The 63,889-nt window shown below is 42.4% G+C and overlaps 1 protein-coding gene across 2 annotated transcripts; it reads left to right on the plus strand.

Moving 5' to 3' along the window:
• The first annotated feature begins 26,083 nt into the window (after positions 1–26,083).
• Positions 26,084–57,864, plus strand: LYSMD2 (LysM domain containing 2). Of its 2 annotated transcripts, XR_013347330.1 has the most exons (4): positions 26,084–26,458; positions 32,383–32,720; positions 36,344–36,611; positions 38,057–38,505. XR_013347330.1 is itself a non-coding variant. In XM_077828600.1 (3 exons), exons 1-3 carry the CDS (start codon positions 26,228–26,230, stop codon positions 57,070–57,072), a joined length of 618 nt encoding a protein of 205 aa, XP_077684726.1. In that variant the 5' UTR covers positions 26,084–26,227; the 3' UTR covers positions 57,073–57,864. The 2 variants fall into 2 exon arrangements, 1 of the variants encoding a protein (XP_077684726.1); XM_077828600.1 differs by lacking the exons at positions 36,344–36,611; positions 38,057–38,505 and adding an exon at positions 57,024–57,864.
• Positions 57,865–63,889: the final 6,025 nt, after the last annotated feature.

Raw genomic sequence — 63,889 nt, forward strand, 5'->3', positions numbered from 1 at the left:
AGACATGGAGCCATTGATCACTACCCTTTGAGCCCGACAATCTAGCCAACTTTCTACCCACCTTTATAGTGCATTCATCCAGCCCATACTTCTTTAACTTGCTGACAAGAATACTGTGGGAGACCGTGTCAAAAGCTTTGCTAAAGTCAAGAAACAATACATCCACTGCTTTCCCTTCATCCACAGAACCAGTAATCTCATCATAGAAGGCGATTAGATTAGTCAGTACACAATTGTATTACACAAATACATAGTAATATATAAGACAGACAAAAGGGTGAGAGAAAGTCAGTATTATTATTTCCATTTTACAGATGGGGAACTGAGGCACAGAGGGATTAAGTGACCTGCCCAAGGTCACACAGGAAGTCTCTGGCAGAGCCAGGAAACGCACTCCAATCTCCTGAGTCCGAGTCCAATGCCTTACACACAAGACCATCCTCCCTCTCTGCTTGACACCTTTGTCATTAGCACAAGAAGCCTTCTAAATCAAACCACTGCTATTATAAAAACCCATGGAGAAAGTTGCAACAATATTTGGAGAAAATGGCCTGCTTAAAAGAGAAATCTGATTTCATGCCATTCATTTGCACTTCCTGATTTACTCTAGTTATCCCAGAATGCATCAGATTCATTTTTTGAGAGAGAGAGAGGTGATAAAAATGTTGCAAGTTTACAAATCAAAACTATTATTTGTTTTTCACTGCCCTTGCTGGTGTATTGGGAAAAATCCTATCCCTACATGACATACATTTTTTCAAGACACTAAAATAAAAACAATAACTGGAAATTAGCATGGTCTTCAATCTGATGCTGCTATATCTGGACAGAAGGGTGTTAAGTAAGTTTTTATTTATACTTAAAACAAACCTAATAGCTGTGATCGCTATGGATTGCAAAGGTCACTTTATAAACCAGTCCCAGTAATTACCCTTATTTGTTTTTCTTTCTACAACAGTATTAAGAGAACAATTATAATTTACAGAATGATTAAACATTTCAATTAATATTACTTCCTCTTGTCAAGTGCATTCTTGAAGGACTGATGTGCAATTTATGCGGTTTTCTGCAGGGCACAACTCTGTTTCCTACACAAAGGTTTACTTTACTTGTTGAGCATGGAACAAATCTTCATTTTAAAATCTATGTTTTTTGTCTCTCAAAGTATAGTCTGCGATTTGTTACTTAGGTCGTTTTAAATTCACAGTCTGAGTCTTGAAACAACTGCTGAACACTGTCTACCTGGCCTCCTATTCCTTTTTAATACACTTATCACTGCAATGTTTAACCTCAGGCTCTCAGGCTCTGAGTCATTTTTATAAACATTTATAGAAATTACTAAGTGCACTTGGTTTCCATGAGGGAAAAACACAACTTTACAAAATAATGTTCTCATCAGACCCATTTTATACCCATGGCACTTCCAGCCTTCAGTGACGATGATGTTCTTGGAAGCAGTTTCTTGGAGATTTTAAATTAGGTTATTGAATGTACGTCTCCTCTGATCCTGCTTGGTCTGATCACAGGAGCAAATTCTACTTTAAAATGGAAAGGTCACATATATAAAACCTTCCATTTAAAAACATCCTTCTTTTTTGATTTCTCTGCCTTCAGAGTTAAACTCCTAAATTAGTATTGATTAGGTTCGTGAGCCATTACATGGATTGGGTAGAACTGTACATGTAACAGAAGAAATGAACACACGTGCGATAGCTGAAGTTAGAGCAGTAACTGACTGATGAGAGCACACAGAAAGTGGGTCCCTTTTAACCACTTAAGGAGGTTGCTATCTTCTGTATATTTTAGTCTTCAATTTATGGCTTCCATATTATCTTCTCTAACAACCTTCCCTGCCTAATATAGCCCAGATCTCAAAGTCCATGGGACGGGGTTCTGAAGGAAGATGCTGCTGCTAGGATCTCCTTGCAGCAAACCCCTTACACTGCAGTGAAAAGGTCACCCAGGACCTATGGAAGGCCGGGACCAATCATGCAGAGACTCTGCTTCTGCAACAGCTGAGCCCCCTTGTCTCCCTAGCCTCATGGCTCCATTGGAACCCCATTGCCAGAGACCCTCCCTGGCCACAGCTCCAGAGATGGGATTATACAGACCTAGGTAGTAGTATCTTTTCAGTGTAAGGCCCATCTCAGCATGCTCCCCCCACCCCCAAGCTACACTGCATGTTCCTCTGCTGCAGAGTATGTCTGTACGATGTAGTTAGGAACATCCAAGGGAGGGATTCTGACCCAGTGTTGGCGGGGAGAGAATGATGGCTGAATAGATAAGTTCAGCCCCTTCACCTGCCCTACCCACAGCTCCACCCCAACATCTGTTATAGCTCACATCATACCCACTGAGCAATGCAATGACAGTGAGTGTGTATGCACATGCAAGAACATTTAAAAATATTAATATATAAGCAAATACTTATGTGTTCTCTTCCCAGGCCAGGAGCTCCGTGCACTCCTCCTCTCCCATCCCCTCTTCCCAGGCCAGGAGCTCCGTGCACTCTTCCTCTCCTCTCCCCTCCCCTCCCCCCAGGTCAGGCCTCTGGGTACCTCATGTTGCCACCTCTGAGGTAAAAAACTTGAGGACATCGAGATGATCCTGAGCTCAAACTGGACAACTGGCACCATGTACAGAGCACCTTGACAGATACCTCAAGAAAAGAATGGCCCTGGGAAAACCTGGAGAAGTGGCAACAATACGGGCATCCTCCTCCCACACTCCCCATCTTGGGCAGGGCTCTGGGTATCCCTTCCTCTCTGCCTTCAACGGGGATGGGAGTCTCATCCTCTGGCAGAGGTACATTCCCCTCTGGATTCCAAGTGGGACCTCTCTCTTTTCCCGCCTGAGAGGAAGTGGGAATTTTTTGTAATTTTTTTATGAACCCCATGTGTGCCTCAGGTTCCCTCTATATTTTATATTGCCACCCATTTTTTTCTTTGATGTATTTTTCTGTACTGGGATGCACAGGCAACCAAGTTCTTTCCTTATGCTCAGCCTAGTTCCATAGGCCACTGCATCTTTGTACTTTTAAGGGGTTGCAAAAGCACTGGAGGAAGCTCAACACACAATGTTGTAGGTTTCTCCCTCCTCTCTCCCTCAAGGATTTTAAATCCACTTCTTAGCAGGCTATGATAGAAGACTGGTTGAATAGGCTAAAGGCAGGTTCTGTCCATTTGCTGGTTCTCTAGCAGTTCAATCCATCATAAAAGTACCGCAAATTTGATTTCTTTTGAGTTTCATTCAAAAACTTAAAGCTAAATAAACCTGCAGTTAGTCCTCATTTTTCTGCCCCAACTCAAACTAATTTCTTTCCCAAGTGGAAAATGTTGGGTAAGCATGGAATGAGCTTTGAGAACGGAACAAGAACACAGGCCAATTCCTGCTGACAATTACAACTGTGTAGCCTTATTGATTTACACAAGAATAGATTTTGGTCCCTTCTGCTTTTCCACACCTGGTATCAGCGGAATCTCATTCACTTTCCTCCCCTAAACTCTGAGCACTTTCGGGGGGGGGGGGGGGGGGAGGGGGAGAAAGCAAGGTCTGCTTGATTTACACATGCAGATGAAACAGGAAGCTCTCCCTTCATTCTACACCCCAGGCTTAAACAAACACCAAACCTGATGCAATAAGGGTGTCACTACAGCAGCCTTGGTTGGACTGTTCTTTTGAAAGATCCTTAATGGTTCTTTTAAGATGCTGATTTTCAATGAAAGCCTTTTTGTTCAGAGGGGCAGAGAACACAACAGGGAATAGCTGTGTCTTGTCATCTCCTAGTCATTTAAAAGCTGAAAGGCTTTAGATTAAGTTTGTTTAATGTTTGTACAGTGATTTTGAAGAGCTAACATAGTACAGAAGTGCTAAATATTATGACTGGGCACCCATCTAAAGATCTGTGTCACTTCTAGTTGTTATTTTTTTCTTACAGAAAGCTTAAAACAAACCAATGCAAACTGTGGGGGCTGGTGCACACAGAATTCATACTTAAAACACCTCATGTCAAAGCTGCTGATCACACATTCTAGAATACATAATACTTAGTCCTGCCATGACTGCAGGGAACCAGACTAAATGACTTCTCAAGGTCCCTTCCAGTCCTATGATGCTAATTGCGGAAGAGCTTGGTGACATAATGGCCCGATGTCATGAATCACTGGAGATTAACTACACAAACTGGGTATCATCCCACAAATAATATTTGGGTTCAATGTGAAAACACATTGTCCTCAGCCAGTGCAACACTGGGAGGCAGCTTTCAGAGCAAGACAGCAAAATACAATGCCACCCCACGTAATTTTCCCAAAAAGTGTAGTCAGAGTAGAGTAAATTTGTTAATTTTACATAAATAAATAATATGTAAATATGTGAGTAGGTAAATGTTTGATGACTTCATAATTTTTTTTGCAATACATAATTCATACATAGGCCTTTCCCTCCCATTAGCCTTAGGCTCCTCATAATCTTATCCGGCCCTGCCTGTAGGATCTGGCAGATTGCAGGGGGTTCCTCCAAGAGATGGTCCAACGCTGGGGGCATTGCACTGATCCTTTGAATCCCTGACACCTCCACAAACACAGCACAGGCTGGTGGGGATGCAGTCTGTTGGCAGATAGAAGCTCTCCTCTGCCTTCTAGCTCCCCCGATGGCTGAGTGTGGTACTGCTGAGCAGAGCCCTGGCACAGTACAGGGGAAAGAGGAGACTTGTTCAGAGATCTCAGGCAGTTTTGGTCTTCACCTCTTCCCCTTCCCTCCCTTCAGAGCTGGCTGAAAGTTGGAGGGAAAGGTCCCTTCTGGTTCCCCATTAAAATTACGGCCATTGGAATATCTGTTACAGAAAAGCGAGCTTCACTCTGATTCTCTAGTCTTACACCTTGTGCAGTCCTTGACACCCAGGCTAAATTAGGACCATGTGGGTATGAAACGCTACCAAAAGAATTCTCCCTATGCTTACAGCTGTGGTAGCATTTATACCCTCTCTGCCGTCTCTTTCCATCGGAGTCAATGACTGCATTTGGAGCAAAGCAGTGCAGAATAAGAACTTCCCACCACTTTTTGCTTGAAGGCAAGACAGTGAGGGTTAAATTCTTCTTGGTTATACCTAAAGCCAGTGGAGTTGCAGAGATGTAACAGAGAAGAATTTGGCTTCCAAATACCTACACTGGTTCTAATCTCTGCTCTGACATGGACTCCTTCTATAGCTTTGGACAAGTGGCCATAATCTTTGGATCTCTGTCTGTGAAACATGTTGTAAAACCATAAAGACAGTTGTGTCTAAAGACATGGAACTAACCTGACATATTAGAGATACAAGGTGGGTGAGGTAATGTATTTTATTGGACCAACTTCTGTTGATGAGAGAAACCAACTGTTAAGCTACACAGAGGTCTTCTTCAGGTCTGGGAAACAATTTGTTCCACCTTGTATTTAGCTGTGACTCTCTGAGTATGTTTCCCAGACCTGCAGAAGAGCTCTGTAGAACCTCAAAAGCTTGTCTCTCTCACCAACAGAAGTTGGTCCAATAAAAGATATTACCTCACCCACCTTGTCTCTCTAATATGTCAGGTTAGTGCCAGGTCTTTAGACACAGATGTCTTTACAACATGTTTCACCACAGCTACAACAACACAGCATATACCTGCTATCACCCTTATCGCCGCTTGTCTGATGGAACCCCCTCGCCAGGGTCTGTATGCTCTTTTAGGGAGCAGGGATGCCTGTGTAAAATGCCTACCACAGTGAAGCCCCAATCCTGTTTAGCTGCTACTGAAATATAAACAATAATAATGAGTGAGGGAGTCTCTCATCAGAGGTAAACTGGGGTGCTGCTAGTATTAATTGCATAATGCACTTTTTGACGAAGAAAAGTGCTCTGGAATTTCCAGTTAAGGAAGGGGTTTTATACCAATGGCTCTCATCTTTTTCAGTACAATTTTGCAAAGAAAAATACTGTAAGCTCAAGTTTGACACTAAATGCCAATGAGTTCAGTGATTGTTTCCTGCTACATGAAGTGAACCTGCCAGGTCAACTAATCAGGAAACAGCAGAAAATTAATGCTGAGAAACAGAAAACACCTTTTCAATCTCACAAACCTATTCATGTGGCCAGGGGTTAAGAAACTAATTCAAAACAGCCTGAAGGAATTCCCTAAAAGGGAGTTAAGACATGAAGCAGGTTACAGAGTATCTGTTTGATTATCTACAGCACTGGAGTTTGCATAAGGTGAGTTTGGATTCTATCAGTTAATTCTTCTGATGGCTTTACAACTTTGAAGACAAATGAAAATATCTATTCAGCTGCTGAGAGCTATCTGACCAGATACCACAGTAATGAACTACTCCTTGTGGACAATTCCGTTCAGATGAATTAGTTAGTTGTGGCAGTTAGTTCTGTAATTCTGCCATTCGGGTAGGTTCCCTGCCAGCATTAGAGTTCATCTCCAGAAAAAGCAAACTCCTAGTGCCAAAAAATAGAGCAGGCATAGTGGGGCAGTCTATTAAAAAAAATAGCTGCCATATCTTGTTAATATCATTTTCAGACACACCACACAAGAACAGATGGATGGTGGACTCGGTGGAAATTAAAGAGAGAGGCTGGAAAGGGTTTCAGCAAAGAAAGGGGTGAAAAAAGGGCAGACTTTTGGCAGTCAGTTAGTTTTAGAATCAGCATTCATACTTTTATTCATGTGCTCCTTTTTAAATCACCCTTCTAGGGACACAAGATGCCAGGAGTAACAACATTCCGAGTATGTTTTGGGGTTTGAAATTCAAGGGAATTGCCTGTCACCAACAGTAAGCAGCAATTTGACACAAGTCTTACTAGCAAACAACTTCTGCCATCACCATCGTCAGCTGTGAAACAGAGCTTAGATGCAGTAAAAGCTCTCTAGAAAACCCTAAAATGGAGTAAAAAGAAAAGGTGTACTTGTGGCACCTTAGAGACTAACCAATTTATTTGAGCATAAGCTTTCATGAGCTGTATTTTCCACTGCATGCATCCGATGAAGTGAGCTGTAGCTCACGAAAGCTTATGCTCAAATAAATTGGTTAGTCTCTAAGGTGCCACAAGTACTCCTTTTCTTTTTGCGAATACAGACTAACACGGCTGCTACTCTGAAACCTAAAATGGAGTGAAAATCCAGAACAATGTCACGGGAATTAGAGCTGGTCTCTCCATTTCTTTCACTGAATTATTAACCTTTCCCTTTGTACAATCAAAACCAGCATCCCCTTTCTGTTTTATTTCAGATTCTAGAGTTCCCGTCCCTGTACGTTGAAGCACAATTCACTCCACCCACAGACTGATCTATTTTATTCCTTTCCTTTTGGCTTTAATCTTTTCTCAGAAACCCAGGCGATAGCTTTATGTCCCTTCATCACAGGGACTGGAAACTCAAATTTCTAATGGCTGTTTGTGCCTTCCAGGTGACCTCATTACTCTCCTGTCACACTGTTATTTACTACCCTGTGGTACTGTATATTCTACAGTTCAGATCTGCTTGTTGCTTTGCTTGCTTTACTTTTGTGTGCCTGGGCACATTTCTGGTATCCCCATATTGTAAGGCTTACCTGCAGTGTTGTTCAGAATATCTAGCTGGGAGAAACATTTGTCAGCAGAGGCAGTTTATGAAGTTCCAGTGACTTAACATTAATAAACCCCACCTTTGTGTAATTAAGTAGGGTTGGGTTTTTTTTAATTTCATCATGGTGGCAGTGATTGAGTTTGTCTGAATATTTTGATTTTATAATTGGGTTCCTGTTCTGACATCTTTAGCTCATTCACTTTCAGTGTAAATCAACAGTGATTGGTTTATTTTAGCTGAAATAATTCACCAAACTCTAAAGAATTGGGCTCAACCGGAGCTCTGGATACAAGCATCCCTAAAGGTTTGAGAAGTTTGGGTCTGGTTCATAGCGTTGTGGCCCTAGCCTGTGTCTAATATTGTAAGGCAAGGCAGGTGCTCTCATTTTTTGAGTCTGGTGAATGAAACATAAGTTGCCAGGAACCTGTTCACTCTCTCCTTCAATAAGGGTGGCAATGGCAGCCAAACCCCTACATGCAGCAATACTTAAATAAGCAAGATCAACACTTCTCTAAAACTCCCAAGCTGTTGCCAGGGACTGATTGGCTGGACAGTAGCTAGCACAGCCCAGAGTAAAGCTGAGTTTTACAGTGCATGCCTCCTGGAGAAACACTGGTCCTTCTGAAAGATGACACTGCTGACTGGCAAAAACTGGGGAATAGGACTTTGCTTAATATTTGGATACAACAAAACAAACAATTCCTAGCTGTAGCCACACAATACACACAGACTACAGCAAACACATCTGCCTTAGTTATTTAATATCATTGTTGCCACACTACACCAGATGTAGTTACTAGAACTTAATTTACACTTTAATATTAGAGAGACAAGGTGGGGGAGGTAATATCTTTTATTGGACCAACTTCTGTTGGCGAGAGAGACAAGCTTTTGATAGAAGATATTACCTCATCCACCTTGTCTCTAATATCCGGGAACCAACGCAGCGACAACATCACTGCATACATTAATATTAGTAAATCAAACAAAAGTCAGCAGGATCAGACTACAAAACCTCAACACTGTACTTGTAACTGTAACTTTCTGGGCATTTCCTTTTTATGCTCCTGACTTTGGAATAGCTGAGCGAGAGAGACTGCATCCCAGAGAATCTATCCCCTGTTTAATCTCAGCTTGGACAGAACTTCAGGAGTTTAGTTAGTGCCGTGTAAATATCATGCCGGGTAGAAATGAGCAATGAAGGTCATATTTTCTGTACATCACCATCTAGTCTCAGGGCTTTGATTTAAGGTGCTCCCACTAACTGGGAACAAGCAGTAACCATTTCTGAGGCAAGAGCAGAGTATTTGTTGCCTTCAGCTGAGCCAGATTAATGAGGAGTTATTTTATCAGTAACATTTGACATTTATATTTCATCCCAAATGCTCACAGAAAGCTTCACGTACTACACACAAGCCTTTGCACAGAGAAACATGCATCTATAAATAATACTCTTCAACGTAATATTTTCAAAATCAAAACTGGCCCCAGAACAAATAGCGCAGCAGGTTAAATTTACTATTGATGTGGGTGTTAAAACAGAACTGGAATCTTGACTCCATAACCTTTAATAAAACCAAAGACCTCTCCATTCCAAACTGTTGCTGGAAAGGAAATTAAAGCTGCTGTGTCATAAAGGCACAAATGGACTTGGAACACTATGTGGAAACTTCTGATTAATTACTGCACATGCTGGTTGGGTACAGATGGGTCCAGTTTAGGAGTGACATATGAACCTCGATACACTAAGAGAGGATTTCCAGACACGCTCAATAAGAACACTGATCCTTCAGATGAGTCCTGGGACAGTAGCCGTGCAGAGAAATTGTAGCTCAGAAACACTTTGAAAAAGTACCGGTAAATACAAATTCTAGTGAGGAAGCAGGTGGGATGAATCAGCTGCTCCCTAGGCACCCACTGGGGGACAGTATTTTGGTAAGGCTCAAAGTGCAGAGGGAAAAAAGGAGGGAGGAGGGATGAGACAGTGATAGTGTATCAGTTGGAGGAGACCAAAGAATGGTCGCCAGATAGGGTCCCAACCTGGGAAAGTAATCAGAGTCCGGGGGATGAAGTTCATCTATTTGTGGCCTGCAGCACATGAATGAGGTTGCACCAGTCAGAAGCTTTTTATTCTATTGTAGCCCTTCTTTTCAACTCTTGAAAAGTGCATCGCTACGGCCCTTCCAAATTCATGGCCATGAAAAACGCATCATGGATTGTGAAATCTGGTCTCCCCCCAAGAAATCTGGACTTTTGTGTGCTCTTACCTGATAGTGTGCAGATTTCACGAGGGAGACCCGTGTTTCTCAAACTGGGGATCCTGACCCAAAAAGGGGGTTGCAAGATTATTTTAGGAGGGTCATGGTATTGCCACCCTTACTTCTGCATTACATTCAGAACTGGGCGGCTGGAGAGCAGCAGCTGCTGGCTGGGAGCCCAGCTCTGAAAGAAACGTCCCGCCAGCAGTAGCACAGAAGTAAGGGTGGAAAGAACACACCGTGCCATTCCACCCTTACTTCTGCACTGCTGCCTTCAGAGGTGGGTGGCCAGAGAGTCGCGGCTGCTGACCAAGGGCCCAGCTCTGCAGGCAGCAGCACAGAAGTAAGGGTGGCAATACCATACCATGCCGTCCTTACTTCTGCACTACCACTAGTGGTGACTCTGCCTTCAGGGGTGGGCTCCCGGCCAGCAGCCGCTACCTTCTGGCCATCCAGCTCTGAAGGCGGGGCCACCGCCAGCAGCAGTGCAGAAGTAAGGGTAGCAGTACAGTACAATAACCTTGCGACCCCGCCCCCGACCCCTCCACAACTCCTTTTTGAGTCAGGACCCCTAAATTACAACACTGTGAAATTTCAGATTTTAATATCTGAAATCATGACATTTATGATTTTTAAAATCCTGTGGCTGTGAAACTGACCAAAATGGATTGTGAATTTGGTAGGGCCCTGTGCAAAGCAAATGACTGTTGAGTGGGAATGACTGAACCACTCTTCTGAGGGTCAGAGCAGAAAGATTTGCGCTTCCTTGTGATGCTCCTTTTTTCAGCACCCAGCAGCAGCTTTTCACTATGTGACATTCCTCATTCACTGATGCTATCAAATTCCTCACTAGGTTTAGCATCTTCCTTTAACGCCACAGCATAACCACTAGGGAAGGTAAAGTATCCATTAAAATCTGATTCCTTCTGAAGCAGCTATTCAGGACCAGACAGGCCGATACTTTTCTCCAGGTTCTGCTTTTTGCTTTGGGTTGCAAAACCAGATATACGGTTTATTTCTGCCTCTTATACTGCAGTGAGTAGTTCAACTGAAATCAATTGACTACATGGCTGGTGAGTATATTACAGTGCCACTGAACTTAGTACATCATAGGAGTGAGCTGAAGTCGATGCAACTGCTCACATTAGCAGTTTTGGGCCGTCTCCAAGGTGCCAAAGGTGTGTGCAGAGTCTATGGGTCAGCAGCCCCGGAATTTACAGTATCATAGCATTAGATTATGCTAGATTATAACATTACAAATGGAAGGAAGGATTGTCTAGTAATTAGAGCATTAAGCTAAGATTTGGGAGACCTGGAGTTCAATTCCCAGCTCCTCTGCATACTATGTGACCTTGGGCAAATCACTTAGTCTCTCAGTTCTCCATCTGTAAAATGGGGATAACAGCACTGCCTCATCTCACAGTGGTGTTTTTAACAAGCTGTTAAAGATTGTGAGGCATAATAGGGACCATGTAAGTACCTCTGTCTGGTAGCATAAATGTTAAATTTGGGAGAATTAAAACTAATATGACTTGCTCGTTAAGTGGCACATACAGGACTCTGCTTTTAATAATTCATATTTAAATATTATCCCTATGTAGTGGAAACAACCAACAAAACAAAACAGGAAGAAAGACCAGAATGGTCTATTCCTGGGGTGTGTGTGTAGGATGTGGCAGGGGGTTTCCATGTAATTAAGCATGTTTCCTCTTAGCCCACTGGCTCTTAGCAGAACTGACTAGAGCCTCTTTAGTAAATAAGGTGCATAACAGCACTTCAAAAACACCCACTCAGAAAAGTTAATACACGAAATGTATAAATTGTCCACGGAAAAAATAAAACATTTCTTGTAGTGAATCATCTGCTTGCCACATTGTCAGCTGAGATATTTTGTCATCAAAAAGGTTAAGCTAAAAACAACCCTCTTCAGGTACGGTAAAGAACAAATGGGGTGAAGAGGGAAATCTATTTCCATATTTCTTTTCTTCTAGCTATTTTACATGAGCTGTTCCCCATGACACAGCTGCCTCTGTTATGTTTACTGCTCATTTACATTTTAATGGAGGTCCTGTTGAATATCCAATTACAGCCAAATTTGTTACGTTTATTAATCTTTCTAAATGAAAACTGCAGTGAGGTCAGAGAAGGTTATTTTCACTGAAAACATACCTCTGTGCATGCTTAAATTTTCTGTGGGACATAAAGGCATTATGTTAATCCAGAGCACATCTAATTGAAAGGATTAGTAACTATGGTGCAGTGGCCTGATATTAAAGCTATTGCGGGTGCATGACTTAACTGGGAGGCACGCATTCATGAACAGACTACATTGGGAAATTCAGTTGCGGGGAGGGTGAGGCTGTGTGAAAGCAAAGATCTGCAATCTAAATTAAAGATACATTTAAACTTTTCTCTACTGCACGGTAACCATCAATGTTCTACATTTCCAGGTCACTCTTAGCGTGAGTTCTCACGGATCAGTCCTCTTCAGAAATAAAGCCTGTAAAATGGTATCATGGGGTTCCATATTATTATTAGAAATGGTCAAATCTGGGAAAAATTCCCAGGAAAATGTTCCCTTTCTTTGTCAAAAAAGTTTTGCTTCAAAATTTTCAAACTACTCCATTTATTGAGTCTCTGTCTCACTACCCTGCGTCTGGGTAGTCATTTTCTGCTATCTAAAGTGGGTATAAAACCCTACCATTCAGATGCAGGAGCATGTTACACTCACTTGGCACAGGTGGAGATGATGACACAAGGTGTGATGTCATGAAGAATCAGGCACATCAGGTGGAATAGGAGTTAGGAGTCTAAATACTGTTGTGAATCCCACCCACCATCTCTCAGTTACTCCAGTTTGAATTGGCTCAGTGTGCAAAGAAAATAATGCTATTTTCTAACTGCAAATATGCAAACTCAGCTTGGGATCAGAATGGCAAAATGTGTTATTTCTAATTTATTCCCCATCACCAGTAATCTGAGTCAACCACAGAACTTTGTACTAGAGGTGTATTTAAGAATTAGTTGAAGTGTGCCCCTTTAATACATGGCAGGTGATGATACATTTCCAGTGACGATGCATGAATCCAGGAAAGAGCCCAGCGGACTATTTTAGTTGTAAACTGAGCACATTTATTCCGCAGATCACTGAGAAACAATACACATGGAATCCCAGAGCGCCGTTTTAACCATCTCTTCTCAGAGCAGAGCAGCATTTTATGTGGTTTATGGGGCAAATGAACATACGCTGCCTCCAGACACTTCCTACTTCCGACTTTCCCCACTGCTCTGTTGCCTTCTTTATTTGAGGACTCATTAACCAGAAAAAGCTGTAAACTGTCTAATATCCTAGGAGTTCCTGGCTCAGATGAAAGGTTGGCAAGCCTTTACAAGGACAAAAACACACACACAAAAATACTGAGTGTACAGACCTGGAACCACAATTCTGAAAAAACACATGGGTGTCCTAGTGATTCCTACCCAGCGGCAGTGTCGGCAGCAATCCCCTCACCTACCAAGCGATGTCAGTAGTGGTGCCCTGAGTACAGCCCGCAGGCCCAGTGTGACCCACGAAATTTTACAGGGTGAGCTGTGCTTGGCCTCCTCTGTACTGCAGAGGTGCAGACTTACAGAGATTCCATCTTGTTTGGAGCCAAATGGCTGTGTTGGTTAAGAGGCGGCATTGCAAGTGTAGACTACATGAGCTGAACATTGTACTTAAGACAAGGGCAAATGTAATCTAGCCTAGTTTAATCAGACGTAAACTGAGGCCCCACGCGCCGGGCTAGCTGCCAGTGGGGCCCTTATTTGGGCAAAGTTTGACTACCACTGCACTAAAACACTTGATGCTATTATTTTTTGTGTCCTCTTGGACCAGGCCCTGGGACCAAATTCCCATTGACTTCAATGGGAGCACCATTAAACCCTGTGCAGGTTCTTCCAGGCAGGGCCTGGAGTGTAAATGAGATGTAAAGGTGATCTCTTGCTGTAGGAGGCTTCGAAGGACTGCTTTAAAATCAATTTTACAGACACTCTTAATATTTTTGTACCCACCTAGGTGCTGCCCCCTACTGCAAACATTTAGCATTCACATAGTCATTTGTGTGGTCTCCAAATATGACAGGGAAGAGAGGGACATCTTCCCGAGAAACAGTCTCCAGCAGAGGATGAAGAGTGGGTATGGATTTAATGAGGGTCCTCATGCTATCTTCAACCAATATCACTTCACTTGTCCAGTCAATTGTTTTGGTTTGAGAATTAACCTAAAGAAAACTGCCATGCTATACCAACCTGTGCTGGGGGATGAGCATGTCCACCCATTTAGTAAAATCAGCATTGCTCCTTTCAGGTCCCTGGAGAAGTTTTGCTACCTAAAGAGTACGCTGTAACAGCATGCCACAATTGATGATGAGGGTACCCATGGCAAAGCCAAGGCCAGCTCTGCATGTCATACTATCTGTGGACTGATAGGGGCACCAAAATAAGCACTGAGCTAAATGTCTGTCGAGCACTTGTGCTCCCAACACCTCCATATGGTTGTGCGACATGGACAGCATATCACCACCACGTCAGGAAATTTGGTCAGCTCCGCATGTGCTGTATTCAGTCTATTTGCAGAGTCAAATGCGGGGACAAGATTCCCAATATTGAAATCCTTAGTCATGTCGGATGTTTGGCATTGAAAGCATGCTCATAAAAGCCCAGCTGTGTTGTATGGCCAGCTAAAGAATACCCAAGGCTATATTTTATGGTCAGATACAGCAAGGCACTTGTTCTCAAGGGTGGCCAGCAAAAGCGATATAAAGACACACTGAAGTCAAACTTGAAAACATGTCAGACTGACCCCAGTAACTGGGAAGAAACAGTCCATAACAGAGCAAGGCGGAGGCAGATCTGTCATGTCATGGCTTTGAAGCAAGGCACATTAACACCTTATACGAAAAATGTGAACAGTGCAAAGCAAGGATACAATCGCCTGCAATGGTCATGAACAACCTTATTTTTCCTACAGTAGGGAGCGTTAGAAGGCGAGTTGGCAAAAATGGCAGTTAGGGTAGGCACCTACATTTCATTGACTTTCAGCAGGTGTCAGATGCTTAACAGTCATTTTACCTTTGAAAATCTCTCCCTTACAGATCAATATGCACACACTAGAACAGATTCTGGCCTCAGTTACTCCCCTGTAGATCTGGAAGAATCCCACTGAAATCAACACACTTATGTAGCTGAGATCAGAATCTGGCTCCTAGAATTTAACAGGGAGGCAATTAGTGAGAACACCTCATTTTACTTTCTTTTTGTAGAAATCCTTGAGGAGAAGACTTTGCAGAAGACTTTCCCCACTGCCCCATTTCACATTCCACCCACCTATACATCCACACTTACATATTCTATTTACAGGTGGTGCCTATATATAAGTAACTCTGCCTTGAACCATTTGAGAAAGCTTTTTGGAGCTGGGACCACGCCCTCTTCTCTCTATGAGAAGCACCTGTCACATTCTGGGTACTACGATAAACGAAAGAGAAAGAATCATTACATTACAGTTATCCAGTGTCATATAGAGCAATTGGTATGATTTGTGTTACCTTTGTGTTTACACGAGAGCAGTGGTGAGCTGGAGCCAGTTCGCACGAACCGGTTGTTAAATTTTGAAGCCGGTTTAGAACCGGTTGTTAAAGGGGTGGGCAAACTCCGGTCCGCGGGCCACATCTGGCCCGCGGGACCGTCCCCTGTCTGGCCCACGGCACTTCGGCGGTGGGCCCTTCACTTGCTCCAGGTCTTCAGTGGCACTGAAGGACCCGCCACCGAAGTCACAGAGCGACTGAAGGACCAGGTTCTTCACATTTTGGCAGCTCATCACTGCACGAGAGTCTAGCTTGTAATACCTTACTCACCTGAGTAGTCCTACTGATGAGTAACGGCTACTTGCATGAGGAAAGGCTGCAGTATTTGGCCCCATAAAATCATTCCTTATAGAATATCCTCACATCTGTGAAAATGTGATGTTTTGAATTAAAATCTGAGTTTAGTTAAGTTCTCGGATATTACTAATGCATCTCTGACCTGAGTACCAATGTAGAATACAACTGCCATAAAATCATGCAGAAGTGGAAAAAGAGATTCCCCATTCTTCTCTTCCCTCTTTTGAGACTCAACACTTAGGAACCCTCAGTCTAGGGGTGTCAAATACAGCCCACTTGACATACTCAGAGTCTCTAGAAACAAAGCTTTCATTTTTAAGAAAGCCAGCTTCTAGCTCTCACAGTTGAAGAGAAAACCTTCCAAAAGTGACACAAGTGTAACCGATGCAGTGATGGCTGTCTGAGCCCGAAGTCAGCTCAGACAATGACTCAGAGGAGCGAACTTCCCCGTCTCATACAAACCTGGTTAGAGAGTCAACTCTAGAGCCCATTGAAGAAACTTCAGTGTAAACATTAACTATGTGATCACTCAGTATTGTAGAGGAGGAAATGGGATTGGGCAAGTGAAGCCCATTGGTTTGGGAATTGGGAGTTGCTGCAGGAAAGAACATGCAGAGAAAATAACAAGGATATGGGAGGGAAATAGAGAAAGGAGGCTGGGAAAGGGAAAGAAACAAAGGGTAGGGATAGCAATGCCCGTGGATTCTCCTGCTGAGGAGTGAATGCAATAATAAGGAACGGAACAAGAAATAAATAATACTGAACCTTTACTTACTACTGATGTGGTCACAGTCCCCCCTGGATCTCTATGCAAATGTCTTACTGACATCAGTGAGCATTCCACTGTGTGGGCCTGGGTATAGTCCTGAATCTATACCCAGGCCCAAAGATCCTAATTAATTATAGAATTAAGTCCACTCTTACAAATAAGTTTGACACCCCTGCCCTAAACTTAGAGAGAGGCTAGTCTTCTATCCAGGCATGAAAGGATAAGAAAGCACCTGTGCCCGTTCCTCAGAAAATCCTTCCTTCTCTTACATTCTTAAACTAAAAAACACTGGCAGCAATCAGCCCATTGCAGCATTCTATACTATGGTCTCTATAGTTTACAAAAAGAAAAGGAGTACTTGTGGCACCTTAGAGACTAACAAATTCTGTGGCCTGTGTTGTACTGGAGGTCGGACTAGATGATCATCATGGTCCCTTCTGACCTTAGTATCTATGAATTTATGGAATTTATTTGAGTCTGATGAAGTGAGCTGTAGCTCACGAAAGCTTATACTCAAATAAATTGGTTAGTCTCTAAGGTGCCACAAGTACTCCTTTTCTTTTTGCAGATACAGACTAACACAGCTGCTATTCTGAAACCTATAGTTTACAGTAAATTGAATGTGATATCATCACTGCTAATAATACATACACTTTTTCTTTTTAGTTTTTTCTTAAAAATACAGCCTCATGATCAAAGCACTCTAGCATCTTTTATGCTGCATTTTTAGGATATAAGGATACTTATTACAGCAAAAGATGGTTTAGCAAACAGCTCTAATTCAATTATTGTTTTCTGTAATCCTCTGTTTTCCTGTGCATTTACCTTCTACTGCAGAGGAGGTGAGAGCAAGTCAGATCAAATATCATTGCCACATCTTAGATATAAAGGTCCCTAAGGAAATAACATGGATGGAAAGTTCCTATTGTGCATTTCTGAAAATACTCACTAAGAGTGAAAATCCACAGTGTAATTCATCTTATTTTGTAACTGGAGACAATACCAACATTTACCGGAGAACAGACAGGGTAATCATTTCAGAGTCAGAAACAACAATCTCTGCAAACTGCACACATGCAAAGACTTGTGTGACACATCCAGAAAGAGGAGGTCATACATTGCCTTCAAAAGGTTTATTACTAAAATAAATTTGTCAACAGTAAAATACCTTCTGCACCTTTGCACTAATGTAAAGGATGGTATTATTCACACGGTTGTGACAGATGATTTTAAAAGAATATTGCATGTACCTAACCTATGAATAAAGCCTCTTAAGACAACTGAATGATATTTGCTCTATCAAACACCTTTTAACATTGATTCCTATTGCATATTCAGCTCACTGGATCAGCACTATTAAACAACTTTTCCATTTTGGCTGATTCTTGCTGAAAGCTTCTTTAGCTGAAGTAATTGGTCTAAGAGTAATTCCATCTCCAGGCAAGTGTCCAGAAGTTTGTAATATCCATTGATCAGCCCAAGAGGTAAAAGCTGAGATGAGAGATGTGGTGCTGCATACACAGTAAGCATTTTTAGTAAATGCTAGGGGGCAGTTCTTCAGTTCATTTGCCAGGTGGGGTGTGGTTGAGCTGCAGAAATTCTGGTCAGGCTGAATTTAGTGGGAAAGTGTATAGTAAAAACAGTGCAGGAAGTGATAAGTTAATTTCTTGCCATCTCTTTGTTTGGCTGGCACACTCAACTGGACAACACGGGGAAGCCTCATGTTTCCTCAAACTACAAAATACAATGTATGACTGAGGATAAATGAAATAACTGCAGTCAGGCTGTGTCCATTTGGCCTTTTGTGCTGCTCTGCTGCTTATTTAGCCACAGGGGACTTAATCACAATGTGCTTTTGAGGTGATGCAGAGCTGCTGTAGTGACTCCTGAGGCATCCCTCTCACTATCGCTGGTGCAGATTAGCAGAGCAGCCTTTAAATTCCTCTATCTTGTGCCTGAAGATTTGAATGGTACATACCAACTCCAGGATCAGCATGGGGTGAAAGGTCACTTTAAGTCACTTTTGACACACATATCTTGATTTATGTGGAGTGTTCCTGGGTTCTGGACCAATAAATGTGATTCATTTCAAACCCTACAGACTATTTGATGTATACTGATGCACTTGATTTTTCCAAAGAGTATATTTAGGTGAATGCACAGTTATATTTTATATCAATGTCCAGCCAGACGCTTGGAGCTCCATCAATGAATCAGCCTATTCCCACTCTGGTCAACACCACTATCTGATTGCCACAACCTCGGCTGTGAAAAAATTTCTGCGTTAGGATCCCTGCACTTGAGTGTGCGCCAGTGGAAGCCAGGATATCTTTGGGCTGAATCTAGCCTCAGGGCTCTGTGTGAGCAAGAACTAAGCATGTTAGAGGTACCACATTTGCTTATGCTGTCATTGCACTTCCCAGGCCACATTCAATATTTTGTGAAATGCTGTATATTAGAATACTTTCAGCTGGAAAGGCAAAAGGCAATATATGAGACTGCATTCACAGTGTGCTAGGAATAAAGCATGCTGTGCATTAGACCAGTGGTTGGTCTATGGGGGCTGCAGGAATTGGCGCAGGCCAAGGGACGTGCTGGCCGCCCTTCCCGCGGCCCCCATTGGCCTGGAGCGGCGAACCGCAGCCACTGGGAGCCGCGATCGGCCGAACCTGTGGACGCAGCAGGTAAACAAACCGGTCCAGCCCGCCAGGGGCTTTCCCTGAACAAGCGGCGGACCAGCTTTGAGAACCACTGCATTAGACATATTTTTTGTTGTAATGATGATAATAGTACTTAATAAATTGTGAATCCATTACTCTGATATCAAAAAAAGTGTATAAAAACCCAACTGAGGTCCAGTCTTACTCCTATTGAAGTCAACAGCAAAACTGCCACAATGTGTCATGTTACAATGGTGAAGAATCACAGACAGAATAACTATCTCTGCCTCACTAAGCGTCTGCCTAGAACCTTCCCAAGCCAATTTCACAAGACTTCCTTAAACAGTACACATATCCTTACAGCACGTAATGGGAATACATGCTTTCTATGAATTGCCTTAGCCCATAATCAGAAATACAGATGGAATATTTGTTATCTGAATCAGCACAAGGTACACACTGGTCTGTGACATAACATCACACTGCACTATAAAAGCTTACGTGAAGCTTTACAATTACACCTTTGCTGTACACAAGGAAATCAGACTTAGAAACAGAGGATTTTTTTAAACAAATACAGTAACCAGACTTAAGGGAGTAAGTTAGACCCTGGGCTGATATAAGATAAAGTGATGCAAATGCTGAAAAGACACATCTATTTTCTTCTGAGGTTCTTTACTAAGTGTCAGAATACAGTGAATCTAGTCTGTAGGTTCTTTAAAGCAGGCTTTCAAACTGGAGCCTGGCTACAGAGTTGGGACCTGGTCAGTGTCTGGCTGAGGCCTGAGACTCTTTTTTATTTACAGTCTTGAAAATGAAAAATGTAAATTGCTGTCTGCAATTTTTTGAGCGATTCCCTTTATGCTTATTTCAGCTCCAACTAAAGATTCCATCATGAAATCAGTAGGATTTCAGGGACTGAGCAGGGATTCTCTTGCAGTGACTCCTCCTAGCTATCAGGGATCCTCTGGTGCCAGCATGGAGGGCTGGTAGACTATCTCATTCTCTGATTTCAGTGCCTCCAGAGATATCCAGCCAATCTAGGGTTGCCAACTGTCTAATCACACAACCCAAACACACTTGCACCGCCCATTCCCCCAAGGCCATGCCCCTTCCCCCAAGGCCCTGCCCCGGTCCCACCCATTTTCCAAGGCCCCGCCTCGCTCACTCCAGCCCCCCTCCCTCTGTCACTTGCTCTTCTCCACCCTCACTCACTTTCACCAGGCTGGGGCAGGAAGTTGGGGTGAGGGGAGGCTGTGGGGTGGAGCTGAGGTGTTCAGAGTGTGAGAGGGGGCTCTGGGCTGAGCCTGGGGCAAGGGGTTGAGATGCGGGAGGGGGTTAGGGGTCCAGGATAGGGTTCAGGGTGCAGGCTTCAGATGGCAGCGCTTACCTCAGGCGGCTCCTGGAAGCGGCGGCATGTCCAGCAATGGCTCCTAGGCTCATGGGTGGCCAAGCAGCTCTGCATGCTGCCCCTGCCTGCAACCACTGCCCCTGCAGCTCCCACTGGCTGCGGTTCCTCTTCCCAGCCAATGGGAGCTGCGGAGTCAGTGCTCAGGGCGGAGGCAGCAAACAGAGACCCCCCTGGCCACACCTCCTCCTAGGAGCCACTGATGGACATGCCAGCCGCTTCCAGGACCGGCACGGAGCCAGGGCAGATAGGGAGCCTGCCTTAGCCCCGCTATGCTGTCGCACTTTTAGTGGCCTAAAATCTCCCAGATTGGCTTCAGTGGCCTCCAGGAGATTGAGCCCAATTCCGGGAGACTCCTGGCCAAACCGGGAGGATTAGCAACCCTAAACCAATCTTGGAGCAATCAGGGGAGGGGTATCAGGAGGTGGGAGTGTGGGAAGAGGGCAGTAGCAGCTGGCTAGCTCAAGGTTTACCACCAGAGAGCTGCAAGGGACAGAATGTAGGAAACGGAGGCATAAGTGGGGACAAACTTGAGAGGATGAGCGTAAAACTTGGAGGTAAAAGGCTGGTGGGTGATTTCTCTCCTTGATTCCCAGTTACAGCTTGAGCCCTTGTACACATGCTCCCAGGTCTTAAATTCTAAGAGATTATTTCCTGGAGCCCCCCTCTTCCCATTTGGGGCTCCAGGCTTCAGCTGCAGGGCGGTGGGACTCGGGTCTTTAGCATCATGTGTGTAGAGGGCACTGGGGTTTGGTGCTTCAGCACCATGGGAGGTGCCCGCAGGTTTGAAAATATTAACTGGAGTTCCACCCCCCGCCATCCCCGCCGGAAGGCTCCATCTGAATTTAAGCCCTGCATACTCCATCTCCCCAGCCTCTTCTCCTTGACCCTTGTTCCTCTGGGAAGATTAACAGGATCCTCTCTGGTTTGAATTTGGGACAAACTTTCCCCAACCAGATAAGCTCTGTGCATAGAAATCAACTCTTCCATTTCACAGACAGTTGTCACAGTAAGTCTATGATAATTGCATATTCTTTAACATTTGAATATTTCGTTAATAATTTGACATATAGAATCATAAAATGAGGTCTGGAAGGGACCTTGAGAAGTCATCAAGTCCAGCCCCTTGCACTGAGGCTGGACGAAGTACACCTATACAGTTTCTGACAGATGTTTGTCCAATCTGTTCTTAAAAACTTCTAATGATGGGAATTCCACAACCACCCTTGGAACCCTATTCCAGAGCGTAACTACCCCTACAGTTAGAAAGTTTTTCCTAATATCTAACCTCAACCTCCCTCGCTACAGATTAATTCCATTACTTCTTGCCCTATGTTCAGTGGACATGGACAAAAAATTGATCACTGTCCTCTTTAGAATAGTCCTTAACATATTTGACGACTGTTATCAGGTCCCCCACTCAGTCTTCTTTTTTCAAGCCCATACATGCCCAAGCTTTTTAACCTTTCCTCATAGGTCAGATTTTCTAAACCTTTTAGCAGTTTTGTTGCTCCCCTCTGGACTCTCATCAATTAATCCACATCTTTCCTGAAGTGTGGCACACAGAATTGGGCACAGGACTCCAGGTGAGCATATGACACCAATGCCAAGTAGAGCAGAACAATTACCGCCTGTGTCTTACATTTGACACTCCTGTTAATACACACCAGAATACTGGCCTTTTTCACAACTGTTTCACACTCTTGATTCATATTCAGTTTGTGATTTACTATCATCCCCAGATCCTTTTCAGCCGCACAACTTAGCCAGTTAGTCCCCATTTTGTAGTTGTGCGTTTGATTTTTCTTCCTAAGTGAAGTACTTTGCACATATCTTTATTGAATTTCATCCTATTTCAGACCAATTCTTCAATTTGTCAAGGTCCTCTTGAATTCTAATTCAGTCTTCCAAAGTGCTTGCAACCCCTACCACTTGGTATCATCTGGAAATTGTATAAACATATTCTCCAGCCCATTATGCAAGTCTTTAATGAAAATATTAAGTAGTACCAGACTCAGGACTGACCCTTGCAAGATCCCATTAGATAAGTCCTCCCAATTTGATAGTGAACAACTGATAAAATACACTTGGAGTACGGTCTTTCCACCAGTTGTGCACCCACTTACAGTAAATTCATCTAGACCAGGGGTTCTCAACCTTTTTCTTTCTGAAGCCCCCCCAACATGCTATAAAAACTCCATGGCCCACCTGTGCCACAACAACATTTTTCTGCATATAAAAGGCAAGTCCAGCTTTAGGGGGTAGCAAGCAGGGCAATTGCCTGGGGCCCCATGCCACAGGGGGCCCTGTGAAGCTAAGTTGCTCGGGCTTCAGCTTCAGCCCTGGGTGGCGGGGCTTGGAACCCCAAGCTTCAGCCCTATGTGGTGGGGCTTTGGCTTTCTGCCTTGGGCCACGGCAAGTCTAATGCCGGCCCTGCTTGGGGGACCCCCTGAAACCTGCTCAGGGCCTCCAGTGGGCCCTGGACTCCTCGTTGAGAACCACTTATCTAGACTGTATTTCCCTAGTTTGCTTCTGAGAATGTCATGTGGGACTGTGTCAGAAGCCTTACTATAATCAAGAGATATCACATCTACTGCTTCCTCCTGTATCCAGTAAACAGTAACCCTATCAAAGAAGGAAATTAGGTTAGTTTGGCATGATTTGTTCTCGACAAATTCATGCTGGCTATTCCTTATAATTCTGTTACCTTGTAGGTGCTTCCAAATTGATTAATAATTTGTTCCAGTATTTTTCCAAGTATCAAAGTTCGGCTGACTGGTCTATAATTTCCAGGGTCCTCTTTGTTCTTCTTTTTAAAGTGTAGATGTAACATATGCTGATGCAGGAGTGTTTCTACTAGGGTCAGAACACCATCTCCCAAAACAACATTAGCTATGCTGACAGTATCACTCTTCTATCGGCATAAGAACAACATAAGAAAGGCCTTACTGGGTCAGATCAAAGGTCCATCCAGCCCAGCATACCGTCCACCGACAGTGGCCAATGCCAGGTACCCCAGAGGGAGTGAACCTAACAGGTAATGATCTAGTGATCTCTCTCCTGCCATCCATCTCCACCCTCTGACAAACAGAGGCTAGGGACACCATTCCTTACCCATCCTGGCTAATAGCCATTAATGGACTTAACCTCCATGAATTTATCCAGTTCTCTTTTAAACCCTGTTATAGTCCTAGCCTTCACAACCTCCTCAGGCAAGGACTTCCACAGGTTGACTAAGTGCTGAGTGAAAAAGAACTTCCTTTTATTTGTTTTAAACCTGCTACCCATTAATTTCATTTGGTGGCCCCTAGTTCTTCTAGTATGGGAACAAATAAATAACTTTTCCTTATTCACTTTCTCCACACCACTCATGATTTTATATACCTCTATCATATCCCCCCTTAGTCTCCTCTTTTCCAAGCTGAAAAGTCCTAGCCTCTTTAATCTCTCCTCATATGGCACCCGTTCCAAACCCCTAATCATTTTAGTTGCCCTTTTCTGAACTTTTTCTAATGCCAGTATATCTTTTTTTGTAGCTGCATCTACACTGCGTTTTTTGTTGGCATAACTATGTCGCTACTACACCTGACTGACATAGCTATGCTGGTATAAATGTAGCCCAAGCCTTCATGTATGACACTCTTATTCTGGAATAAAGAGTGCTTTATTCCTCTTTAGCTTAACCCACGTCAGGAAAACCATTATTCTGGAATAAGAACCCACTACTGTGGAATTAATTAGGGATAGTCAATCAGGGATTTCACCATGTTTAGACAAGCCCTGAGACAGACGGAGAAGTCAGTTAAGAATCTTTGTTCAATTATTTGTATTTATATACATTGCATTCAGGTAACTCCTTAATATTAGTAAAAATATCGTAGGACGTCCCTCTGTGGAATCTCCAGTCAGCACTCCAGAGGGCCCTGGGTTATGTGGGCTTGACATCTGTTAATTTATGTTCCTATTCTGTCAGCAATAATTGATGTGATTGCTCAAAACAGCATTTTACCTAGGTCCTTCACACTGAACATCCCCAACCCACTTGCTCCCTGCCGACTTGCTTATTGGAAAACCCGGGAAGTTGGTTAGCGCAAGCCCATCCACTGCTAAAGTCCCCTCCCCCAGCCTAGCGGGAGGGACCACTGGACCCAGGAACCAACTGATTACGGGGGACAACTAATGAAAAACAGAGACCAGAGTGAGGGTCAAAGGTTCAAAATGAGGATACCAGATGAGGACACCGGACAGAGCCCACTGCTCCTCAAAGCTGTCGAGGGAGCCAGCAGACTCTGCCCAGTGGAACTCTGCCCGGATGCATGAAAGTAGGGAGGAAGGGAAGTAGGCCCCGCAGTCACAGAGCACCCCCTCATCCAACATCGTTCTCCTGGTATTTTAGATGGAGACTTTGGCCAGAGTCAGGAGGTTGACGAGGAGGTCTCACGACTTCGTGGGGCCACAGATAGGGTGTGAAAAGAGGAACAAGTGTGGGAAAAGTGCAGCCAGAACCTCAACAAGAGGTTCTGGAGGAGCCGGAATAGGGGCTCCAACCTGGCGCATTCCAGATAGGCGTGCGCCAGGTTCTCCCTCACGCCGCAAAAGGGGCAGGCCTCAGGTGTAGGGGTGAACCGCGCCAGGTGCACGCCCGTGGTCACGGCTCCATGAAGGAGCCGCCAACTAATGTCCCTGGCAGGCCATGGGACCAAGGTGGAATAAAGGCTGGCCCACCGGGGCTCCTCACCCTCTTTAGTTGGAAGATAGTCCCGCCATTTGGTGTCGGGGCGGGACACGAGGGTGAGGAAATGTAACGTATGGAGCATGATCGTGTACGGATGGTTTCTGGGCGCGGTTCAGAACCGAACCGGCTGCAGGGTAAGCAGCTGGCTCGGAGTGTGGGATCGGGGAGGCTGAGGGGGCTCGCGGAGCAGGGGCCCAAGAAGAATGTCGGGAGGGCCAGGGGTGGGCGGGGAACGCCCTCTCGCAGGGCTCGCCGCAGGAAAGCGAGAGAATCGGGTGACAAGGCGGCCTTCACCTCCTGGAGTACGCGCCCAGTGGTCGGAAGGGTGGAACCCGCCGACTTGCTCCTCCACGCGCCCTTCCCTGGGAACTACTCCTTCAGTTTTGCTCCCTGCACCCCAGACGATCAGCTCCTCCACACCCCAGCACCACACAGCTCTCCCCCATCCGCTCCACTCGCTACCCCTCCGTTCCGCGCCTGCCCCTCGCTCAGCAGCTCCTCCCCCTCCCGGCGCTGCTCCCGTAGCGCTCTCGCCGCGGGACAGGACAGGGCGCCGAGCAGCGGCGAAACTCCAGGCGAAAGGCAGAAGCTTCAGCGGGGCTTCACTTCTCTACTAGGCATGCGCACAGGCTGCGCGCATGCACCTCAGGACGGCAGCAGGGGCTTGCGCGTGCGCAGACAGGAGACGCAATTCTATTTGAGGTCGCGCACCCCGCCCCGCCCTCCCCCTTGCCCGGACAGCTGTGGTGTCATCGGCGCTTGGCCGGTCTCAGCCGCCCGCCGCGGCGGTGACTCGAGTCCCTCTGCCGCCTGCCATGCCCATTGCTCGGCTGGCTGCTGCGGAGGTGGAGCACTGAGGGGAGCACCAGGCGACGGCGCGGGGCATGGCAGAGTTCCCGCCGGTGCCGCTCTCCCTGCGGGAGGAGCCCCCCGCCGCCCGCTCTGGCTCCGAGTCCGAGTCGGAGGCCGAGCTGTCGCAGAGCCTGGCCCGCACCAAGATCCGCTCGTACGGCAGCACGGCCAGCGTAGCGGCCCCCCTGGCGGAGCGCTACCTGGAGCATCGCCTCAGCGCCGGCGACACGCTGCAGGGCATCGCGCTCAAGTATGGAGTTACGGTAAGGGCGGCCCCAGGGGCCCCAAAGGCGGGCCGGGCCCCCGAGCCCTGAGAGGGGAGGTCACAGAATATCAGGGTTGGAAGGGACCTCGGGAGGTCATCTAGTTCCACCCCCTGCTCAAAGCAGGGCCAATCCCCAATTTTTGCCCCCATCCCTAAATGGCCCCCTCAAGGATTGAACTCACAACAAGGATTGAACTCACAACCCTGGGTTTAGCAGGCCAGTGCTCCAACTGCTGAGCTATCCCTGCCGCTGCCCTGGCCGGGTGGAGGGAAGGATGGGTTTGTGGCGGAGGTGCTGCGCAGAGAGGGTGCTAGGTGCTGGCTTTGCCTCAGACCCCTGGGACACTGGGCGAGTCACTGATCTCCACGGGTAACAACCCTTCCTCTTTCTCCCCGCCTCAGAGCGTAAACGCTGGGCTGAGCCGGGACCCGACTGCACCACGTGTGTGCGGTCCGCGCGCTCTGGGCCCTGAACTCCGCTGCGATCCGGAGGTACCAGAAATACAATTTGTGGGCTAGGCAGATGGGAGTGGGGGAGGAATTCCCAGTCCTGGGTGAGACAGCGCAGCTGCAGGAGGAGGGACCCCAGGTGAGGTCTGAGCCACTTGGGGGCTGGGCCTGGGGTGAAGGAGAGATACCCAGCCAGATATATGGCACAGGAGCTACACAGTGTGGGAAATCCACAGCCAGCTGTGAGTAGGGTCGCCAATTTTGGTTGGATGTATTCTGGGAGTTTTCATCACATGATATAATCTTTAATTTCTGGAGACTCCAGGGCAATCCTGGAGGGTTGGTGACCGTAGCTGTCAGCCAAAAGAAATGGGATGGAGATTGACAGGAATCCTTGGTTAAATGTGAGCCATCTGAGGTTGTGAGAGGGATGGGGTGAAATGAGAATCTTCACTCACTGGTAGGGAGGAGAAGAAGGGGGCATAGAGAGGAAAAATCCCTCCTCATCGCATGCAAGTTTTGGGGTAAGGTGGTGGAGGAGTTAATGCCTGGCTCTCCATGAGCCAGTGGTTTGTGATGGAGGAGGGCTCAGTCTCTCCCTGGCCATGTGTTAAAGCAGAAGTTGCAGGAATAGATGAAGACATGCTTGGCCAGCTGTGACTAAGAGAAGACCATAGATGGGGAATCCTCATTCAGATGCGAGTCTCTAGTAAATGTATTGCTTCAGTAATATATCCACAACTATCCCTTTAAAAAATAATAGTAATCTCAAATTAATATCTGCAACATGACAGTGAGGCCCAGTCCACTGTGCAGCTCCAGGAACCTGTTTAAACATGGCTGTTTCTAATAAGCTTTTCCAGATCAGCATAGATAAGAATATTTTTTTCTTGTGAGAGCCATGATACATAGCTGTGCTATACATTTCCCATGCAAACCACCACCTGCTCTCTATAGTATCATGTCATAATAGTTTTCAAACCAAATTTCAGCTGGCCTAAGGGAAAACATACTAAAAATCTTCTAGCAACAGCTTTTTATATACAGTTGTAATTAGCAATATTTGACTCCGATTGTGAATAAGGTCAAAGTTCTTATTTCCTCTTGGAAAGAAGAGTAACTCTACTTTGAGTCAAATCCTGTTTACTCCTTACTGATATGAGTAATGCTGTGGAAGTCAGTGGAGTTACTCTGGTTTGTTTTTGGTGTAAATGAAAGCAGACTGACTCAATAAGAACGTTTGAATAAGTGGAACTGGTTTGCCATTAGTTTATTTATACATTCACCATTGTAACTTAGTTTCTTCTCGCACATGTTAATAAAAACCAAACCTCTCGCATTTAGTGACACTTAAATGGTGTTGGAAATGTTTAAATTTGGTCTTTATTCAGAAGTGGAGCTAGTGCATTGTAGTTACATTTATACAAAATATTTATTTTAATAAAATTGTATTTCTAAATAGGAACTTCAGTATTTCAGAGTGGAATTGTAGCATGGAATACTAACATTAAAAATTAAGCTCAATTTTTAACCTTGATTTAAATTACTTAAAATACATTTCAAGCCAGACCTGTCAAAGAATATATCTGAAACAAAATAGTAATCTAGCCCTCAATTTCAGATGTCAAGATGTGTCTTTTTTAGTTCTCCCTATTTAAATTGCCATTGTGACAGTATAAGAAGTAAGTACTGATTTTTCACTCCCATTTGCTATCTAATACCAGACATTCCTAGCAGTCTCCTTAATTTACCAAGTCTTGAGTAAAGGCTTTAGAGTTTTAATGCCCCTGTAATATAAACAGAAGATTTTTTAAAATAGAAACTTAGGACCAACTTCTATTAAAGAATCTCTTTGTATATACCTTATAAAATGAAAAGTACTTTAGCAGCAATCCTAGTCGCACTCGGCTCTGCCTCATAGGGCTAAACCAAGCCACTGACATTTATGAGAGTCTTTCTGGTGACTGATGGGGGTTGGATCAGGTCTTACTTCAGTAGGGGCTCAGAGTGGTGTGAAGGCAACATCGTCATCTCTTGAGAGGGTGAAGAGGATGAAGAACTTGCACTTCTAACAATGACTTCCTCCCAGCTGCTTAAGAAGAGGTATTGATTGTCTTTAAAGGAAACAAAAGGTCCACATATTTGCCCTTTATCAGAAGGGTGCTGGCTACAACATGGGGCATCATGTTTATCTACCGTAGGTATCTTTCAAGTTGCTCTTGTCATTCTATCCATGTGCCATGTAGGAAAAAGGATATCCAAGGCCTTACTTATATACCATACTTTAAACAAAAGTTTCCTGTTATGTCTCCCTTCCTTATTGCTCCCATTGGCTGTAGCAATGATGGGAGCACTAGTGCTGACAGTCACTAGTGTCTTAGTAACTGTCATCTATGCCTGTTCTGAACAAGGTTAATGTAATATAGAGATGAAACCTACAACTGATGAGAGATCGCATGTGGGGAAGATGTTAGTTTGTGGTCTTTAGTGTAATCTCTTTGCTAATCGGGGAAGATTTTTGATATTTATAAACAATATATTTGTAAAGATCTATCAAGCTGATTCTGTTAAACACCAAATAAAATCTTTTATTCTCTTAGAATATTTCGATTAGTGAGTGTGGGTAAGTAATTGTGGGAATTAAAAGGATGATGGCTAGAATATTGTTTTATATAGCTCCTACAAAGCCAAGAAGATATGTGCTTTGTACAGTGTAAACATGAATCCCTTACAACATCCCTAAATAAGTGACTACTATTTGTATTTTTATTTTACTGTTTGTTTTCTCCAAAAATAGGGTGCATGTATAATAGGAAAGTTCATAAGCCTTTTCTGCCTCGGTACAGTTTCATCTATGGCTGTGTTAAAAAACATAGGATTTTTAACCACCATGTTGTCCAGTTCCAGGGTTGAACAACATTAAGGTTAAAATACCTGTACCCCATTTGCATTACAGCTTTTATACTGGTGGACCTATGCCAGTGCAGAGAAATGCTTATGAAATTTCCCAGCATAGGAAAGGTATCACTGTCAAATTCCACTCACACTTACACCCATGAATCCTTATTGGAGGCACTGGAGTTCTGTGAGTGTAACTGAGGGCGGAACTTAGTCAGCAGTTCTCAAGCGACGTACCCAAGACTACTCACAGAATTTTAGAGTGGAGATTAAAACATAGGGGTCCCTTACTCCTACCACTAAAATACATGGGCTCTCTGAAAGGCCACAAGAAGATATCCTAAAGCAGTATTCCAAGGAGGAAGAACAAACCATCACTGGCAGAGTTACAGTGAAGCGTGATAAACAATAGCTTTCGGGTGCATTATTTATCAGCTATCATTTTGCTAGTCCCTTTACAAATGCAAGTCATGGTAGACCTACTGGGTTTCAGCCTTTGTGCTACAATTCTGTAGATTGATTTCTCCTTTAAAGAAAGTCATGCCTTCCAATTACCAATATAATCATAATTTTGGTATCGAGCAAGTAAATGATTCTGTTTGCTTTAGTGGCTTCTGGTTTCTGGGGCCTTGGCTGGGCTCCAGGTTTGGCTTTGCAACCTATGCTACCTAGCGAAATGGAGTAGTGTAGGGACTGCACTATGATCCAGCTGACTCTCCCTTGTGGGGAAAGTTGGATAGCAAGAGGCAGTTGCAAGTAGGTCCCAACAAGGTGGGGAGATTAAAATGAAATTTCACATGCTTGGATGTAGCAGAAGGTCAGATTCTAGTGCAAAAATGCAGAATTCCTTAACATCTTAGAAAATGGCAAATTCCACAGCCATGGAATCCTGGGACCACAAGGCCCTGATAGAGAGATGAATGAGGCAGCTCACACTTCTCAGAGCTATTGTTTCAGGCCCTCTGCAGTCATCACTGCATCAGTTTGCATTTAGTTCCTGTTTTTAAGGTTCTAGGGCTAGAAACAATTAAAAACAAAACTGAAAGCTGAGATTATGCAGCCATGGGTGACTGTCATGGAAAATTCTGCAGCTACAGAATCCGTGGGGCCTATACCCATAATGATAGAAAGATGGGCCCCACAGAGATGTCAGTTTCTATCATGCGATGTTCCATCTTGAGGGGCAGGTTACTTAGATCAAGATGGAGCATACAGTGGTGGGACCTCCAAGCTGCATTTTGATATTTGTATAAATTGATTGTGTAAAATAAGGAGGGTTGCCACTGGTCATGCTGTAGAATTCCAATGGCTGGTTTTGGCCAGCAAGTGACACCTACACTACCAGGCTCTCAAAATATGGGGCCATATTCAGGACCCAATTAGAGATCTCTGCGTTTATGTAAAACCAAACACACCAAAGCAGGGAGTGGCATCACAGATTAAATGTATTCATTTGATTTCTCCAACACCCTTGAAGTTCACTATTTGTGGGCCGGCCAAGATAGGCAGTCAACTGTATGGTCTAAACATCTTAGTGTACCCCTGAAGCCCTAAACACCTTCACATGCTGGGATTACTTATACTTTAGACCTAAAGTCAGTGGTTCCCAAACTTTAACAGCCTGCGAACCCCTTTCACTAAATTGTGAAATCTCGTGAACCCCCTCCTAAAAATATATATTTCCAGGGATTTAAGTTTAAATTTCCTCCGCACTCCGTGAGGCTCCTGCTGCTGGACCCCGTTGACCGCCCCGGTCAACTGAGCTCCACTGAGCTTGGGCTGCAGGTTCCGCTGACTGCCAGGGCTCAGGCTGCCAGCTCCAACTGCCTGGCCCCGCTCTCCCTGGGGCTCAGGCTGCCAGCCCCATGTGGAGCGCTGGGGTTCGGGCTGCCGGCTCCCCCGCTGACGGGGGGAGGGCTCGGGCTGCCAGCCCCAACTGCCTGGCCCTGCTCTCCCTGGGGCTCGGGCTGTCTGCCCTTCAACCAGGTCCCACCTGCTGCCTCCAATGCCCAGGGTCCTCTGGCCGCCATTAGAGAAATTTTTCTGGTGAACCCCCTGTAACCTTCTGCGAACCCCCAGGGGTTCACAAACCCCAGTTTGGGAACCACTGGTCTAAGTAATCTGTTCAGGCGGTTCTCTGGGAGTTGCTCTCTCAGACTGGCCCCAACATGAATGCAAAATAATGCAGGATTTTTGCAGCGTTATTGTGTATTCTTTGCTGAGCAAAGGTGACCTAAATTTGGGTTGTGAAGAGAATGGAGTACTCAAATTTAGGGAAAGTTTCTTTATTTGGAACAAAAAAATATACCCTTAGGGAGACTTCCAATAGCATAAAGCCTAGTGCACGGACAAAGAAAGCAAAGCAAAAAGGCTGAGTTAATGGCAAGACAGAACAGAGATGTTCTAAATGCAATAGCTCCTTTTATATTCTAATTTAAGACAAAGTAATTGTTTCAGGGAAACTCTTCGCTTATAAAACTGCTTGCCTGTTGTGTGTTTTGAGGATGGTGGCATTCTGTACTTTACAGAAATCAGTACTGCTTCAATTTAATTGTTTTTCTTTCTCTCTTCCAGATGGAACAAATAAAAAGGGCAAATAAACTATTTACTAATGACTGTATATTCCTGAGAGAAACGCTGAATATTCCAGTTATATCAGAGAAGCCGTTACTGTTCAATGGACTTAATTCGCTGGAATCGCCTGAGAATGAAATTATTGACATTTCTCTTTGTGGTGAAGGACCAATGACAGTTCAGGAAGAGAGTAGTTCTTCTTCTCCCAGTCCTCAAGAACCTGACAATCAACCTGCTGCACCCGAAGAACTATCTGCCAAAGATTTTCTACATAGACTGGACTTGCAGATTAAGTTGTCAAAACAGGCAGTCAGGAAACTAAAAGATGAAGATATCAGGTAAACTCCAATTTAAAATGAAGCATCTAATTTCAGTCTAACATTTACTCCTTTTTATATTGGAGTTGTTGTGGCATTTGGGCAAATGCTAGTGACATTTATGTCTATAATCTTTCTAATTTAGGCTTATTTGCAGCCCCCATCTCAAATGACATTTATCATGTCGTGTAATGGACTATAGGAAGGTTCTTGGATACTATGGTGATTAGAATAGTATAAGAAGCTATCTAGAATAACAGCTGTATCTAAGCCCTGGCTATAAATCAGAGAAGGAATAACATTGTGTAAAAGGTGTTGGTATAACACAGATTTCTGATTTGGTAGATGGTTATCTATATAGGCTTTGATTCAGCAAAGTACCAAGCACCCAATGACCCTGTGAAGCCGAAGGTGTGTAATGAGACATTACTGGGCCCCCCCCAAGCAAAAATCTGAAATGGCCCCCAATACACATTTGTAGATGTGCCTAATCTCATACCACTTTCCTTTCTCACCCAAAGAATGCTCATTCCCCCTAGTAGCTGTCTCTTCCTCCTTTACCACCCTCATACATTCACCTTCCCTTACATCTTGCCTTCACTAGGGAAAAAGATGTATTCTTAGCTAAGAAGAGGCTCTAGTGGCTTCATCCCATATCTCCATACACAATCCCCTACCGTAGCGGGGTTGGCCTTTCCTTCTCAAACACATGCCATACATGCTCCCTGTGGGTTCATCATTCCTTCTCCTCTCACATACCTTTCTCCTCTTAGTGCCCCCCCCCCCCAGCTAATCAGCCAGACTTTTCATGTTCATCCCTTGGAACCTCATTCATTAGTAGCTCCTTGGAGTGAAGCCAGATACCAAGCCTTGCAGAAGTTGCTCCTTCCAGCCCTCTGTTGGCTTCAGTAGGGAGATACAGGCAACTGCCTGCCCAGGTGAGCTGCTCCTTAAATTGTACATGTAAAAAACTACAGTGCGAAGAGGAGGATATGCCGGCTGCTGAGACGGAGCAACTATCTACTTCTCCAGCTCTTAGGAAACTGGAGGTGGAGCATCTCCTTTTTAAGAGGTGAGAGGCATCTCCCTTCTCTCCCCAGTGGGAGACTTGGACAGCAGGAGCTCTTGCAGTCAATTAGGCTGCAAGATCAGTGTTTCCTCCTGCAAGGGCCCACGTCAGAGTCCACGCCCCTCAAAAACTACAAATGCTGCAGGGTGGTACTTAAAGCCTTGGTGCTCAGCAGCTCACAAGACCAAACCTGTTGTCTCAGATGAACTAAGTTAAAATTCTATAATTTAGTATCTTGTGCAATTAAATGTATTTCTAATGCTGTAAATATACAAACATTGTTCCTGAGCTGTATATAATAGGAACTAGAAAAGTTAGTAGCTGGGCTAGCAGTAAGAATATTTGTAGGAGGGGATTGGCAATACAGTTCTAGTGTTGAGCTGCTGGAAAAACCCCTTGTCATGTACAACCCAGTGAGTCTAGTTCATTTTTCACTGCACTCCATACACAGCTTACTTGCCCTGAGGATGCGTATTTAGGGCTATTGTCTCACATAGAAGGCTGTGGATGCTCTGAGTTAAGAGTCCTGTCTGGTTAGCACACTTGTGTGTCAAAGGGTAGGCTTTCTGAACTGCTCTCTCCTTTAAGTCTCTTGTCCATCTCTTGGTGTGCTTCTGCATACTTGACTGACATAGGCTGCACTGTTTGGCTGTATTTCCCTAAGCCAGATTTGGGTCATTGCAGAGAAATGGTTAATGGTATTCACCTGTCACCATCATTTAACTTGCGTCATCGTTAGCATGGTTGAGGAGACTGTGCAGGACATTGCTATCTTAATGGCTTCTGCTGATGAATCTCATGATAAGCCTGCTAAAAAGGTGACATTAACATATGAGTAGGTGTTGTTGACTTAGCAATTAAGCTGGCCTGACAGAGACCACAGGTGCCCAGCAAGGATTTTGCTTATTTTAATATCCCTTGCACACAAAATGTTAATGTATAGGAAGGAATTCATTCCAGGACCTCAGCAAACGACACACAGAAAAAGTGGTTGTATTCAAAGTGACTGGCTTAAAAATAGGAACATTGTTACTGCTTCCTTATGTGTTTTCTGGGTCATAGCTTGAAAAACAAAATTTTATTGCTGTATTTGCTCCTGAGCCAAAGAGTCAAAAAACATCAAACTACATTCACTTTTGTGTATACATCATTAACAAAATTACAAGAGTACACTTTTTTGGGGGGGTCATGATACTGCATGAAGCACAGCTTGATTATCAGATTCCAGCTTGAACCTCCATTTAGAGAACTGGATTGTCAGTTATAGTCACAGGAAAAAGCTAATTTAGGAGGCAGATTAAGAATAAATATGTACATTTAATGGGTAATGTTACTGAGCTACGTGTTGTTTTATTCTCCCCACAACTTCCATATACTTTAATGGGAGTCAGGTGCTACAGCCCTGACAATGTGCCCAACATGGTGGGAGGGGGCACACACGTTATATTTTTCTGGTCTCATTTGTAAGCCTTACAGCCTTTCAAACAAATGAGTTTCAATATTTAATCAGATATCTCATGGATTTAGAAGCAATTGAGGCATTACAGTTCTTCAAATAAGCGTGCTGTACAGTGTTGCAATGTGAGTAACTTTTACTTATGATATAGGTGGGATTTCACCTGTATAGAAGACCTTCATCAGTACTGTAAAAATAAAATTAAATGTTCAAGTGTTGCCTTAAGCATATATGGCACTTTATGCAAAGGGACCCCAAAGTACTTTACAGACTGTGGCCAAGAATCTGATCTATTACATTGGTATATATCCGAGTAACTCCCTTTGGTTTTTATTGGTTAGCCTGGATTACAGCAGTGTGAATACAGAATTGAGCCTTCTATCAGTCTGTATATAACCTAGAGAGTTTTGTGTATCTACATATAAACGCTCTTCCAAAGTCTGCATCTCTTCTTGCTTTTACTGTTAACTATTGAACCCTCTTCATAGCTTCCCAAGTCATTGCTCTCCAGACTCTAGCATGTGCAGAATGGTGTTGCTTGCCTTCCTACATACCGCAAAGAACTCTGGGTTCCCACTGTTTCAAGATCCATTCAAAATTGCTGTCCTTGTTTTCACATCCTGCATGAACTTTCTCTTCTCCCTCACTTTTTTCTAGCATGTGCCTCCTCTGTCTTGCCGTTGTTTAGGAAACCTGCTTTTCTGCAGCTTCTGACACCTGGCCAAGTCTAATATTTTTTCCCCTTCAGCTCTTCAGGTCTTTCGAGTTTTATCTGAAAACCTCTTTTCTCCTGTGCATAGTACATCACTGTCCTCTCAGATTTAGGGTGGGGAAAAAAGCATGGATTTAACTCTATAAAGCCTTTTAGGATTCATTTTGTGTGAAAGGTGCTATGTACACAACATAGATGCGTTGTAATGTTACCATACCCAATGGGTTATGGGACCTTGAGCACAATTTGGCCACTCAGTCAATGTTGTTCTGTTGTCATTATGTGTTAATATGGTATGGCTATAATGAAGACCTTTTTATATGAAGGTAAAAGTGCAATAAGTAAAAATGCTATGTTTCAGCTACACTGACCTTGTACATTCTATTTCAAATGGCCTTGGCACGTAGTAGAGAGCTTTTCAGATACTGTGAGATTATGGGATGTACGTCAGCATTGGAATGTACTCAAATGGCAGTTTGCAGAGATGGAAGAAAAGCAACATTTGTTATGTTGCTACATCTTGAACCAGGGAGTAGAAGAATGGATCTGAGGTCTGAGTAAAGAAGACAGCAACAGCAGCAGAGGATTGGCTCCAGAATTCCAAAAACTATCACCTTTCTCCTGTCAGCATGCTTCTGCTAGTGTGATATGCAGGCTAATGGGATACTGCATGTGGTAAGTTGCTCATTCAGAACTTTTTCCCTTAAGGTTTTTAAAATTTAAATTCTATCACATGCACTCTTAATAGTGAAACTCAGTTACACATGCTAGGCCTGATTCCTTATGCTTAACAGGAGTTCTGCATGCAGAGCTACTGCAGGATCAGGCCTAATGTAAATGCAATACAAGGTGAATACATGAATTCAATTAACCATCACCTTCCAAAAATTCTATCATTTAACCATCCCCCTTGAAATGACCTCAACCTTCTTTTGTTGGATTGCTTAGTGGCCAAAGTCTCTGCTATAAATACAGCCCTTCATCCTTCCTAAACAGAAAACTGAGTAACATGTAGGTTGTGAAGGTGGTCTCTTGAATTAGACCTAAAGCGTAAAGGCACTTTATGCCTTGCATGGATGTTAATTCCATGTGATCTTTAACCACAGCCATTGTTGTGCTGTGCACTATTTGGCTGCTGCCATCCTCCCCAGAGGTGACTGCATTTCAGTAGTAGTAGTAGAGTGTGTGTATATGATATATGTGTGTGTGTGTGTGTGTGTGTGTGTATAATATATATAGTATTTATGAAGAACTTTGTGATCTTTCAAGGGTCTTTATAAAAGTATAATTATTACTCAATCTCTGGCCACCAAGCAAAGAAATGTAATATTACATATAAAGGAGGATTTGTGTGGTGGTGGCGGTACAGGGAAATAGAAGAAAGCAAAATAAAAACAAAGCCAGGTCATCCTTTTATTTTTGCACATCTGCTTTTGCCTTGTCTTTGTATATTTTAAGTGCATGTTTCCCAAACTATCTACTGTGGTGTCTGCAGCGCACCCATGTCTTGCAGTTGTCAGGGATATGAAGGATGTATAGTAATTGTTATCCAGTTTTACCCCTGGCTGGCAGAAAAACAAACACTTCGTAGGTTTGAATTTTCCAGAAATTATTCATTAAAGGTTCTATCTTGTCCCAGTGTGTGTTTTGTAAAAACATCTACTCTGCTTGTGTACGCAACTAAGATAGATAAGGGCATTACATCCAGACATAAGTTTTATGATCATTCTTTTAAACATTCAGATACCAATAGACGATTTGTAAGCTCTTTACATTATCACTAAGAGAATTCTCTTGGGTGAATGTAGTAAATTAGGGTGTGGGGGTGAGTTTTAGTTTGTGCCTTATGACCACTGGTTTGGGGAGGAGGAATGGATATTTAATGATTCCCTCACATCTGAGTTTAGAATGTTACTGCATTTGAAAAGAGGAACTCTAAAAATTGTTGTTTGCATACATAAGCAAAACCCTGGCTGCTAGCTAACTGCAAACATGCAACATTGGGAACAGAACCTATAACTTGAAGTTCTGTACTCAAGCTCATTCACTGGGAGGGAAGATGGGAGCATTTATGACATCCATGATATGAAGTTGTTAATTGGTTCTTGTTTTCTTTACAGTGCTCCAGTACCATCAGCCAAAAGAGAAATGTAGAGAGACAGCAATGAAATCAAGAAGCCTTTGAGGATATGTTGTGTGTTCCAAGAGCTATTAAATCAAGGGCTTTGATTAGTGTTCCTTTTACAACTGTTGGATGCTTGGTAAAAGAGGGGTTAAAGTATCAAATGAATTCTCATTGTCATGTGTGCTGTAAGCAATGGCTAGTGTTCATTATTTGTGGGTGAGAGGCATTTGTACAGAAATCTGTACAGATGTTCTTCTGTACCTGCAGTTTGTGTTGGGCTGAGGGTGGCAGGTGCAAGTTGAGATACACAGCACTATAAAAATGTTGTAATGCTTTCTTTCCGTTCTCCTTTCCTAACGGAGGAAGTGAGAAAGTAACTTATCACTTGTCTTCATTTTAGTGTGTTTAGAAATCTCTTTAATAAACCTTTCCATTTTGTTTTTAATGAAAAAATGTGTGGCCACTAAAATCTGTGGCAAACTTATGTATTACTATTGTGATATGTGCCCAAGTGTTCATTTGGGGCACACGTCTCCCTGAAAGGTGTAATATATGCAGCTTGAATTACCTTCACCCTTTGGTAGAAGGTGTATATCTTAAATCTGTCCTTGTACAGTCATAACTTGCACTTCTGAAAATGGTTTTTAAGATGATTTCTGGGATTTTGAATGATAACTGGCACAGAGTTTCTCTAACTGTAGCACTAGGGAGAGTGTGGAGCTCAGTCTTGAAAGCCCTCATGCAGAATTCCCATTGTCCTCCAGGAGAGCGCCATTTATGGGTGGATATACAGCAGTGGGTCTCAAACTATTTTACTGGCGACCTTTCACATCGCAAGTCTTTGAGTGCAACCCCCCCTAATAAATTAAACACCCTTTTAAATATATTTAACACCCCTATACATGCTGGAGGCAAGCGGGGCTTGGGGTGGAAGTTGACAGCTCGTGACCCCACAGTGATGACCTCGTGACCCCCTGAGGGGTCCCAACCCCCAGTTTGAGAACCCCTGATATACAGGGTTAAGCCCTCAATTAGTCATCAGCAAGTTTTGAGTCTTCTTTGGGGTGACTAAAACAAGCATTCTAAGTTTCCTGGGCTGTGCTTTTCATAACTATGAACAGCTCTGCTTGGATTCAAGTCTGTAATGACTGTTACTAATGCTCTTAACTTGGAAAATAAAGCTTGTCCTTGAGCTTGGTCATGAACCATGCACCATATTGGGTGCCAGTATATTATTTGTTATACTGATAGCTACTTTGGAGGTCTGAACACACTAATATATACACAACAGAAGTGCAGATACTAAATAATGGATGTGGAGAAAAGTTTGTTGGACTAAAAGGGACTGGTGTTTCTTATTTGAGTATCCTACCTTTGAACAAAATGAGCAAATCTGCTAACGGAAAATAAGTCTTATTTCCATCCTTCACTTACTCCCTCCTGTTTACCCCCTCTAATCTGCTACAGCTGACCACAAGCACATGTGGAACTTGCAGTTGCAGGCAGCTTTCAATTCCCAGAGGTCTGCAGTTTTCACAATCTGGTAGAGGTGTTGAGGGCCCTGTTACATTGTCAGTGGTAGGGAATGGAGTAAAGCTATGTGGGCACGAAAGTTATGACTCTGGTCATCCCTATATCCCTGTTCAGAGAGATTCTTCCAGCCAAAAGCCAGACTTACCATCTTCAGGTGGGAACACCAGGTTTGTTTGTTTGTTTTTACTTGTTTTTTAATAGGAAGGACCAAATCATTAGGAAAGTTGTTTACAAGCTAAGCGAATAAAAAACAGGAAAAATCCAGGAAGTCCACAAAGATCTTTCCAATGCACAACCTACAACCACAAAAAAAGGAAAATATTACTCCCAGCCCAGTACAGTTAGTGTAATATAGCCTTGAAGACCATTCAGTGACATGGTGGCATCTTCAGTTACATCTTGTAGTGTAGGAAGCTGTTATTTCAATGATTGCCTAGCCCAGGTAAGAATTTAAGGAGAGAATGTGTTTATTTAATCAGTGAGATGAGAACCAAAGAGATACACAATGGCCTTCATAAAGATTCCCCTTGATATTCATTACAGCTGAATCTTGTCTCCATAAGTCATCATTCTCCTGCAGAATAGTAAAATGTAGTCTGATGCCATTTATTTTTTCAAGGCCGCACAATTGTTTGTGAAAAATATACTTGATAGGTCATATGTGGACCTCAAAATGATGCACAGATCTGCATGCTGTGGTGTTGGCCTGAGGCTACAATAAGAGAAGATTTGGCATCTTATTTTGAGTGCCAGGAAGATCACGTATGTCCGTCCATCACGGAAGACATGGGATCATGCAGAACTCTGAGGAAATATGTTTGGAAGGGCCTGATCTGGCAGCATGCAGGGAAAACTACCAGTGACTTCATAGACATGGGAGTTTGTCTCTATTAGGACTGGAGTGTTGGACTGTAAGTGGGTATCAACCTATACAATGCTGGGACATTAGCAAAACTGTGCTCTTATTCATATTTCATAAAGCTAGCTCCTTGGCAATTTCAATTTCACTTCTTGACTATTTAATTGAAAGTGTTTAAATATGAACTACAATTGTTTTTATACTAAATAATAGAGGAATACTTCTCATAATATACTGAAGAAGACAGTTACATAATACAGTACTGGTAACAACTTTAGCCTAAGGGTAATTACTAAACTGACCCTTCAAACTAGGCTTTGAAATATTTATGCGTCTCTTTAGCTAAAAGATAATTTATACATTAAAAACCATGAGGCTAGTAACTGCTGACATTGCTGCACACTAGTTCTCTGTAGAAAGATAATTTGATCTGAATTGAAGACAAATATTTTTAAATCCATGGCACATAAACTTAATCATTCATTGTATGTTGTCTCTCGTGGCCATTTCCTTTATTCTTGGTAGAATTCCAATCGAGCATATTGCTCTTCCACCATTTCAATATATTCTGAGAACCTGAGAACCAACACAGTATATACCCAGAGCAATGAATATCCCTCTGATTAGGACTGAAAGTATCTATTGTTAAATAGAGGTACTATTTTCTGGGATGTTAGTCACAAGATATTAGATTTATCACAGCTTGGACTAACTTTTGGTTTGTTTTATGTGGGCATATTTGGGAGCAGGAGATGATGCAGGTTACCTTCACCCAGGCCCAAGGCACCTGAGCAGGCAGCAGACAGAATCCAGTTCTTGTGCTCGAGTGCAAAACTAGGGTACCTGTGGTACTTTTTTGTGCCAATAAGTTGTCAGTAGCATGCAGCAGCTACCATCTGGTGACAGGGATGTAAGGAGTATGGCTCCCCTTGTGCTTCCTAAGGCATTGTTTGTGTCTTTCTTGTCTGGGCCAAATGCCTCAGAATCTCTCTGTTTGGCTAGTCCCTCCAGCAAGGAGCAGGGCACAGTTTAAACCTCTCTTTGCAGAAATAAGATTTATGTAGTTCACTGAGGACCCCGATGATTCCCCAGTACTTCTGATTCATAGTCCTCTGGTAGTTCATGAAAGACCCTGTGGTACTTCTTAGGATGGGTGGTATAGCTTGGTAAGAGTTGGCTCCCTGATTTTTAATAGCTGAATTCCAGCACTGCTTTGTCCTTGGAGAACTTAAGCTTTGCTAGAAGGAAAGTTGACAGACGGTACATATGACTGTACCAACTTCTGCTTGACATGCAGTAAAGAACATTCTAGGTACTGACTTGAAAAAATCTCATAGTGTCAACATACAGTGACCTTAGAAATTGTATTAAATCATACTGGTCCCAGAATGAGGTTTTGCTGCTAATAGCCTTCCCTGGTGTTTGTGAATGCATTCCAGCCAGTCTCAAAAGCAAGTTATACAGTGTGAAGACTACATTATTAAAATACTGTGGTTAAAAAGCAAGGAGACTTGCCTATGGAATATTGTGGTAACTCTGATGTTGAATTAAAAATATGAAGTGCTTGCTAAGTGAGCTGATGATTGTAGTTACAGACCATTTTTGCATAATTGTAGACATTGGAAAAGTGATCAATACTCAGTTAACATCATGCTTCTGGTGTTGTCTTAAGCAGGACTTATTTTCAGTGAATAAATGGGGGGAGAGACCATTCTAAGACCAGTCTATCTGCTGTCAGCCTAGTCCTGCTTCCAAGTTCATCAAAGCATAGGGTAGGCCTGTTAGCTAGAACTAGAGGTACTGGGCACTGTGATAAATTTCTGGAATTTTAAAATAGTTAGCTCAGAACATGCAATAGTGAGCTCAAAATATGAGTTCCTCTCCAGTCAGTGTCTCTGATCCCATCTACAGTGGTGGCCCTAGGAAACTTAGACAACTAAATGTTTTCCATTAGATAATTTAAAACAGTGGTTCTCAAACTCTGGATTGGCATCCCAAAGTGTTTTAGTGGGGTCCGCAGGGCTGTCATTAAACTTGCTGGGGCCCAGCTCTGTAGCCAAAGTCCAAGCACCACTGCCAAGGGTTGAAGTCCTCAAGCTTCGGTGCCCCCCAGGGTGCGGGGGAGTGGCTCAGGCTTCAATCCCCCTTCACGGAGTCTTGTAGTAATTTTTGTTGTCTGAAGGGGGTCGCGGTGCAGTGAAGTTTGAGAAACCCTGATTTAAAATATTCAAGATAGTCCCTTCAGCAAGAACAGACAGATAAGGAAATATTGTAAATGCTAGAATACCTGTATCTATTTTGGTAAGGAAAAAATTAACAAGATTTCTAACATTTATGGGTTGGTAGCACCTGAAGATCACAATCAGGTTAGGCCCCATTGTACTAGAACCTCTATGAACACATAAAATAACACTTCCTGCCCCCAAAGCATATTATCAGTCCTGTACTCTGCTTTTCACAGTTCACAGACTTCAAAAATCTCTCTTCATCCAACTGAACATAAATAGCATTCACAAGCCAAAGTAACTTAAAAATAGAAGTTCTAGTATTGTCATATTTTGGTACATTCAGCATGGTGGGGAATGGACAGATACCTTTCAGAGTTTAGCATGGAGGGGATTAATCCCTTTCTTCCAGGTAAAGGTAGAACCACAGTTGTTGTTCCTGAGTTCAAGGATTTTCAGTGTTCTGGGCCAGCTGTTGACAGTTAATATTCCCATTTGTGGTATAAAAGGGATTTGCTGTGGGAGGCTAGAGACTAAGTCTGGGAGTGAGAATCAGCAAGGAAAGCTCTCTAGAGAAGAGAGCAGGTGCTTTCTCTTCCTCCAGACTTGACTGAAGTAAGCTGTTCTCTATAACTACTTTGGCTGAGAGAGAAGCCCTGTTGCATTTACATTTGCTACATTTACTTTTTTTTTTTTAAACTAGTAAAGTGCATCATAAAGTGTTTAAACTCCACCTTGCTGTTCAGCTGCCTTTCCTTTGCTCACCCCCCATTCTCACTTTAGGGGCTAATTTCATGAGGGGTTACTATATGTCAACATTTTTATAGTTTGTGAAAATACCACACAGGCCTTAGTCAAAACTTCCCCTTGACTTTATTTTTGCCTAAGAAAGTTCTGCAGCATTGGGCTATTGGTCTATTTGGGAGCACATAAATAAATCTTTCACAGAAAGTGTCACTGTCATGGTGTAAATAAACCCTAAATCCTGAACCAGCCAACTTTCAATAGAGTTTTCCAGTAAAAAGATCATTTAAAATTGAAAACTGGAGGCCTCAACCAGCATTCAGCCTTACATTTCACTGACTCCTGACTAACACCCAATCTGTTTGTTGTAGGCATTGTGCCAGGACTCTTTGTATCAGCTTCCATTTTATACTTCAGAATGCATCAGGTTTTCCTCATCTCACTTATATCATAGAAGCTAACTAAAATATAAGTTCAGGATGGAGAAGACCTACTTGTGTCTTTCCCCCCAAAACACCAATTTTAGGAGCTGTAAGCTTCTTTTCACTGCATGATAATAAAGAGAGCAAATGAATTCAAGAAACAAGCCATAGTCTCATGGCATGGAGCTAACATTATCAATGCTGTCTCCTTCCCTGTCCAGTGGAGCCAGTCTATGTGAACACTGTGCAGTTGAGACGGTCAGTTGTAGGGGCACAACTGGGAAAAAGCTATGCAATTTCTACCCTATATTCTGTGCTTGCCTCCCCTCTTCACATGGCTGCAAACCCTTCCCACTAGAGAGCTCTTCTATTTTCAGAAGAGACTTCCTCTTCTGGAAGGGGTATTCGTGGTTTTAAATAGTACTCAGTTTTTGGACTGTGGAATACTTAGAAATTTAAACTAAAATCTTCCCTTGGAAAAAGTTTTAGGTGGGTTGCATTTCATACCTTGCTCTGCCTGAATGTTATATTGGGTTTACTTTATTATGATGACATTTGTCTGCTGTTCGATATGACATTTTGTGTATTGCTGTCTTGAGTTTTGGCAGTTGGCCTACAGTGTTCCAAATTGTAAGAATCTATTAGATATCAGTCTTCATTTGGATTTGTCCCAGTTCTGAATCAACATACAGTGCTACCCCTTGCCCATTTTTGGCTGCGGATTTGAAAACTGATTGTGGCATAGTTCTCATTCTGCTGTTAATTAACTGACTTATGGTTCCCTATCATACCTTGATGCTAACTACAGTATATAACTACCCTTTGTTGATAGTATTCCTTGGTTATTCTACATAATAGATGCTTTGCCTTCATCTTTAATAGGAGGATTCTTTTCTCCATTTATCCTTTCTTTCATGACCTAATCCTGAAGAGTGCAGAGCATCTACAGCTCCCATTGATGTCAGTAGGACTATCATGTGAATAAGGGTTGCAGGTTCTTGTCTTCAATGTTATGGAGCCACATCATGACAGCAAAAGGTTTAAGAGCCTTTTTCATTCCAATTTCTTATTTTCAGGTGTTTAACTTTTTGAAAAATTTACCTTTGGGTCTGAAATCGCTCATGTTTGTGTTCTTGGCCCAAAGGTAAATTTTTGTCCAAGTGCTTTAATTGTTTGAGTTATCCAACGGGGGGGGGGACGGGACATTTTTCACATGAAAAAACAGTTCAGCTGCTTAAAAAAAATGCATGGGTCACTCAAGTACGTTTTTGGTCACAAGGAGTGCATGCAGATCTTAAATGCAGATTATAAAGAAAGCCATGTTTTTCTACTATTTTTCTAACAATGTACCAAGGTTGGGCACTTTCTAGACATGTCCATGTTGCTGGAACTCTGTGTTGAAATTCATGCAGCTGTTTATTTAAATGATTGCGCAGTATATGCCTTTATCAGAATACGCAATGGCGCATTCAAATAAATACAGTTGCAGTTGCATTGGAATGTGTGATCTATATCACACAGGAATAATGTTTTTAGGACATGATTAAATGTTTAGGCGCTTGTCATAAAGCTGTTGTTGCCATTTTAGCATTGTAATTTTTGAAGAGATGTTTTGTATCTCAGATCATTGTTTTTTTTTCAATATTTCTAATGTTATATAATTATCTTTGGAGTGTTTGGCACTCTGAGCTAGTGCTGGGTAGTTGTGTTGCAGTATATTTACATCATTGCTCTTTTGTTATGCCTTTCTGTAATATTCCTTACATATGTTTTTGTGACTCATTTTCATCAAGCAAAACCAGTAGGTGGACTGATTTTCTTCAGACATTTTAATATTTACACTAACCTTTTATCTGTCAATCATTGTGTTAGTAATATACAGTTTGAAGTTGTTGGCAATATTTTCTGTACTGCAATTTACTCTGTTTAAAAAGCCATAACAAATGATTGGTCTCTTGACTAAAGATAGCTTCAAATGTTTGAGAGTTCTACTGTAGCTGTCTGCATTCTGTTTTGAAAGTACCATAACTTGGTTCCACGTCAGATGGGAAAAAAAAGGAAAAAAAAAGAAAAGCCTTCTTTGTTATGGAACCATGATATAAACCCTTCTGCATTACCAGGACTGACAGCTCCTTGCCTGTCCAGTCCTCTGTATTAGGTCAAGCTACCACTTGTCAAACCTCACCCCTAAAAAAGACAAACAGAATACGCTGGAACCATTTTTTCCCCTCTGAAAACTGCTCTGTGTAATGGGGAAATACACTTCCTTCATGTCCTAACACAGCTTATGTGTGTGGGTGGCTTTTTTTAAAGACAGTTATAGAAAGGGTAAGTGGTTTCAAGTTCTGAATATTTTGCTAGATATGGAGGTACCCCAGAACTGTCTGTGTATTTCTATAACAGAAACTGACCAACTGTTAATGAGACAATCATTTTTTCATTTTTTAAAGAAGGGGTTTACAGACACACCCGCCCCCCCAACTTAGAAAGGTTTTCATAATTTTTATTTCCATAATAAAATTTCCTTCCCCTCCCACAGTCTTGTTTCTCCTGGAATTTTTGCAACTCAAACTTTGGAGCATTATGCTAGCATGTGAAAAACAGTGGGTGGAGGATGTATCCAGGAGTTGGGGAAAGGATGGTGAGAAGCTGCCTAGACAGGGGGATGTGATCAGATGGAGAAACTGAACTATTCTTAAAATGGCCATCGTTACACAGTGGCAGCCATTTTAAATGGTTTTAATATGGTTGGGTTTTTGGATAAAAGTTGTTCGAGTACAAATTTGGCGACATAGAAGGATTCATGAGCCTATCAAATCCAAAGAGGGATGCATCTTATCCCAAGAAGTAAATTTAACGTATGCATAAAGTGTCTATAAGTGCCTGTATAATTCCAATCCAAGGGAAGAGAGCCCTGAAGGTCAAAAAACGCCAGCTCTGTCAGATGGAGTCTTTTGACCTTCAGGGTCACATGGGTGTGTATAGACTTGTCACAGTGCCTCAGAACAGCTATAGTTTTCTGCAGTGAGTGGTCTTTTCTTGCAGGGTGTGGCTTTTTAATTCTTTTTTGCTGCTGCTGTTACCAAGTCTCCCCTGAGCAATTTTTACTGTGTAAGGGTTTTTGGACAACAAACATCCAGTACAACTTGTTAGTGGCATTTTCATTTGTTTTTCCATCTACCATCAACAAAAGCAGTATCAGGGCTTTCTAGTGCAGCAAAAATATGACCAAGCAGCCAGTGCTCAACTTTTGAAAAATAAGTGAAGTATTTTACTAGTGAAAAGAGGAGATTAACTTTTATAGCCAAATCCTACTTGCAGGAATCAGGCAGGCAAATTACTGAAGTCACCAGGTCTACTTGCAGAAATAATATAAGTAGGATTTAGGGTCTGATCCACACCCCATTAAAGGCAGTGGGCATTTTTCTTTTGATTTTACTGGGCTTTGGGTCAGACCCCTGGATTGTAGGTTATACCAGATGATCTCATTTTAAATTAGAATTTTCAGCATAGCCTACAATACATTCTCAAAATAAAGTGATACCAGCAGATATTTATACTTCTTAGAAGTAGTTGTAACTGAAGCTTATTTATTACAGAACCTGAACAAACAGTAATCAGCATTAAAATTTGTTTACTAATGTATCTTAGATTTGTGTATTTCCTCCCTACTTGAAAACAGATGGTGCACAAGAGAGCCTTATTACATGGCAGAGTCCAAAGCATTATGGAAGGGCATCATTTATTCAGAAAGCATCCTCCTTGTATTGTACTGTATTTACCTGGGTTCAGAGCAGCTATGCACACGTGGACTTCACAGTGCCGCTTTAAGCCAGTTGCTGTAAGGACTTCACTGGTTATCTTAGGGCAGGGGTGGGCAAACTACAGCCCTAGGGCTGCATCCAGCCCTCCAGACGTTTTAATCTGGCCCTCGAGCTCTCCCTGGGGAGCGGAGTCGGGGGCTTTCCCTGCTCAGCACGGCTCCTGGAAGCAGTGGCATGTCCCCCCTCTGGCTCCTACGTGTAGGGGTAGCCAGGGGGCTCCATACACTGCCACCGCCCCAAGCGCGGCCCCTGCAGCTCCCATTGGCTGGGAACCACAACCAATGGGAGCTGCAGGAGCAGCGCCTGCTGACGGGACAGCACACAGAGCTGCCTGGCCGTTCCTCTGTGTAGGAGCCAGAGGCGGGACATGCCATAGCTTCTGGGAGCTGCTTGAGATAAGCGCCGCACAGAGCCTGCACCCCTGACCCCCTCCCGCGCCCCAGCTCTGATCCCCCTCCTGTCCTCCAGACCCCTTGGTCCCAGCCTGGAGCACCTCCTGCACCCCCAACCCCTCATCCCCAGACCCACCCCAGAGCCCGTACCCCCAGCCAGAGCCCTCACCCCTTCCCGCACCCCCACCCCCAATTTCGTGAGCATTCATACAATTTCCATATGTAGATGTGGCCCTTGGGTCAAAAAGTTTGCCCACCCCTGTCTTGGAATATGTCTAAACTGCCCACGTGGCAGCGCTGTGATGTGACGTAGGCAGTGTAGTCACGCTTTATCGCTAAAACTTTTGTCGCTCAGGGGGGTGTTTTTTCACACCCCTGAACAACTAAAGTTTTAGCACTGAAAGTGGCAGTGTAGACACAGCCTTAGAAGGCTTCAGTGGCTAAGAGATTAATGTAGTGGATCTGTATGCTGTTCCATTTGAGTATTTGTGCTAGGAGTAGAAAAATGCAGTATATGCTCTCAAATTATTCTTTAGGAATACCTACATCATGTTACAATTAATAGTTGTGGGCTGAATAAATTGCTCGCTCAGCTATCTTGCTGCTGTATTAGTGAGATGTATCTCCTGTACAAACACTACAAAAAGTTTGAAAGAAATCTGTGGTAACTACTTCCCACTGAGAAACAGTCTAATTCCTGTTTCATAATGATGTGTCATCTCACTTTGAGAGTTTTTCTTTTGTCTTTGAGTCATGTGAGATTGAAACATCTTCAAACTCTAATTTTTTTTTTCCATTTTAGCTTAATTCCATCTTATTTATTCTCCTACATTGTCCCACTGTGATACTGACTGGCAGTCCAGTAATATTGACCAGTGCAAATTATTCGTTTCTGGTTAAATAGTTTAGTTAGGCTAAAAAGCCTGGTATCTGGCTTTTGCTTCCATTGAAAACTGACAGTCTCTCTTTTATTGCTGATTTCGGGCTAGGTCATGTTATCTGCACACAGCCTAGGGTAAAGGGAGGTGTATAGGCAGATTTTCCTAGGGAAAGCCCTGGGCGGTATTCAGAAACTCCTTTGTTGCACTGTAGGAAAAATAGTAATTTGCAACCTTCCTTTATGTATTGCACCATTCTGCTGGCCAGTGGGGAAAGCAGGGGAGGTGGAGCTAAAGTCTGGGTGGAAGGAGGACAACAGATGACATAAGAAAACCATCCAAAGAGATGCCACTGATACAAACTATGATGGAGCAAGAAACGCCGCACTAGACTGAGAGATACTAAGACTGGGTTGCCTCAAGTACCAAGTGCCACAAGTTACAAGACAAGAGCATCTAAAAAAACCAAAAACAAATATGCAGTCTCAGGGTGGAGGTGAAAATGCTTTTTTCTTCCTACTCCCCTGCGTAAAGGATAGGCAGTCTAGTCCTCAGGTTCGCAAAAAGAAAAGGAGTACTTGTGGCACCTTAGAGACTAACCAATTTATTTGAGCATAAGCTTTCGTGAGCTACAGCTCACTTCATATGCTCAAATGGTTAGTCTCTAAGGTGCCACAAGTACTCCTTTTCTTTTTGCGAATACGGACTAACACGGCTGTTACTCTGAAATAGTCCTCAGGTTGCCATTCATGGGGACTGTTGCCTGAATGACAAGTAATTATCAGAGTAGGACTGTTTACTATAGCAGTCTGGTTTCTTTATACTGACATGGCATGTAGAGGAACGTATTTTATCAGTCTAGAAAACCAGCAGCTCTGTCTAGCAGTTAGAGGAGAGGAGACAGAATTCCTGGGAAATATATTCTCTGCTTTACCAATGTGTGACCTTGAGCAAATTACATAGGTCCTGTAGCTTACTCATCTGCAGAACTGACTTAACGTTTACCACCTCCCAATGCTTTTGTGAGAAATGAAGCAAGTAAACTTTTAACAAGGGTGACAGGTGCCATAAAGGGATGTGTTCAATGGGTCCCCTGTGACTAAACTGAAGGGAAGGTAGGGTGATTTCCCTTCTTTAGATAGAGTTCACTTCACGGTGGATACTGCTGACTGATCCCAGATGTTCATAAAAACAAAAAAGTCCAGAAAGCAAATATCTTGCCTTTAGAATGCACCAGATATGAGATATTTAAATAGGATTTCTCAGGAACAGAGCCCCTCACTAGGTCTCTCCTTCCCCATTTCTATTGGTACTAGTGGTAGGTCTATGCAGCCTGCGGCAGCAAGCTTCCCACCCTGGGTTGACACACTCAGGCCATGTCTATACGTACAGTGCTGCAGCGTCGTAGCTGTACTGATACAGCTGTGCCACTGCAGCGAATCTGGTGAAGACGCTTTATGCCAACAGGAGAGCTGTCTCTTGTTGGCATAATAAAACCCACTCTGAGTGGCAGAAGCTGTGTTGGCGGGAGAAGCTCTCCACCATCATAGCACTGTGCACACAAGCGCTTAAGGTGGTGTAACTTATGTCACTGTGGGGGTAGTTTATTCAACCCCCTGAGCAGCATAAGTTATGCCGACATAGGCTAGAGTGTAGACATAGCCTCAGGCTCATGCAAGTGCTCTAAAAATAGCTGTGTAGACTGCATGTTGAAGTTGTGGCTGAGGCTGGAGTTTGGGGCTTCAAAGACCAAGCTCCAACTTAAATGTGCTGTCTACACTGCTATTTGTAAAACATTAGTTTGAGCCCCTCAAATTGATGTCTGGAATCCTGGGCTGAGAGGCTCGCTGCCACGGGTTGTGTAGACATACTCCCAAGTGTCCTCTCCAGGGAGGATGTAATTTTCAGGAACAAAGTGTGACTGTTTCTAGCGGTATGTATCGAGACTTTAGCAGTCATTTCTCTAGTACTAGTTCTCTGTACAGTCATCCATTTTGATTGCAGATCAATTTTAGAATCATGACGTGTATGAATGTAAATTTAGTGTTCTTTCATACCAAAGATCCCTCTTCACAAGAACAAGATGTGTTATATTAATAGAAGAGAAGGTGGAAGTATCATTAATTTTTTGCACTGCATATATGGACATTGTCATGTTATTTGCTTGTTATTTTGAGTTTGATACTGTGTGTTGCACCTGGATGTGCTGCTCATGGATATTGATCAGTGTTCAGTACGGGCCCAATTCTGCCACCCTTTCTTCTGTTGAGTATTAAACTTTCTCTGAGTAGCCCCATTGAACTGAGTAAGGTATTACTCAGTAAGGATAGTGTAACAGAGCCAGATTCTTCTGTGCTCTCGGAACTGTGAATGTTATTGTGCTGGTTGGAATGTAATGAAAATAAACAGCAAAAAAAAATGATTGAGAAGTCCATATTACTATAGTTAAGAACATGCCATTCCAGGGAGCCATTCCAGGGAGTCCTTGAAATTCCTGGTATTACTAAACACATTCAAAATGTGGGAAAACCACTAGATCATGCGTGTAATTGTAAATAGAGAGATGGTTATAGAAAAAGGTAATTGTAACACAAGTAGCAAAGGCTTCACCATGAAGTTTTTCAAAAGCTGATTGCTGTCACTACCCTGCACAATGCTGTCTAAACCTGAAATACAGTATTATTTACTTTTCATTAAATATTAAGCTACGGAATGATTTGAGATAAGATGTATTGCATACCTATAAACAACATTATCTCTTCCACATGAAGTTGTAGGCCTACTGGAAATTACTTTAAGGATTATGTGAGTAAATATTTACTGAAGTAATGATCCTGTTTACATAATTGGCAACACCCTTCAAGGAGGTGAAGGACACAGCCAAAAGTAAGAGTGGTTTAGAATCAGATTCTGCATTTAATTGTGTCTAAATCCTATCTGCATAAAAGATGAATGATAAAAGCTTTTGAGCCAGCTGCTACAAATGGAAGTAGAGGGCTATATCATAAATATCTATTCTGTCCAAGCAGTTACCAGAGCAAATAGGGGGGTTTTTTTTTAATCCAAGCAAAGTGCAAAGTCTCAGGGCAGGGGAAACCCACAGATTTTTTATTTAAGTGTATGATGAAGGAAAGTGAAATGTAATATGTCAACAAAAACTTTATTTAGAGAAATATTTTAGTCACATAGCACTAGATCATCCCTCCCAGAGTAAAACCCAAAGGAACGAGCTCAGTGAGAGAACATTTTGTAAGGATGCCCCCACTCTGTTTAAATGGTGGTGTGAAAATAGTCTCCTCGACGGTGGAGGCTGTAGGGCTCACCTTCAAGCTAGCAGATACCTCAGGGATCATTGTGGTTTCCAGGGAGTCCTCTAGAGGCCAGAGCTTTCCACATTGTCCAGAGAATGGTGCTGTGGAGGCAGCCATGTTCCCTTCCTTGTGCAGGGATAGAAGGAACAGTCTGGACTACCTTACAAACTATGGTCTCTATCCTGCAAAAACTTGTCTGTCTTCACTGCAATTAACTCAGGCTGCTACTCAGGTGTTGGCCCTAACCCTTCTCCTGAATCATGTAAAATAGGGTGCTTTCAGTGTGGGTCAGCTGGTCCATCCTGTGCTATCGGCTGAAGCCAAAAGCAAAGCTTTCACTTGGGCAGCTAAACTGCTACTTTGTCCTAAGGAATGCAAGCTAAACTACTCCACTGTGGATAGCCCAGTGCTTCCCCCCATGTGCCCAGAAGGAACCAGTTTCTGAACAATCCACTGGGAAAGAATTGGAGTGGGTCAGCTCACTGCAGCATGAAGAACCATGGGATATGCCCCCAGAAGTCCTAATGGCACACATGAGTGAGTGAAGCACCAGTGAGGACACAGTAGCACAAGTGTGGCTGCTCATATGGGGTACCAGACACCGGAGTTAACGCTACCGTGAACAATGAGGTCCCATTGCACAGTGGCCAAGAATAGGTGTCTCCAGGACAGAACTTGGATGGAACTTGAAGTAACAGCATCTCTCAGGGCAACTTTTGTAAATGAAAGTTTTATACTGAGACTGCATTTAATAAACATTTATCAGATGTTTTACTCTCCTACTCTCTTTCCAGCTCACTGCTTTGTGGGAAGAGGCAGGAAAGGGGACCTTAAATTGTTTTTCAGTAATCCCCCTACTTTTCTAGGCAGAGTTCTTCTAGCTCTGTATTTCTCAAAAGACCCAATAAAAATATTTCTAAGACAACAGATGTGTACAGTTATTTGAATTTTGCCTCAGTGATTACCATGCATAGGTTGTTACACCAAATCAGATATTCCCTGTACCACATTCTCCCTGGTCCTCTTTTATCCATACTTGACAAACATACCTGCAGTATTCTTTTGATTGATGAAAAAAAACATAAGTTCAATTATGTATGTTTAATAAGAGTTTTGTAATGTTGGGATTGAAAAAAATTCATTTGCCTAGGGCAAGTTGGAATCTTTCCTGGGGACATGTGCCATCAACTTCGGTAAAACTCAGCCTTTGATTTAAAAACAGTTTGTAGCTCTTCTGATTGCAAAGTTAACTGTCTAAATAGGAGCCAAGGGTAATCAATGCACTGCTATGCAAGTCGGCAGAGATGCAGCTTGAGTGCCTCTGCTGCTACTCAGAGCTCTGAATAATGCATACTCAGTGATAATCCACAGGCTGCACAATAGCAAAATTGCTTAACCAAACCGTTCCATTCCAATAAGATGATCAGATCAGATCTTATGACATGAACAGTTCAGCTGCATTTGTTTGAACTAACAGCTTGGGGCTGGGATGCTGTCTTTTTATTTTTGTATTGCAGTAGCACCTAGGAGTCCTAGTCATGGGCCAGGACCCCATTGTGTTAAGCAGGGTATAAACGGGTGAAAAAAAAAAATATCTGCAGCAAAAGCTAGCTATAACTTTTTGTAGAGCTTAGACCATTAGATCATTGAGTGTGATCTCTGCTGTATATCACAGGCCATTAAATTTAGCCCTGTAGTGAACCACCCAATAACTTGTTTGGCTAAAGCATCAGTTGCATTTGGCTAAAGCACTTGCTCCATTCTCTGCTGGTGTTTTATAAATATTAATAGTTACAGCACGGTAAGTATATTAAGTGTTTCCAAACTATAGGAGGACTGAAAAATTAGAAGTTTTTCTAGACACTTAAATGTTTAAATAACAGAAGTTAAAAAACTGAACAAGCATTTTAAAAAGCAATGGCCAGACCATGTTTCCTTAAGTAGCGAACACATGGGTGCATGTTTCTAAGTCTTTTTTACATAGATTTCCATCATATGATGCAGGCATGCTTTTGGTACATTCCTTCTATCTGCTATTGGAAGAAGGGAAGATAATTTCAGATTGGAATTTAACAGACATAGCCAAGTATGCTTAACATGTTTGTTAATTAAACATTTTGCACAGTAGGTGCATATTGTGTATGTATGTGGGGAGTTCTTGGCTTTGTACTTAAAGCATATTTTGTTATTGTCATAAATATAAAGGGAAGGGTAAACCCCTTTGAAATCCCTCCTGGCCAGGGGAAAGCTCCTCTCACCTGTAAAGGGTTAAGAAGCTAAAGGTAACCTCGCTGGCACCTGACCAAAATGACCAATGAGGAGACAAGATACTTTCAAAAGCTGGGAGGAGGGAGAGAAACAAAGGGTCTGTGTGTCAGTCTGTATGCTGGGTCTTTGCCGGGGACAGACCAGGAATGGAGTCTTAGAACTTTTAGTAAGTAATCTAGCTAGGTATGTGTTAGATTATGATTTCTTTAAATGGCTGAGAAAAGAATTGTGCTGAATAGAATAACTATTTCTGTCTGTCTATCTTTTTTGTAACTTAAGGTTTTGCCTTGAGGGGTTCTCTATGTTTTTGAATCTAATTACCCTGTAAGATATCTACCATCCTGATTTTACAGGGGGGATTTCTTTATTTCTATTTACTTCTATTTTTTATAAAAAGTCTTCTTGTAAGAAAACTGAATGCTTTTTCATTGTTCTCAGATCCAAGGGTTTGGGTCTGTGGTCACCTATGCAAATTGGTGAGGCTTTTTATCCAACATTTCCCAGGAAAGGGGGGGTGCAAGTGTTGGGAGGATTGTTCATTGTTCTTAAGATCCAAGGGTCTGGGTCTGTAGTCACCTAGGCAAATTGGTGAGGCTTTTTACCAAACCTTGTCCAGGAAGTGGGGTGCAGGGTTTTGGGAAGTATTTTGGGGGGAAAGACGCGTCCAAACAGCTCTTCCCCAGTAACCAGTATTAGTTTGGTGGTGGTAGCGGCCAGTCCAAGGACAACGGGTGGAATATTTTGTACCTTGGGGAAGTTTTTGACCTAAGCTGGTAAAGATAAGCTTAGGAGGTTTTTCATGCAGGTCCCCACATCTGTACCCTAGAGTTCAGAGTGGGGGAGGAACCTTGACAGTTATAAACACTGCTTAAAATTGCAGCAAGAGAGGTTTAGGTTGGACACAAGGAAAAACTTCCTGTCAGGGTAGTTAAGCCCTGGAATAAATTGCCTAGGGAGGTTGTGGAATCTCTCATTGGAGGTTTTTAAGAACAGGTTAGACAGTCACATGCCAGGGATGGTTTTCTAGACAGAATATTTAATCCTGCCTTGAGTCCAGGGGACTGGAATAGAAGACCTCTCAAAGTCCCTTCCAGTCCTATGATTTTATGTGCCAGGCCTCCTCCTCCTCTGCTGAGCTGAAGCTGGACAAGAGTACTTGTTAAAGTGAGCCCCTAATTAATATTAACAAATACCACATTATGTAGTTGGATTTCCTCAGAATCTATTTGATAGCAGTGCATTTTTATGTATTACAGGCTGTGGAACCCAAGTCTTGACTTTCTTTGCCTCATTGTTGGCTGAATTTATATATGAATGCTTTTTATACCTGCAGCTTACCAACTGAGTCCAAATGACAGCCATACCGATTTCTTGGCCTCTCAGGCTGTTTGCTTTGACACTCCTCTTTCCCAATTTCCTTCGTTTTTTGTGAGGTCTAAAAGTACGTGGTTCCTTAGTGAAAGTGTTGCCAGTTGAAATACAGTCAATTCCATGTCATCCACAAATTATACAATTATGATACAAATGATGTCCTATAGTTTGTTCCTTTTAAGGAGCACAGAAAAAATAGTAAGAAATTTTCTTCCCCAGGATCTCTTACTCATACCCTGTTTAGCTGGTGTTGCATTTTTAATTTGAAAGCTAACAATGTCTGCTATGTTTACCACCAAAATCAAATGGGTCAATATTTTAATGAGCTATCTATCCTTCCCCTCATAATCAAATTATTCTAGATGTAAGGGTTTGTGCAAATCATTGAAATTTGTCTAAAATTTACTCTTCAGACTGGGTTTTGATTTTTGAATGTAACCTTTCAGCCTCATCCCTCTCCCCTGGTCTGCAAATAATGTAAAGGAAGATGGCCAACTCAGCAGCTGGCCAGAGTAGAATGGAGGTTTTTACTCAGCTAATCATTCTGGGTTACAGGTTTGCTTCTTCCTGCTCCCAACTTTGGGTAGCCTTAGAGGGTATCACTGTAAGTTCTTTGGGGGGCAGGGATTGTCTTTACTTCATGTTTTCACAGCACCTAGCACTAGGATTCCAGTTGTATTACAGTAGTGCCTAGAAGCTCCTACAATGATAATGCACAACAGCCTCTTTCCAAGAATATTCTTGTCATTCACACCAGTGATCTAGGAAGGCAGGGGAGAGCAACATCACTAAAAATGGGACAGGTTCTGCACTCACATGTCCCTCACGTTGCTTCCTGCAGAATTGGGGATGTAGTGAATGTAAAGTTTAGCTCACTATTCCAGTTTCCTACCACAGGTTCTGATGATGAGTATTGTGCTGCTGCTGCTTTTTAACCTACTTTCAATTTCATATTCTTGTTGAAGCTGTTACTTAGAATCTATAATGTTACTATACAATATACATAGTGATGTAACTACAGCTGTAGAAAGTGGTCAGATCATTGTGTTTTATCATGGATAGATGTGGGTGTCTGCTTTATGACAGCAGTTTCCTGATAAAGAGACTTATGTCAATTATATTTCCCCCCCTACAGAGAGGAGGATGAGGAAAGTCCGTATGCAACTTCTTCCTATCACCAGTAGATGACGGACACATGATGACCTGCAAACATGGAATGAAGATACATTTCTTAAAGAACTATATAATTGATTCAAAAGCAAGCCTTTCAGACTGATTACCGCGGTGTACTTTTTACAAGTCATGAATGGGTAATTTCACTGACTAATTGCACTGAAATTATTTGACCTCTTCTGCCTTCTGCAGGTTAATTTCCTTAAATTATATCAACAAGAGGTGTAAGCCTTCCAAAACTAGCAATTGCCTTCATATTTCTTGTGTGTAAATTGTAGCATGGTAGCACCAATATATCCTTGAGGTCACCTTTATGCAGAATGGATTGATCTTTAGTATACATTTTGTAAATACTTGTTAAGGTAAAGTGTGAGATTATTTGATTAAATATTTATGGAGAAAGTTATGCTTATCACTGGCAAACTTAACTATATAAAAGGACTGAAATTTTATGATAATTACATCTTGATTCTGCAGTCCCAGTGCAGGCAAATTTGCCACAGAAGTTTTGCCTGCAGCAAGGCTGCAGAACTTATCCCTAAATTTTGTGTAAGTGTGCATATATAAATAACATCTATGTGTTCCTGTAAAGGATTAATTTTAGCCCTCGATTTTGATTGGGTAAAGAAAGCCTTTAGGGGGAAAATAAGCTATTTGTTTTGGGAAAAAGATATAGTAAGAGGTATTTTTCTTTGTGTTATAGTGACATTTGAAATGTTCATAAGTGTATTCTTGTGTGCAAATATATTTTCAGTGTAATTTTATTAAACAAAAACCCCATAATAAATTACTATTCTTCATTATGTAGTCTGTCTAGTTTTCACTAATCCAATATAGTTAGGACTTTCCCATCAATTTTTAAATGGGAATTTCAGAGCAAAAAGTGTTTGCTCTTTATTGCTTCAATATGAGTAATAATCCATCTTCCTGAAATTGCAAAGATTCTTTGCCCCAGCTTTCTTTAATTTTACACTGAAATATCAAAATTGGCAGGTTCTAGCTTCTCATTTTTCTTGGAGGACTTTTGCAACCTTTAGAGAACTGGAAATACAATAGGGGAGGCCTAAACCTTTTCATATATATTGCTTCCATTTTAGTCGATTTCAGGGGGCAAACTGGTCACTTTCTTAATGAGCACTAAGTAGCTGATGTTCTCACTAACCCATCAAGAGGGCCAACCATTAGGAAATCTGCACTAAAAGCTAGAAACTGAAATAGCTACATCTAGTTCTCAGGGACAAATTCAACATTTGTACAGAACCTGAGGAAACCTACTTTGTGCAGAGACATGCAAGAGATTGTGGGGGGGGAAGGGAAGTAATCCTTTCCCCATACCAAATACATACATACACCAAATACCATACACATACATGGAGCACCAGCATAGACATGGCTGATACACATACCCTCATACTACATGTGGGTGGCTCTCCATTTCTTCCTCAAGCTCCTTTTCTGTGCTGCCCCATAGCACTGATTTGCAGTAAGCAGGAGTTGTGGGGTCCTTGATCTCTGCTGTCCAATGCAGAACTGATGTGCCCCCTGGGGATGGGGATGAGGCAAGATTTCATTCTCAGATAGCAGAGTTAAATCTCTAGGTATCCAGAGTGATATGGTATATAGTACTAGAAAAGAAAACTGCTGAGGGACTGGGGAGTGATGGTGATAAAAATCTCACCACTGCCTTGACTTTATCTTTAAACCATACATTCTTTTAAACTGCCTGAAATATGGAAATCACAATCTACTAACCTGTGAAAAGGGAATAGATACCATGGGTAAAGATTGAACACTAGACTCTTTTAATGGCTGTGTAACTTTCATTGCTACAATCTGAGCGCAAACGTAGTACTCATGCCGCTATTCGAGACATCCTTCGGTTCTGTCAAAAAACTTACTCCTAAAAACATTTGTGCTATTTTAGTATTGGGCCTCTCCATAGGAGAGGCTGCTAACCATGTCATTGTGTTGCATACACAAGTGAGGCCTAGGATACAAACAAAAAAAGTTTTCACTTATGACTAAACGCTTGGATTCAATCTGCAAAGCTGAAAAGCAAAAATGCTTAACATGCTCTACCCACTTGCATTGGGAGAGAGAGTGTTAGAATTAAAGGGCTGTATATCTGTACAGCATTGTGTCTGAACTATTTGTGGCCCATTGAGTCGTCTTTCTAGAAAAGGTTTTTTGCAGAGATGGATGTGCTTGAAGCAAGGATTCAGGGGAGCTAGAAAGCTATCACTGCTCAACATGTGGTTAAAAGGAAGTTAGGTTGTTATTTTAAATGAACAGCAAAAGTGGAAACAGCATCAGAATTGCTGTGCTCCAGGAAAGGTGATGATCCCATTGTTTTCCGCAGTAAAAGGATTTCAAATTGCCAGATGTATGACTCTGTAGGGATAGTGTTAAAATTGATCCAAGCCCTTAGCCTAGATTCGGAGCTGAGGGCAACTGTTGAGAGTTTTATTAGGTTTCATGGCTTGAGAGGGTTTTTCTTTTGTGACGGATTATTTTAAAAATACTGTAGAATATATCACTAGATAGGCTTATTTAACATTGTATTGTCATCTCAAACTCTTCATTGATCCATAATTCAATACTATAAAAAACCTGCTTTAAAAATGAATAGAAATGTATTGATGTAGATTCCCATTAATATGGGCTGCATGCTTGAAACTTTGGCATGGAGAGAGCCAGCCAGCTGTGAATGAATTGACATTAGCTGCAATCTCAGTTTGTAAACAAAAAAAAAAACCAGTGACTTCTGTGAATCTCATTTATGTTCTTGCTACAGTCATTTTTCTACCTGTTTAGAATTTCTGTTGCATTTAATCTTCACAACAGACAAAGAATTGGTGTTTGGGTTATTTACTGTGCTTGAAAGTAACAACCTAGTTTTTATATTGGTCCTCTAAATTTGTATGTGACGGGATAAGCAGTGAATCAGTTCTAAGGACAGGGAGGTCATGAAACAAGTCACAGACAGGATGGTGCAAAATCCAATATTGCCAAGCCAAAATGTTCAAAAATAATTTAAAAATAATAAATTTGTGGTTATTTGTCTTCTGATTTCAGCCTTTAGGGTACACTGAAGTCATTTTCATGACTTTCTCTGCAACCATAAAAAGAATTTACTCACATTCCTATTACGCCAAGGGTAACTGATAGAAGTTAGACTTTGATTCAAGAAATCAAGTGAAAAGTTTGTGGGAATGAAAACTAACAGGAGGGGAGGAGAGAAATAATTGTATACAAAATATGCCATCATGGAATAACATGAGCACAAACAGAATCTGATGAAATCTCAGAAGTTATCAATCTGAAATTTATGTCACTTGGAAAGTGTTGGCTCTTAAATTGAATGAAATTTAGTTGCTACACCAAGTCCAGCAAAAGAATGGAGGTCTGAGATTTGTAACCAGAAAAAAAAATTCCCCTTGCAGTGGTCTTTGTTTTTGTCCACTCCCAAGAAGGTAATAAAATACATCCAGTATCTCAGACATTTGTTCTGAGACTTCTCAAAAGGTGCATCTCAAGTGTACTAAGGATTACACAAACCCTCATAAACAAAAGGGGTTTGCACAACTTTCAGGAGAGACCATCAGTATAAGCTACTTCCTTCGTGGTCTCCCTCCATGTGTGGGAGAAGGGTAAAGTTAATTTATTTCCTTTATTTCCCAGCATGCTTTATTGCAGGCTAGTACTACCAATATGACTACCCTTGTGGACTTAATTTTCCAACTCCTTCTGCTCTCCTAGTTCTCAGGGAAAAAGGGACTAGTTGGAAGCCACTAGGAGTCAGTTTGATTCTTCACCACTGAGTGAAGAGAGGAGTTCTTGTTCATGGAACAGAGCCTTGGGCCCTAAAGCCAGAACCAGCAACATAGACTTCTTTACGAACCTCAGATTACTGCCCCCAAAACCACTTCCTCCTTCTTAGCAACCATATTCCCAGAGTTTGGCAAGTATGTGAAAATGGGTACATTAGATGTCAACAGTACAAGCTCATGTGAGACAGGGTTGCAAGATCAGGCCCATAGTAAATCACCAAGAAAATCACTGGGTAAATATAAGCCATCCACAATTTAGATCTGAATTAAAGGAATTGTCAAGTTAGAAAATAAGAGACATTATAGAAAAGTCATCTGCAGTCCACAGAACTGTAGAATACTGAAAGAAAACAGACCTAAAGTCTCATCAGCATAGAAATTCTACCAATTAAACTGGTGCAAGTGTGTCCACATACAAAGTTACATTGGTTTAAGTAGGTTTAAAAAGCACACCTTGTTTAAAGGAGTGCAACTTTGTGGACTAACACAGATCAGATATTTTAAGATAGAGAACCTAGCTCCTTGCTTTGGTATAGTAGCACAAGTGATACCAAAAGATGCATGTAGTTCTCCACCATTACTGTTCTGGGCTTGAATTCTCAGCATATTCCTTTGTTTAACAGGACTTGTCAGTTTTCCCAGTCTTCATACAGGTTACATCCATGCCAAGATCCAGCATCAAATACACTAAAGGAAGAGTATGTTACGTATGGTTTGTGATATGAAGTGGGCAAGTTTTGTATCTATTTTAGATGTGTTCCAAATATCAGAGGACATGTTGGCAAGGTAGTTTATGAAATACAAGGTGGTGGTTGGTGTTTTGTTTTTTTTTTAAAAAAAGAAGATATAGTTCATTTTAATAGAGAATTAAAGTGTTCACCAGTGATTAAGAGATTAGAATTATAACTGTTCTCACTCAGCCTACTTATGACGCTTTCATCTTTGGGAACTCAGCCACCTTTCAGAGAATTCACACAGCAGAATAGTAAAATAAAAATGTAACTAAGCCTAGATGATTAGCCAAATCTCAGATTTCTTAATAAACGTGATCCTTTTTCCTCAGCTATTTTAATGAGGCAAGCAACGACAACGCAATTATTCTAAAGGGCGCTCAAATACAAGTGTCTCATATCTGGTTGCATACAGTGCGCTTATTGCATTAGATCAAATCTGAAGAATTTAGCAGATATTTCAGCCCATCTTTGTCTTTACATTTTGATTACGAATAGACAAATTTGCACTCTGAAGTGAGACTAAAAAATAAAAAAAGTAAAGTAATGGACGTCTCCCTGATTGTGATCTTTCTAAAATTTCTAGTCTAGAGTTAATTAGAGAAGTGTACATTGGGTCTGATATTGCAATATGTACTTGGGCAAATCTTTGTTTCACATGGGGCTCAAACAACACTACTATGCTAAAGCACACTAGGAAACTTTTAGTGTGCACCTGCAGAGTCTAAAGAGACCAATTAATGTACAACACATTTGTCTGTGTTAGAAATCACTCCCCCATAATGTGCATTACTTGAATGTGTAAACAAACTCTCAGGTAGATTGCAGATGATGCAAAAGCTTTCATCCGTGGCTGATCATGTTAGGAAGTTGTTTTGTAGACAAAAATGTCTTGTAACAAAGCTGAGTCTGTTTTTTGCTAAGTGTTACAAAAAGTCATTTAACAGACCAGAATAGTTTATTATTGAGTCACTCCAACCAATTTCTTTGAAAGGCAGAATAATATTTTTTTGTAGGTTCCTATGGGCTTGAGTTTACATGTTTTGTTGCCTACATCTAAAAAGCTATTCAATAAGCCATCTCGTTTCCTACTTGGAGAGGTGGCTGACTCTTTGAAATTACTCACTGGCTCTCACAAACAAGTAACGAGATAGATAAGGAGATTTTCAAAGCAATGGAAGGAAGAGAGCCAGGTCTTCCATTAATTTTAATGAAAAATGTGTGGCTAAATCCCCTTCACTACTTTGGAAACCTGAACCTATTTATTTATTTTACTTTGTAAAATGAGCCCATTTGAAGTTTAGAGGGCATACTGTGGGCCATTACCGCTACAAACTTGACGGTTACCATATCCCACATCTTCCTTCTAAGCATCTCCATATACTTCACAGGGATTAAACTAAACATCACAACATCTCTGTTATGTAGTAGATAAGGGATCATTTCGTCCCCCGATTTGGAATGCAGCAGCTGTCAAACAGCCCACTTTTGTTCTTTATATTTAGCTGTTCACTAGAAATAAAGGGCAGCTCTTAAGAATTCAGTAATTGAGCTTCATATATTGCTTTGATTGTCCTTTCTAGAACTGGAGATGGGTCCAGACTGTAAAGTTCCAATTCAGATGTGGACTGGAGCTTCCACAAAGTTGGCAAGAGTTCAGATCTGTGGCTTTTGCTTGGGCTCATCTCTAGCTCTAAACCTGAAGAAGAGCCAGAATATACCTAAATGATTTGATGCCTCTGATGTGCAGGATCAGGCTCTCCATAGTACAGAGGAAAGCTCAAAATTATGTAGGTTTAATTATTATTTTTTTTTAGCTTAAGCATTTGCTCTGGTTTCACTTTCAGCATTTGTCATATAGTTTGTTATGTACAGGCCTAATCCATTTAAGTAGGTTGGAATGCAGTCATTGACTTCAGTGGGAGCAGGACTAGGGCCTAATTTAATTAACACCAACAAGATACAGGTGGGCCTCAAGTCAGGGGTTTCCCTTGTGATGGGTATAGGTTCAGTATAGAGACCTCAAGGCTGCCTTGCTGAATGCTTGTAATTATTCTATATTACTTTAATGGCACCCAAATGGTGCTTCTCACTACAGATAAGCCATGATCTGTGCCCAAGGAGCTTACAAACTATTTCAGACATTTGGTGTTTGCATCACACACATGTGGAATAGTTGTACCTTATTTGAAAGGCAAAAGCTGCTTTATTTATATGGCCAGTACACCATATAAGTGATCAGGAAACATCAAGAGATCTGTTCTTTT

Source organism: Eretmochelys imbricata, chromosome 10, assembly GCF_965152235.1.
Source record: "Eretmochelys imbricata isolate rEreImb1 chromosome 10, rEreImb1.hap1, whole genome shotgun sequence".
NCBI classification, from domain to species: Eukaryota; Metazoa; Chordata; order Testudines; family Cheloniidae; genus Eretmochelys; species Eretmochelys imbricata.

Excerpts from the sequence above, each read along its gene's own strand:
- LYSMD2 (XM_077828600.1), top strand. The coding sequence starts at position 26,228 with ATGGCAGAGTTCCCGCCGGTGCCGCTCTCCCTGCGGGAGGAGCCCCCC. Across the intron at positions 26,459-32,382 it reads CGCTCAAGTATGGAGTTACG|ATGGAACAAATAAAAAGGGC; the intron begins GTAAGGGCGGCC and ends TCTCTCTTCCAG. Across the intron at positions 32,721-57,023 it reads CTAAAAGATGAAGATATCAG|AGAGGAGGATGAGGAAAGTC; the intron begins GTAAACTCCAAT and ends CCCCCCCTACAG.